The 71,208-nt window shown below is 44.7% G+C and overlaps 3 protein-coding genes and 1 long non-coding RNA gene across 14 annotated transcripts in view; 3 read left to right on the plus strand and 1 right to left on the minus strand.

The window, feature by feature from the left end:
- The first annotated feature begins 25,904 nt into the window (after positions 1-25,904).
- LOC143670461 (heat shock transcription factor, X-linked member 3-like) lies at positions 25,905-27,647 on the plus strand. Its single transcript, XM_077145269.1, has 2 exons — positions 25,905-26,515; positions 26,948-27,647. Exons 1-2 carry the CDS (start codon positions 26,021-26,023, stop codon positions 27,530-27,532), a joined length of 1,080 nt encoding a protein of 359 aa, XP_077001384.1. The 5' UTR covers positions 25,905-26,020; the 3' UTR covers positions 27,533-27,647.
- Positions 27,648-28,522: 875 nt separating this feature from the next.
- On the minus strand, positions 28,523-36,759 carry EOLA1 (endothelium and lymphocyte associated ASCH domain 1). 10 transcript variants are annotated; one of them, XM_077145113.1, is made up of 4 exons: positions 36,702-36,759; positions 34,552-34,675; positions 29,910-30,192; positions 28,523-29,081 (listed from the first exon to the last, which is right to left on the minus strand). In XM_077145113.1, the coding sequence occupies exons 3-4, from the start codon at positions 30,160-30,162 to the stop codon at positions 28,858-28,860; spliced, it is 477 nt and encodes a 158-aa protein (XP_077001228.1). In that variant the 5' UTR covers positions 30,163-30,192; positions 34,552-34,675; positions 36,702-36,759; the 3' UTR covers positions 28,523-28,857. The 10 variants fall into 10 exon arrangements, with proteins under 10 accessions (XP_077001228.1, XP_077001226.1, XP_077001223.1 ...); XM_077145111.1 differs by lacking the exon at positions 36,702-36,759 and adding an exon at positions 35,738-35,858; XM_077145108.1 differs by lacking the exon at positions 36,702-36,759 and adding an exon at positions 35,581-35,679.
- LOC143670366 (uncharacterized) lies at positions 36,122-48,565 on the plus strand. Its single transcript, XR_013169337.1, has 3 exons — positions 36,122-36,474; positions 37,347-37,403; positions 38,049-48,565. It is a non-coding gene; the product is annotated as an uncharacterized LOC143670366 (long non-coding RNA).
- Positions 48,566-69,652: 21,087 nt separating this feature from the next.
- The window catches only part of IDS (iduronate 2-sulfatase), a 20,960-nt gene continuing 19,404 nt past the window's right edge, over positions 69,653-71,208 (plus strand). The window contains exons 1-2 of one of the 2 annotated variants that reach the window (XM_077145103.1): positions 69,653-69,788; positions 70,686-70,822. In XM_077145103.1, coding sequence (XP_077001218.1) covers positions 69,689-69,788; positions 70,686-70,822 — 237 coding nt within the window. In that variant the 5' untranslated portion in view covers positions 69,653-69,688. The remainder of the gene's footprint in view (positions 69,789-70,685; positions 70,823-71,208) is intronic. The other variant, XM_077145104.1, reaches the window with a different exon arrangement.

Raw genomic sequence — 71,208 nt, forward strand, 5'->3', positions numbered from 1 at the left:
AGCAGTATCATGTCATCATGAGACAGTATAAATGCATATTTTTGTCCTTCTCTTGGATGGTTTAAAATGCGATTGTATAGGGCCATGTGACAGTGGCTAAGTGACAGAATTCTTCCCTGCCATGCTGGAGACCTAGGTTCAGTTCCCGGTGCCTGCCTATGTAAAAAGAAAAAAGTGATTGTATAAAACAATATTATATCATATATTGTTCTGCTTTAACACATAGAAATGGAATATACTTGCCCCTAATATCACAAAGAAGGTGAGTGGAAGCAAAGCTATTTGGACTAAGGAAATGCTCCACATGTTACTGAAATCCACAGGAACAAAGGACCAGAACCAGAAATAATAAATAAGAAGGCTAATATAGCAAATGCTGTAAATATATAATACTTTAATTATAATAAATTATATAAAGTAATAATTATAACTATCATTTACACACTTATAATACCACAAAGGGGGAGAAATGAAATAGAGCTATGTAGGAGTAGCATATCAATATCTCATTGAAATTAATTTAGTGTAAGTTAGTATAAATCTGAAGTTGATTCTGATAAATTAAGATGTCTATGATAAGTCCAAGAGCAATTATTAAGGAAATAAATTTGCTAAAAATGTACCTAAAAACCATAAAAGAAATGTAAATGTTATATTGCAAAATATTCATCTAATGCAAAAACAACTTGTAAAGGAGGAATAGAGCTACCATAAAGACATGAAATAGGAAATAAAAAGTAAAATGGCAGAAGTAAATCCAACAACATTGGTGATATAATGTTCTATTTTATGGCTGTACCACATTTTGTTTATCCATTCATCCATTGATTGACATTTGGGTTGCTTCCAACATTTGGCTACTATGGTAAATGTTGATATGAGCATTGGTGTACAAGTGTCTGCTTGAATCTTGGCTTTCAATTCTTTAGGGAATGGAATTGCTGGTTCATATGATAATTCTTTGTTTAACTTATTGAGCAATGGCCAAACTTTTCTACAGTGGCTTCACCATTTTATATTCCACCAGCAATATATTAGGGTTCCAAATTTTCCAGACCCTTACCAACACATTTTACATTCCAATTTCTGGACTATAGCCATCCTAATGGGTATAAAGGGATATCTCATTATAGTTTTGATTTACATTTTCCTAATTGCTAGAAAGAAAGCCATACCTGAAAGAGAATAAATGCTCACCAGATTGTGGAGGAAAAAAGAATTTATTAACAATCTTGCAAGAATGGACACACAGCCAAAAAATGGTGGCTTGTGCACTCAGCAACTGAAAGCAGTAGCATTTATTCCCTAAACTTAGCACATAGGTCCCTCCCCTGTTTCTCCACTGATTGGATACTCCAGAGGTTACAGCCTAACTAGATAGTCTAACTAATTCAAATTTCCTGCCGAAGCTTCCATGTTTGATTATGCTTTACATTTCAGTGACCCTGACCATTACTTATTTAACTTGTTTCTACCTATTTGGCACCAATTCTCGGCTTGCATCAGAGGCTTTCTCCTTTCCTGACCTGCAACACCAGTTTGAGCTGTCCTACAGGTCTTTCCTGCACCATCTTGTGTGAAAGCTACATTTAATTTTTATTCTTAAAAGTCCCCCCCTCTTTCTTTTAGAACTCTTTTAGTTTTCACATTTTAGTCTTTCTTCAAACTGGGTAAGAGCCTTTTCACATTCTTCATCATAGGGATCTTCCTCTTTAAGGGGGTACAAATTGTTTTGCCTGTACTGAATAGGCATTTGCTTGGTTAAGGCAGCCTCAATGAATCTCTGAACTAACCTTTGGCAACATGGGATAATGCAACACCTAAGTGCTGTGAGGACCCCAGTTACAATGAATAAAGAAGTAAACATGGACAGTGCCACCCCTTTCCACTTCCCAAACCAGCTTCCTAACCATCCCATGAAGGGGCGGTCAATGCCTGAATTTTCTGCCAGTTCTTCAGATAAAGCCAGTAGGCCTTATGAAGTTTTGCTGATAGTTCCATCTGGGACTGTATTATTGGGGAAAAATGTACAACAACTACCCTCAACTGTAACACAAATGTCTCCCTTTTCAGCTAGCATCATGTCTAGGGCCATCCTATTCTCCCATGCTATTCAGCTAGTAGCATCCAACTGTTTTGCTATTCCCTTAACTGCATCCTTGATGTAATTGATAAATCTTTCCTGATCCACATTTTTGTTGATGGTGACCCACCAGAATAAGGATGACTCAAATCCTGCAGCTACTTGATTCCTAGCCTTAAACTCATCCAGGTGTCCTCTTAGCACCCCTATCAAAGGAACCAAGCAAGCTTTTTCCTTGGGTTAGAACTTCCTCCTCCTTTTCAAATGCCAGGGAGAAAGGGATAGCCAATTGGATCACAGCACAGGTCCCCTTCCATTTCTGAGTTAATACTGGTCAGTGGATGCCTTTTCCACAATACCACCAAAATCTGCTTAGGGTGTGGTTAAACTGGAGAAATTATCAGTACTATCCTCAGTCATATCCCATGCCTGGGTACATAAGGCCGTGGTCCCAAGGTCCTGGAGTCCTTCTCCCAGTTTGGAGAGACTGGCAGAGAGTGGTTTCCTGGACCAAGGTGGGAAGTTCGTATGGCCTTGACGTTTCTGCCCCTGACTGGAGGGAAAAGAGAGGACAACATATGACAATTTTCAGCAGGAGTAGTATTCTGAAAAAGGAGAACTGTGTCTTTGAACTCCTTTTCATATTTCTCCATACCCATTGGAAAGGGCACAGCAAGAGCAGTGAGTCAGCCTGCTGTGCAAGCATAACAGTTGCTTTTGTCTAGACTCTGGACTGTATATTTAACCCATTCCACCCAGGCATTTCTATTTCTGTACGTTGTCTCTATTTCTATGGTTTACTTCCAATTTTCTGCCTTGACCACCCTGACAACTTTGGGATCATTCTATATTAGGGAACTAATCTCCAGCTGGGTCTCCTTTGGTGCCATTCAAGAGTTAACTGGAGAGGGCATTGTTGGTGTCAGGGAGAGGACTTGTATCCTGAACCTTCCTAGAGGGTCTTTTTCAAGGAGGTCTGCCCCCATCACATACATTCTATCAACTACTACTGTATCTCTGCTGCCACCCCCTGCTGGATGTTTGTCTGCTTTCTTGATGATTATCACTACTGGGGCCTTTAATGGCCTTTAAGTCTGTGAAATTAATCTCATATTCATGGCCCAATCTTGAAGCTGGGTAGTTCATCATATATCATCCCAGGAGGGGCAAGGAGAGGATCAACTGTAACACCCACCTACTGGTTCTGGACGCAAGTACTTGTTTTCACCAGTTAACTGCCATTGACTCATTAAGTCTCTGCAGTCAAGCATCAAACTTTACAGTTTGGGACTCTAAACCTTTGGTTATATTCACCAGCTATCTGACGGCACTCTTTGCATCCTGAGTGTGGAACATGATAGTATAATTATTTTTGCTTCTAAATTGAGCTTTAAATCCCTCATCTATCTTCCTTGGTAAGACTTTCTTGCTGGGGTCAGTTAGATTAAAATACAGAATCCAAACCCCAAATCCAAAACCCCTTCTACCCTCCCAACTATTGTCTCTTTAACATGATATTTAAAGGGTCTGAATTGGAGTTATTTCCCAGGAATTAGACTGCTTTGTTGAGTACTTATTGTTCAGCTCAGACATTGACCTTTCACTTTCACTTGGGTGTTGTGAGTCCAGCTTTTGTCTGCCATCTGGATGGCCATCTCAGTTGTCAACAGAACTTGATAATGTCCTTCCCAGGCCAGTTGGAGTTTGGACTCTTTCCACAATTTGAGAGGACTTAACTGCCAGGTTGGTGTTGATGGACAGCAAGTTCAAGAGGTGGGGTCTGGGCCTGTAAGCCAAAGTGCCTAAGGGATGACAGAGTAGAGGACAAAACCAGTAGATAATTCTTAAGGAAGAGGTCCTTTGCAAAGTTAGCTACTGGCATGGTCTGTCCTAAGGCAAAATTCTCCTCTGGCTCTGGAACTGTAAAACTCAGAACAAGTTATTTGCTGCCAATATACAGAAGAGGGACAGTCATCGGGTATATTTTCCCATTTCCATAGGGAGAAACTGGAAGGAACACTGGACCCAAGCAGTTTAGAAAACCTCCAGGGCAAACTGCATTAGATTTCAAAGTCTGAGCATCATTTATTTTCAGGGCTTTAGAAAACAGCAGTCCTACACTTTCCAAGGGTGTATACATTGGCCTGCCTCTTTCTGAATGCAATCTTGGGGGACATTGGGGAGACCACCTTTTTCTCTGCTTCACCCTCTCCAAGCTTCAGGACTGCACCTGGGCTCTCTGCCATCTCCAGGGCACACACTCAACCCCTCCATGTGGTGGCAGCCAGGCTCTCCCCAATCCCCAAGGAATGTGCACCACTCTCTCCAAGGCCTAAGGTAGCACCGCTCTTCCACTGCAATGAGGTGAAAAACCCATCATCTGCCTTCAGGGTAAATTCACCCTCTCCAGGTACTTGGGTGGGTCCGTTCTTCTGGTTGGAATTTTCTTGACTTTAGACTTTAGCTTCCATAATTCTGCCTCCGAAGATATTTTACCTTCATATTGTTCCTTTTCTGTCCCTCTCATTCCTGACTGGCAGTGGTTCTCTTTACACAGATCCTGCAACACTCTCATTGGCTTTCTATGTAGTAGTCTTGGATCATGCCCATCAGCCAGTTGTATGGGTACTAACAGGTCCCTTCCCAACAAGTTACTCCCAGTTTCTATGTACAGCAGGGGGCTTATAATTTGGTTATCTTCCCAACAGATATTAGTAGGTTTGAAAATGAGGACTTTAAATCCTTCCCCTATTACTCCCAAAACTGTGAGGGAGCTAGCAAAGAATTCGATCCCTTTTAGGGTATGGTTCACAGAAGATAGAGCTGCTCTGGTGTCTCTTAAAAATATAATTTCTTCCTGATATTGGTCCACCTTCAGATTTACCAAAGGCTCCTGGTAGGCTCTTGAGATGAGTTGCCTCTGACCACCACACCTGCAATCCTCATAATTCATTAAGGGTATCACCCGACCTTCTTACTTTAAACTCAGGCACTCCCTTCTGAAATGATCTGGTTTCCCCCAGTGATAACACCCTGATGAGTCCTGTGCCTTCCTTGTTTCTTTATCCCCTTTGGCCCAGACTGTTTCTCTATGTCACCTCTGCCTGTTTCATCCTTGCCTTATTTCTAATCTCTTCTTGATCATGTGGTCGACCATGCTCAACATTACTTTAGCTTGTTGCTTCTGCTTTTCCTCTTCCCTTGTCACAAAAACTTTCTGAGACTCTCTCAATAACTCTCGTAGTGTTTTATCCACCCACCCATCTATTTCCTGGATCTTTTTCTAAATGTCAGGCCAACACCCCTTTACATTCTTGGGCCACAGGACTATCAGGGTTCAGCCCTGAGTATTTCCTCATCTTTGAGGAAATTAAAGAGTTACCTGCAACCTTTGAGGTAAGCAGAGAGAGTCTCGTCTAAGTTCATTCCTCAAAAACATAATACCCAACAAGATTTTGCTGGAAAAGATGCATAAAATATGTGGCTCAATGTCCAGGAGATTATTTCAGGTTTTTGGTTCCCAAATGAAGTCTTCAGTTTAACCAAGAATCCCTTGTGGCTCTTTTAGTCATTCAACCTCTTCTGGGCTCAGTTACTTGGCCAAATAGATCAGAAAGCAAGCATCCTTCCTGCCGCCTCAAATAATGCCAAGATTATTGCCTAGAAGTAGTTGGCAGGTCCTGTTAGGAGACACCATAACCCTCCTAGGAGTCCAATTCCTGCACTGGTACATTCATCAAGACTGAACTCCTACAGGAAAATGCTCCCACATCAGGATAGTTTTATTCACCCATTTGCTTCACTGTTACCAGCAGCAAGTCTGCAACTCCTGCATTTGGCAAAGGAATTTATTATAGAGAAAACCAGACTCTGCATCAAGTGGTCACACACCACTTTGAAATCAATCTATTGAACCAAAGACACAAAACTAGAAAATTACCAGAATATCAGTAACTCTGGGTAGCTTCTTCAAGTCCCTTTTAAGGACTAAAAATTGCTGGCTAGTATAAGCTGTCTTTTTCTTGAGCCACCTCAAAGGCTTTATTTAAGTTCTGAGATTTGGGTACAGCTTATTTTATCCCCTGCACAGTGAAGTCTCTAAGATCCCTCATTTGTGCCCTATCTTCCTGATCATTATTATCCCAATTGGGATCTACATTGGAGAATTTTTGCTGTGCTGCCATTACCCCTTGTCTGGGCAGGTGCTGCTTATCCCATTCTTTCATAGCTACCCTCCTAACCATTCCACTTTCTTCTCCCATAAAGAGGATATTTTAGAAGTTTGGACCAGGCATATAATTGATTTCCCCTGGTCCAACAGGTACTTCTCTCAGAGTGTATAGGGATTCAACAGGTCTATGTTCTTTCACTCTTTTGTCCTCAGGAGCCCCCAGAAATGGAAAATTTTGTATATCTTTCTAACACTGTTCCAACTCCTTCCTTAATTGTGGGTGGGTTTTAACAGGTGGAGCAGTTGGCCCTGATTTCCCCTCCAGTTCCCCAGGAGGAATGTGGGTAAGTTCCATTGGGCCTTCAGTGTCCAACAGTCCCTGCCCTGGGTAAGAAGCATAGGGCAGGGGAATCTCCATAAAGGATCTCAGGCTTTAGTCTCTAGAGATTTAGCCTCTGATTCTGGGGTTTTGACCTTTATAGGATAAAGAGGGGTCTCCCTTCGCTTTAGCCAACACATGGCATAATCAGGGTCCTCTTTGGAGAAGGGCTTCTTTTCATTAACATGAAGCAGGAGGTCAACAAAATGCCAGTCCTCATCTGCCCCGTATTTTGACCAGAATACATTGGGTGGCACAATGCTGTCTTTGTTCAAATGCAACAACAATATTTAATCATTTTCTTTTTGTCCTTTCTCTTGGTCCAATCACTACTGGTACACTGTTCCAATATTCTCCCCACGGACTACACAGGGGAATGTTCCCAGGGGACTCTATAGGTACCACCTTCCCTTTTTCCCTGGCCAGCCAACTGCCTCTACCCATTCTGAGTCTTGCCTCAGTTCCTTTGTCTCAGCACCATTTCACTTCATCCAACTCCAGCCCTTTCCCTCACGGTAGAAGGGAAACATGGATTAGGACTCTGCACTTGCTTACTCAACTCCAGGCTCATCAGAATTCTTCCCAACCACCAAGGCAATACTTAATAATCTTTTTCTTATCTTGGTCCATGCACAGAGTTGCCTGGTCACTGTGAGGCAAACTTCCCCTTCCCATTTTCTCATTCACAATTGGTGAATCCAAGTGTCCAGTCTCAGATCCTTCTGGTTGCTGGAAGTGGGACCCAATGGTGGAGTCTGAGACCACTCAATCAGCAGGATGTACCTTACCTTTGTCCTCTCTGGGGGTCCTCCTCCAAAGCCTCAGATCCCAGAGGAGTTCCCAAAGTTGTTAGAAAGAAAGCCAAACATGAAAGAGAATAAATGTTCACCCAATTGTGGAGGAGAAAATAGTTTATTAATGATCCTGCAAGAATGGGCACACAGCAAAAAGTTGGTTGCTGTGTATATTCGTAACTGTCTCCTCTTATCTGCCTTAACATGCCCTGACATGTCCCAACATCTCTTAATCTTGCAGGCCCTGCCAATCTAGTCCTCTGCCTAGCAACTCCTGAGCATATATCACACTAACCTTTCACCCCTTCTTCATTGGACCAGGCACACTCCTCATCTCTCCGCCCATTATAATACTTACATTACTTCACTTTTGTTTAACACACCCCCTAACCAATCCACATCCTACACGACACCATACCAGCTGTCCATCAAAGTTTCTCCACCTCCATTAACTCCCCCTCACCAACCCTTTATATTCCATGTGTTTCCTCCTGTCGGGAGCCTAGCCTGTAAGCCTTGCCAGCCAGCTAGGTCCCGCGAGCCACCTATGCAATAAACTACTGCTATTATTCTTTAGTCTCGGTTTATTGTGCTCGCGCGCCCTCCAGACCTTCGAGCCCCGTGGTTTCGACTGACGCCGCTCTCCAGCCAAACCACATCCGAGGACGAGACCCCAGTGCGGTCGGGCTAGGCAAGCCCGGACACCGCAGTTGGTGGTTGACATGCTGTGCAACTGAAAGCAGTAATATTTATTCCCTAAGCCTAGCATATAGGTCCCTGCCCTGTTTCTCCACTGATTGGATACTAGAGGATACAGCCTAACTGGATAGCCCAATTCAAATTTCCCACCAAAGGTTCCTGCTTGTGATTATGCTTTACATTTCAGTGACCCTGGCCATTACTTATTTAAGCTGGTTTCTACTTGTTTGGCACCAATTTTAGGCTTGCGTCAGAGGCTCTTTCCTTTCCCTACCTGCAAGACTGGTTTGAACTGTCCTGCAGCCTTTTTTTGTGCCACCTTGTATGAAAGCTAAACTTAATTTTATTCTTACATTAATGACTAATTACATTGGGCATCTTTCCATGAGATAGTTGGCCATCTATATATCTTATTTGTAGAAATTATATTCAGAATTTGTTGGCCCATTTTTTAATTATTTTAGTTTTTTTCTCCAATTGCAGTTTGTTTTTCTTTAGATTTTTTTATTAATAAAAAAACATTACAAGAAAGAGACACAAACATTCTTAAGATATGCTCATTCTGTTCTACATATATAATCAGTACTTCACAATATCATCACATAGTTGCATATTCATCATCATGATAATTTCTTAGAACATTTGCATCAATTCAGAAAAAGAAATAAAAAGACAACAGAAACATAAAACGAAAACAGAGAAAAAAATTATACATACCATACCCCTTACACCTCCCTTTCATTGATTGCTAGCATTTCAAACTGAATTTATTTTAACATTTGTTCCCCCTATTATTTATTTTTATTTCATATGTTCTACTCGTCTGTTGACAAGGTAGATAAACGGAGCAACAGATAGAAGGTTTTCACAATCACACAGTCACACTGTGAAAGCTATAACATTATACAATAATCATCTAGAAACATGGCTTCAGGAACACAGCTCTACATTTTCAGGCAGTTCCCTCCAGCCTCTCCATTACATCTTGGATAACAAGGTGATATCTACTTAATGCTTAATAATAACCTCCAGGATAACCTCTCGACTCTGTTTGGGATATCTCAGCCATTAACATTTTATTTTGTCTCATTTCACTCTTCCCCCTTTTGGTCGAGAAGGTTTTCTCAATCCCTTGATGCTGGGTCTCAGCTCATTCTAGAGTTTTTCTCAATCCCTTGATGCTGAGTCTCAGCTCATTCTAGGATTCCTGTTCCATGTCGCCAGGAACGTCCACACCCCTGGGAGTCATGTCCCATGTAGACAGGGGGAGGGTGGTGCATTTGCTTGTTGTGTTGGCTGGAGAGAGAGGCCACATCTGAGCAACAAAAGAGGTTCTCTTGGGGGTGACTTTTAGGTCTAATTTTAAGTAGGCTTGACCTGTCCTTCGTGGGGTTAAGTTTCATATGAACAAACCCCAAGACTGGGGGCTCAGCCTATAGCTTTGGTTGTCCACACTGCTTGTGAGAATATCAAGAATTCAACTTGGGGAGGTTGAATTTTTCCCCGTTCTCACATTCCCAAAAGGGGACTTTGCAAATACTTTTCCACTCACTGATCAAATCACTCTGGGATTCATCAGGGCATCACTCTGGACAAACCAATAAAATCTAATGTCCTACCCAAGGTTCCGTGTACATATGTTGTTCAACCAACTATCCACATAAGTTATATTAGGAGATGCACTAGTCAAAATATAAATTTTGTACCAAATAAACATTTTTTGCTTTAGACTCACACATAAGTTGAAATTTTAAAACATTTATTACCATCTATTTTCAGCACCCTGCAGTAATGATATTCCTTTGTTCTTCCTGATGCAAAAACATTTTTAAAATTTGTACATTTAATCACTATCATTATACATTCTAGGCATTCCTAGACTATACCATCTCAGTCTTTATCATCTATCTTTCTTCGTGATTTCATTTATGCCCCCAGCCCCCCTCCCTTTATCATTCTCACATTCAGCTTTATTCAGTGTTTTAACATAATTGTATTACAGTTAGGTAGTTTTGTGCTGTCCATTTCTGAGTTTTATATTCAGTCCTGTTGCACAATCTACATCCTTTCAGCTCCAATTACCCAATATCTTACCCTATTTCTACCTCCTGATGGTCTCTGTTACCAACAAAATATTCCAAGTTTATTCACTAACGTCAGTTCATATCAGTGAGACCATGCAGTATTTGTCCTTTTGTTTTTGGCTAATCTCACTCAGCATAATGTCCTTAAGGTCTATCCATGTTGTTACATACTTCATAACTTCTTACAACTTCTGTCTTACAGCTACATAATATTCCATCATTTGTATATGCCACAGTTTGTTTAGCCACCCGTCTGTTGATGGACATTTTGGCTGTTTCCATCGCTTGGTAATTGTAGATAATGCCGCTATAAGCATTGGTTGTGCAAATGTCCGTTTGTGTCCTTGCCCTCATGTCCTTTGAGTAGAGACAGCATATAGATGGGTCCTATTTTTTAATCCATTCTACCAGTCTGTGTCTTTTGATTGGGGAGTTTAATCCATTAATATTTAGTGTTATTACTGCACGGGTAGTACTTTCATCTACCATTTTGCCTTTTTGATTGTATATGTCTTATCTAATTTTTCTTCTTTTTACCTTTACTCACAGTCTTCCTTTCTACACTGTTCTCCACACCTCTCTCTTCTGTCTTTTTGTGTCTATCTCTAGTGCTCCCTTTGGTATTTCTTGCAGAGCTGGTCTCTTGGTCACAAATTCTCTCAGTGATTTTTTTGTCTGAAAATGTTTTCATTTCTCCCTCATTTTTGAAGGACAATTTTGCTGGATATAGAATTCTTGGTTGGCAGTTTTCGTCTTTTAATAATTTAAATATATCATCCCACTGTCTTCTCACTTCCATGGTTTCTGCTGAGAAATCTAAACATAGTCTTATTGGGCTTCCATCATATGTGATGGATTGTTTTTCTCTTGCTGCTTTCAATTTTCTCTCTTTCTCTTTGACCTCTGACATTCTGATTAGTAAATGTCTTGGAATACGTCTATTTGGATCTATCTTCTTTGGGGTGCGCTGCACTTCTAGGATCTGTAATTTTAAGTCTTCCCTAAGAGTTATGAAATTTTCAGTGATATTTTCCTCCATTAGTTTTTCTCCTCCTTTTCCCTTCTCTTCTCCTTCTGGGACACCCACAACACATACATTCATGTGCTTTATATTGTCATTCAATTCCCTGAGTCCCTGCTCATGTTTTTCCATTTTTTCCATATATTTTCTTTTTTCTTGTTGGGTTTCAAATGTTCCATCCTCCAGTTCACGAATCCTAGCCTCTGCCTCTCGAAATCTATGATTGTAGGTTTCCATTGTTTTTTTCATCTCTTCTACCATGCCTTTCATTACCATAACTTCTGTGATTTGTTTTTTCAGACTTTCGATTTCTTCTTTTTGTTCATTCCTTGCCTTCTTTATATCCTCCCTCAATTCCTTGATTTGATTTTTGATGAGGTTTTCCATGTCTGTTCGTATATTCTGAATTAATTGTTTCAGCTCCTGTATCTCATTTGAATTGTTGGTTTGCTCCTTTGACTGGGCCATGTCTTCAATTTTCCTAGTGTGATTTGTTATTTTTTGCTGGTGTCTAGGCATTTAATTACCTTAATTAGTTTATTCTGGAGATTGCTTTCACTTATTTTACCTAGGGTTTTCTTGCTGGATGAATTTGTTGTCTATCTGTTCTTTGACATTCAGTTCAGCTTTATCTGGACCTCTAGCTTAGGTTTTGTTTAACAGAGGAGAATTTTTCAGTTTTTGTTTTCTTGTTTCTTGCCCTGCTTGTATGGTGCTTCCCACCCCCCACCCCCACCTTTAGGAGGGTCTACGTAGGTATTATACACCCAAGCCAGATTTTTCCAGACCAAACTGGCCTCCTATCAGGTGGAAAGAGTCACCTGCATTGGTTTTCCCTGAGGGTGAGACCCAACAGGTTGAAAGAGCTTGTGTCTAGTTTTGATTACTATTTGGCTTCTGAAACTTGTTCTTGGAGACCCAACACTTACCAATCTTGTTTCTGGAGGTAGAAATGAATGGTTTGGGCAGTGTGTTACTTTGCTAGCTGCTGGAATGTGATATACCAGAAATGGAGGTGCTTTTAAAAAGGGGACTTTAATAAGTTACAGGTTTACAGTTTTAAGGAAATGGAAGTGTCCAAATTAAGGCACCAACAGGAGTTTGCCTTCACTCAAGAAAGGCTGATGGGTCTGGAATAGCTTGACAGCTTGGAAGTCATGTGACTGGCTCCGTTGCTTTCAGTCTGTGTTCCTGTGGGTGTTTCTCACTTTGCTTCTCTGGGGCCGGCTTTCATCTCTTGGCTTCCCTTGGCTCTCTGCAGGTTCTGGCTTGCTTAACATCTCATGGGAAGGCATGTGGCAATATCTGCTGGGCTCCAGACATCTCCAAACATCCATGTCTCTGTCCTATGAAGTAACTGTTCTCCAAGCATCTACAACTGCTCTCTCTGTTGGCTCTGAGGCTTCTGTCATTTCTGTCTCTCCAAAATACTCCCTCTTTTCAAGACTCTAGTAGTCTAATTAAGACACACCTAGAATAGGTGGAGTCACATCTCCATCTAACCAAAAGATTACACCTACAATTGGGCATGGCACATCTCTATGGAGATAATCTAACAAAAAAAATTTCCACCCTAAAAAAAAAAAAAAAGAGTTTCCACCCAGCAATATTGAATCAGGATTAGAGGAAATGGCTGCCCCATAAGACTGAATCAGGATTAAGACATGGCTTTTCGGGGGGTACATAATACTTTCAAACTGGCACAGGTAGGATGTCCAGTAGGCAAGGATATATTCACCAAGGTGGTACCAGAATGATTTGATGGTGAGACATTTTGCGGATAATGCAATTCCAACATGGACTCTTAATAATAGATATTATCATTTGCTGGGAGCTCACCATGTTCCAGAAGCTGTGCTTCTCACATCTCACGATGATCTCATAAGATTCTTCCAATAGCCTTGTGAGATGGAGTCTATGATCATTTTCCCAAAGTTGAATGAGTCCACTGGGCGGTTCATGTTTTATACTCAGCATATTAAAGACATAAATCTTTTATGCCAGCATGGCCATCTTCACACTTTGTTTCTATCCCAACCTTTGTGTAACAATCTTGGCACAATTTTCTAGGTGGCTGTTGAAACTGCACCTGTATGCATAACTCTTTCTGTCATTCAGATAGGGTCTTTCCATGACTCTGGATGGCCCAAGCCCATTGTCAGGTCCTTTGAAGCCTTACTCAGTGGGGCATCATCATCTCCCCTAGGCTTGTTTGTATTTCTCACCTTTCAGGTCATTTGGGCATGCCATATGCCTCATGATTAGACTTATGATTTGGTTTGTTGTGCTGACACAATTATTAAAATCAATTATCCTTCTTTTGTGATTTAATCCATACCACACATATATTCAATGCCATCCATGTAAGAAGCATCTCCATTTTCTCACTGATAGTATTTTGAATGACTTTTACTTATTAAAATGAGGGTAGACCAAAGAGCCATGCCATACTGGACCTGAAAGGAGGTAGCCACCAAAATTGTGTTCATAAATTCTGAGGATTGGTACAGCTTAGGGCTTTGATAATCTCATTATTATTTCACATTTTTATTTGTAGCTAACCAATTTATTTTAGAAGTTGGTTCGCTGGTATTTCATTGAAGATTTTTGTACCTGTATTTATATGGGATATTTGAGTGTAATTTTCTTTTCTTCTGGTATCTTTTTCTGGTTTTATTTTAGAGTGTAGCTGGATTCATACAATGATATAGGAGGTGTTCCATTCTCCTCCAAATTTTTTTGGAAGACTTTGAGCAGGATTGGTGTTATTTCTTCTTGAAATGTTTGAAAAAATTCAGCAGTGACACCATCTGGTCCTTGGCCTTTCTTTTTGGGAGGTTATTTAAATAATTTTTTGATTAGAGATGTTGTGGCTTTGCAGAAAAATTTTTCAGAAAATACAGGATTCCCATACCTCAGCCCACCACTAACACTGCACCAGTGTGGAAAATTTGTTACAATTGTTAGTAGCACTTTTTTATAATTGTACTATTTTTGTAACAGTAGTTTCTTTGTTACAATTGATGAAGGATTATTAAAATGGTTTTATTCCAGGAAGATACAGAATATGATTGACTAAGTTTACCCCTACTCCAAGGAACAACTAGAGAAGTGACAGAAAAATGGCAAGACAGCAGTTCCTGGATGTGAGTGACCAGAAAGGGTACTCTACCCTATATAGGGAGGTCCTGGATAAAAAGCTGAGGAATTGGGATGCAGAGAACAGGGTGAGTGGGCTTGGTCAGGATCCCACTTTGAACAAGAGGTCATGCCCAGGAAGGGCCTACCCCCACAACTAGATTTGGATATCAGCCTCATCAGCTCTACAGTCCAGAGTTGCCTTGGGGAACCCAAAAACCAGTAAACTTTCTTTCCCTGCTTATAGAGGCCATCCAGCTCATGCACAGAGCCTGCCACTCCCCTTTCTATATAGAAGCCTGGAGCCCTCAGGAATGCATGGACAGGGAGGCAAGAATGAAGAAGCAAACCACGCAGTGCCTCACCTCCCATTGTGCTGTGCGTCCCTGGGCCCCAAACTCCCATGTACTGCCCCATGCCATGTGTCACACACCTCATGCTGTGCCTTGCTGCCCTGTGCCCAAGCGCACATTACTGAGCCCCAGATCCCTTTGGCCCACACTGTGGTGTCTCTGCACCTCATCACACCATGTCCTGTGCCCACATGCCAAAGTGCTCCACCCTCAGTGGCTCACAAATCTGCACTCCACTGCTCTGTTCCCCGTGCATCTCAGGCTGTGCGCTGAACCATATGCCCCACACTGTGCCCTGGCACCCTCATGCCCCAGGTTGCACCCAGCCCCAGAAACTGCACTGTGCCTCACCCCACACCCTGGTACCCCTGCACCCCCTAACCCATGTCCCCATGCCACCATGCCTGACCCTGTGCAGTCACCTTGCACCTCCAAGCCACGCAAACTCATCACATCCGCCCTGTGTCATGCCCTGACTTTGCCCCTGTGCCTCCATACCCTGCACCCCTCATGCCACATGCCCTGTTCCATCATGTCCCTGTGGCCCTCCCTACGCCCCCAAACCTATGCCTACACACCCTATGCTCGACTATGCCCCAAGTTCCATGCTTCCATGCCCCTGTGGTCCACCACATTCCCTCTTCCCTCTTCCCCCTGCCCTGTGCCCCATGCCACACCCCACACCACACTCCACAACCCTCACCCCTGCCCTGCATTGCACACCCTGTCCTGTACACTGTGCAACATGTCCCCACATCGTGTGTCCTTTGGCATGCCTAGCTGGCGTTTCCAGTTTAACTGTGATCCGGGTCTGCTCACATACCGGGTCCTACAGACCAAGGTCCTTCCAAGGTGACTGGAGGATACTAGACCCACTGGGCCAATAAGCAGAATCTCTGCTGAAGTGTATACTGGCCACTCTCCAGCCCTGGGATTGGCAGCTTTTACCATACTCTAGAACAAGTGGACCTGGCTGGAATTCCACCGGGTCTGCATTTAGCTCACTAGTTGGAGAGTTGCTGCAGTTGGGAAGAAGGAAGCATGAGGGTAAAAAGAGGCACAAGAGCACCATCTACTAAAAAGAAACAGAAAGTGGAGTCTGGCAAATTGCCTATTTGTCTACCTTAAAGCAGATACCCAAGGAGAGTTGTAGCCCCTGTATGAGGGTCATGCCTTGGTTTGGTGAGGAATTACTGACAAACCAAGTGCAAAATGCAAACCCAAACAAATACAAAATCTTATATGACTGAGGGAAATCAACTAGCAATATAACCCTATCAACATAATCAAAAGCCTCAAAGCCAACAGAAAATCACAAAGCATAAAAGCAGGCAAATATGGCCTAGCCAAATTACCAAATTAAAACACCAAAGGAGACACGAACTTTGGAAGAAATAATCAAAGGTGGTCATACAACTTTCCTAAAAAAGATTCAATGTGTTGTCAATGACAAAAAAAGGATATCAAGAACCTATTATAAGAGCAGAAATAGGAATTAGAAAGAATAAGGAGAAAAATAGTAGATATCATAAATGAAAGTTACTGTAGACCAAATTAAAAATATAGTAGAGACACACAACAGAAGATTTGAAGAGGCAAAGGAAAGATTAAGCAAACTACAGGACAACCAAATTTGAATGTGCAAAAGAACAAATGAAGAGAGATGGAAAAATTTGAATTGGATCTCATGGAAATGATGAAAAACATGAAGCACACAAACATAAGAACCATTGATGTTCTGGAAGGAGAAGAGAAAAATAAAAAGCTAGGATGATTGGTTGAGGAGATAATGTGGGAAAACTACACATCCCTTATAAAAGACATAAATATGCAAAACAAAGAATCCAAATGAAGTACAAATAGAATTAATCCAAATAGGCCTACTCCCAGACATATACTAATCAGTCTGTCAAATTTTGAGGAGAAGCAGAAAGTCCTAAAAGCAGCAGGAGAAAAATGACTCACCACATACAAGGGAAATGACATAAGACTGAGTTCATACCATTCGACAGGCAAGAAGGCAGTGCCATAAAATATTTAAGATCTGGAAAGAAAAAGACTTTCAGCCAAGAATTGGTGACCCAGAAAGTTGTTCTTTAAAAGTGGGGGAGAGGACAGGCCATGGTTGCTCAGCAGGCAAAGTTCTTGCCTGCCATGCCAGAGACCCAGGTTTGATTCCCAGTGCCTGCCTATGTAAAATAGCAAGCAAACAAACAAACAAAAAAACAAAAAACTCAGAGGTTTATAGTACAAAATATAGGGGACCTAGTGATACATGGAAGCTGGAGATGGGTGAACTGTTAGCTAATGAGGTTAAACTTAAATGTAAGGGAATGGATAGAAGTGAAGGCAGTTCATTAGTGGGTCGATAAGTAATATTTCCATATTGAAGGTGAATATGATTGAAAGGGGTTGTATAGAGCCATGTATCTCACCGATTAACACTATAAACGGAAATAAGTTTTTGCATGAATTACTTCAAAGGTGTGAATCTTGTAGAAGGAGTAAATAATATCTGGATATAGGGGGAAACTACTATTGCATGGTATGGGCTATGGTTAACTGGAAGACTGCAACAATACCACATCAATACCAGGAGTAAATAATTGGGGGGAAGGACAAGAGTAAAGGGAATGTTTGGATTTTATATTTGGTGAGGGTGTGTTTATCCCATTATATTTCTCTTGGGAGCAATGAAAATTGTCTAAAATTGAGTGTTGATGATTGTACAATTCAGTGAGGATAATTGAAACATAGACTGTTGGCTTTAGACATTATGCATGATGCCTAATGGATGGAAGGGGCTGAAAGATACACTGAGAAGTAGAATGGCAAATACTGGTGGATACATATTACCAAATTTGTACGGCGACAGAAAGGAATGAAGTCGTGAGGCAAGCAAAGATGTGAATGAACTTGTGGGACATTTTGTGATTCACAATAAGCCAGAACAAAAGAGGAAATATTGCATGGTTGCATTTAGAAAATACTTGTAAGAAAGTTGGGGCATAGATTGTAAACTCTTATAATCACATTTAGTCCAGAGCTGCAATTAGTATTTCCAGGTTTTGAAAGGCTGTGCTATATATGTATACCCTGGTTTTTCCCTGGAAATTTGGGGCCCTATGTGGCACCCAAGACTCAGAGTAGGAGTTCTCCAGGTATGAAGGCAGCATTGTTACATACACCAACTGTTAAAGAAGCAAAAACAGCAATCAGCTTCAATTAGAGATCAGAATAAAGCTGGTTAGGTCGTGAGGAGGGTAAATCAGAATACAGGGTTAAGGAGGACACCGTCTGTATTTTAGAACTTAACCTCTGTGTGACCAAAGGAAAAGAGGTGTATTTTGTTCAAAACCTAAATTCCTGTAGCACATTATCTAAGTCAACCCATCTGGATAGATCATTTATACAACCCAAACACATGGAGCCCAGATTGGGAATGAGGGCTTGGAATTCTGTATAGCTTAATGTAATGCCTGGATACACCACAGAGTATGTTCAGCAGATAATAAAAAAGGATTGGCAATTGATTGCACACCACTATGGAATGTTCATACATTAAGAATGTTCATGCTGTATGTTGATTGCTTTTAATAATATAAATAAAAAATAAAAATAAAAAAGAGTACTCAGAACAAACAACTACAAAAAACCCCAGCTGGGCTGACAAGGAAAAAATAGAGACTCAGATCTAACAACTACAAAAAAAGTATTGGTAAAGTCCCTTGAGAGATGGGATATAAAATATGAAACTATTAAACCTTCCCACTGGAGAAAGCCCTGATACTGTCTCAATTATTATGGACTCCCAGTCAATAGACCAAACCCTTGGCATCGGGGATTGCTCTTGGGAAGTTTATTTACGTAGTGGAGAACATACGCCTCCCTATAGTTACACCTAAGAGTGACTTCCAGAGGACCTCTTTTGTTGCTCACATGTGGCCTCTTTTACTCTAAGTCTGACACTGCAGGTAAAATCATTACCCACAAACCTACATGGGACATGACATCCAGGGGTGAAAGTCTCCTTGGCAATGTGGCATATGACTCCCAGGGATGAGCCTGGCCCTGGCACCATGGGATCAACAATGCCTTCCTGACCAAGAGGGAGAAAAGAGTTGTAACAAAATAAGGTATCAGTGGCTGAGAGGGTTCAAATACATTCGAGAGGCTATTCTGGTGGCTACTCTTATGCAAACTTCAGCTCGATATTGCGATTTATCATGGTTTGTGAAACCTGAATCAAAACCATTCCTAGGGTGGGCGATGGTGGGTAGTGGCAGAATTCTCACCTGCCATGCCTGAGACCCAGGTTCGATTCTTGGTGCATGCCCATGCAAAAACAAAACAAAACAAAACAAAACCATTCCTTCTGTTCCTAAAGAACACCTAGGGCTCTACCTGAGATTCTACAAAGGTTCCATGTATATGATGACTTTCCAGAAACCTATAACTGCAAGAGGGGTTTCTAGGCCAGATAAGTCCTGAAATCCAGAGGGGCCAGTCTCTCCAGAATATCAACTATTTCCATCCCCTTATGTGTTACTGACAGCCCTTTCCAACATGAAAAAGTTAGAATGGGCAAAGCCTAAATGCCCTCAAGTTGGGAGAAGAATCAAAGGAGAAGGTGGAGATCTAACAGTGAAGATAGGATTTAACAAATGAATGTGACGGCTGAATCATTATGTTGATATTTCTTTTAGTCTCCAGTGTCTTGGAGCAGCAAGAAAGTAAAATCTAGTAAGCCACGCCAAACGCTGAAATCTGTTCAATAAATAATTGTTCTGGTGTGCTTTGAAATTGATTGCCTTTCATATGCGTATTAGTTTATTCACAATGGGAAACAAATAAAATGAATCAATTGACCATAGATCCGAGGGTCTATTTCTGAACTCTCAATTCAATGCCACTGATCAACATGGGTATCTTTGTGCCAGCGTCATGTTGTTTTGAGCACTGTAGCTTTATAATAAGCTTTAAAGTCAGGAAGTGTAAGTCATCCCATGTCATTATTCATTTTTAGGATGTTATTCACTATTCAAGGCCCCTTTCCCTTCCAAATAAATTTGTTAACTTAACTTCCAAGTCTGCAAAGCAGGTTGTTGGAATTTCTATTGGTTTTACATTGAATGTGTAGATCTATCCGAATAGAATTGACATAAAAATGTCCAAAGTGAGGCATCGAGGGAAAGATATCTTGGTTCATGAGGGCCAATGATGTTGGAGATTCCACTCTCAGCTGCTAAGGCACATGGTGACGTCTGCTAGCATTCTCTAGGCTTCTTTAAAGGTTTCCCTGGGGCTCAGTCCATTCTGTTAGCTCTGTTGGTTCTGGTGGGTCTAAAGGTTTTTCCAAATTGGTTCCCTCTTAAGGGGCTCCAGTAAGCAACTCAATCTTGAATGGGTGCAGACACATCTCCATGGAAGCCATCTAATCAAAAGTTACCACCCGTAATTGGGTGGGTCGTATCTCCACGGACACAATCAAAAAGATCCTATGCAGGAATTTTTTTTTTTTTAAATTTTTCTATCAATCAAAAAAAAGAAAAGAAATTAACACAACATTTAGAAATCATTCCACTCTACACATGCACTCAGTAATTCTTAGTATCATCACATAGATGTATGATCATCATTTCTTAGCACATTTGCATCGATTTAGGAAAAGAACTAGCAAAACAGCAGAAAAAGATATAGAATGTTAATATAGAGAAGAGAATTAAAATAATAATACTAATAATATATATATATATAAAAAGGAAAAAGAAAAAAACAAAAACAAAAGATACAAACACACAAACAAACAAACAAAAAACCATATTTCAGGTGCAGCTTCATTCAGTGTTCCAACCTAGTTACATTACACTTAGGTATTATTGTGCTGTCCATTTTTGAGTTTTTGTATCCAGTCCTGTTGCACAGTCTGTATCCCCTCAGCTCCAATTACCCATTATCTTACCCTGTTTCTAACTCCTGCTGGTCTCTGTTACCAATGATATAGTCCAAGCTGATTCTCGAATGTCGGTTCACATCAGTGGGACCACACAGCATTTGTCCTTTAGTTTTTGGCTAGACTCACTCAGCACAATGTTCTCTAGGTCCATCCATGTTATTACATGCTTCATAAGTTTAGTCTGTCCTAAAGCTGCATAATATTCCATCGTAGGTATACGCCACAGTTTGTTTAGCCACTCGTCTGTTGATGGGCATTTTGGCTGCTTCCATCTCCTTGAATTGTAGATAATGCTGCCATAAACACTGGTGTGCAAATGTCCGTCTGTGTCTTTGCCCTTAAGTCCTTTGAGTAGATAACTAGCAGTGGTATTGCTGGGTCGTAATCCATTCTGCCATTCTATGTCTTTTGATTGGGAAATTCAGTCCATTAACTTTTAGTGTTATTACTGTTTGGATAATATTTTCCTCTACCATTTTGGCTTTTGTATTATATATATCATATCTGATTTTCCTTCTTTCTACACTTTACTCCATACCTCTCTCTTCTGTCTTTTCGTATCTGACTCTAGTGCTCCCTTTAGTATTTCTTGCAGAGCTGGTCTCTTGGTCACAAATTCTCTCAGTGACTTTTTGTCTATAAATGTTTTAATTTCTCCTTCATTTTTTTTTTCTTTTTTTAAATTTTTTTATTAATCAAAAAAAAAGAAAAGAAATTAACACAACATTTAGAAATCATTCCATTCTACACATGCACTCAGTAATTCTTAGTATCATCACATAGATGTATGATCATCATTTCTTAGTACATTTGCATCGATTTAGGAAAAGAACTAGCAAAACAGCAGAAAAAGATATAGAATGTTAATATAGAGAAGAGAATTAAAATAATAATACTAATAATATATATATATAAAAAGGAAAAAGAAAAAAACAAAAACAAAAGATACAAACACACAAACAAACAAACAAAAAACCATATTTCAGGTGCAGCTTCATTCAGTGTTCCAACCTAGTTACATTACACTTAGGTATTATTGTGCTGTCCATTTTTGAGTTTTTGTATCTAGTCCTGTTGCACAGTCTGTATCCCTTCAGCTCCAATTACCCATTATCTTACCCTGTTTCTAACTCCTGCTGGTCTCTGTTACCAATGATATAGTCCAAGCTGATTCTCGAATGTCGGTTCACATCAGTGGGACCATACAGTATTTGTCCTTTAGTTTTTGGCTAGACTCACTCAGCATAATGTTCTCTAGGTCCATCTATGTTATTACATGCTTCATAAGTTTAGTCTGTCTTAAAGCTGCATAATATTCCATCGTAGGTATACGCCACAGTTTGTTTAGCCACTCGTCTGTTGATGGGCATTTTGGCTATTTCCATCTCTTTGAAGTTGTAGATAATGCTGCTATAAACACTGGTGTGCAAATGTCCGTCTGTGTCTTTGCCCTTAAGTCCTTTGAGTAGATACCTAGCAGTGGTATTGCTGGGTCGTAATCCATTCTGCCATTCTATGTCTTTTGATTGGGAAATTCAGTCCATTAACTTTTAGTGTTATTATTGTTTGGATAATATTTTCCTCTACCATTTTGGCTTTTGTATTATATATATCATATCTGATTTTCCTTCTTTCTACACTTTACTCTATACCTCTCTCTTCTGTATTTTCGTATCTGACTCTAGTGCTCCCTTTAGTATCTCTTGCAGAGCTGGTCTCTTGGTCACAAATTCTCTCAGTGACTTTTTGTCTATAAATGTTTTAATTTCTCCTTCATTTTTGAAGGACAATTTTGCTGGATATAGGAGTCTTGGTTGGCAGTTTTTCTCTTTTAGTGATTTAAATATATCATCCCACTGTCTTCTAGCTTCCATGGTTTCTGCTGAGAAATCTACACATAGTCTTATTGGGTTTCCCTTGTATGTGACAGATTGTTTTTCTCTTGCTGCTTTCAAGATCCTCTCTTTCTCTTTGACCTCTGACATTCTAACTAGTAAATGTCTTGGAGAACGCCTATTTGGGTCTATTCTCTTTGGGGTGCGCTGCACTTCTTGGATCTGTATATTTAGGTGTTTCATAAGAGTTGGGAAATTTTCAGTGATAATTTCTTCCATTAGTTTTTCTCCTCCTTTTCCCTTCTCTTCTCCTTCTGGGACACCCACAACACGTATATTTGTGCGCTTCATATTGTCATTCAGTTCCCTGATTCCCTGCTCAAGTTTTTCCATTCTTTTCCCTATAGTTTCTGTTTCTTTTTGGAATTCAGTTGTTCCATCCTCCAGTTCACTAATTGTAGCTTCTGTCTCTTTAGATCTACCATTGTAGGTATCCATTGTTTTTTCCATTTTTTCTTCTTTGTCCTTCACTCCCACAAGTTCTGTGATTTGTTTTTTCAGATTTTCTATTTCTCCTTTTTGTTCAGCCCATATCTTCTTCATGTCCTCCCTCAATTTATTGATTTGGTTTTTGAAGAGTTTTTCCATTTCTGTTCGTATATTCAGCATTAGTTGTCTCAGCTCCTGTATCTCATTTGAACTATTGGTTTGTTCCTTTGATTGGGCCATATCTTCAATTTTCCGAGCGTCATCCATTATTTTCTGCTGGTGTCTGGGCATTTGATCAGATCTCCCTGGGTGTGGGACCCAGCTGGTTGAAAGGTTTTTCTGTGGAATCTCTGGGCTCTGTTTTTCTTTTCCTGCCCAGTAGGTGGCGCTCGTGGCGGTCGTTTGTCTGCGGGGCAGTCGGCCCGGGAAACCGCGCGTGGAGGCGGGGGTCGCTGGCCGTGGCTTGGGGGTGTGCCGGTCCAAATTGCCCAGCTGGCCCGAGACGCCAAGCGTGACGGGAGGGCCCCGCTATCCAATGTTCCCAGTCAGACCGGGGAGCCACGTGCGTGGAGGGGACCCCAGACGCCAGCCACCCCAGCCGGGAAAACGTGCACCCCTCGGGTATCTCACAGCAGTGGATTCTCCCTATCCGTTCAGCCGTTCCAGAATGGGGTACGCTGTCTTTTTTGGTCTCTGTCGTGACTCCGGGAGCTGTTTCGTATTGTTTCTGTTTCTTTAGTTGCTTTTCTGGAGGAGGATCTAAGACCCGCGCGTCTTACTAAGCCGCCATCTTCTCCGGAAGTCTCCTCCTTCATTTTTGAAGGACAATTTTGCTGGATATAGGAGTCTTGGTTGGCAGTTTTTCTCTTTTAGTGATTTAAATATATCATCCCACTGTCTTCTAGCTTCCATGGTTTCTGCTGAGAAATCTACACATAGTCTTATTGGGTTTCCCTTGTATGTGACAGATTGTTTTTCTCTTGCTGCTTTCAAGATCCTCTCTTTCTCTTTGACCTCTGACATTCTAACTAGTAAATGTCTTGGAGAACGCCTATTTGGGTCTATTCTCTTTGGGGTGCGCTGCACTTCTTGGATCTGTATATTTAGGTCTTTCATAAGAGTTGGGAAATTTTCAGTGATAATTTCTTCCATTAGTTTTTCTCCTCCTTTTCCCTTCTCTTCTCCTTCTGGGACACCCACAACACGTATATTTGTGCGCTTCATATTGTCATTCAGTTCCCTGATTCCCTGCTCAAGTTTTTCCATTCTTTTCCCTATAGTTTCTGTTTCTTTTTGGAATTCAGTTGTTCCATCCTCCAGTTCACTAATTGTAGCTTCTGTCTCTTTAGATCTACCATTGTAGGTATCCATTGTTTTTTCCATTTTTTCTTCTTTGTCCTTCACTCCCACAAGTTCTGTGATTTGTTTTTTCAGATTTTCTATTTCTTCTTTTTGTTCAGCCCATATCTTCTTCATGTCCTCCCTCAATTTATTGATTTGGTTTTTGAAGAGTTTTTCCATTTCTGTTCGTATATTCAGCATTAGTTGTCCCAGCTCCTGTATCTCATTTGAACTATTGGTTTGTTCCTTTGATTGGGCCATATCTTCAATTTTCCGAGTGTCATCCATTATTTTCTGCTGGTGTCTGGGCATTTGATCAGATCTCCCTGGGTGTGGGACCCAGCTGGTTGAAAGGTTTTTCTGTGGAATCTCTGGGCTCTGTTTTTCTTTTCCTGCCCAGTAGGTGGCGCTCGTGGCGGTCGTTTGTCTGCGGGGCAGTCGGCCCGGGAAACCGCGCGTGGAGGCGGGGGTCGCTGGCCGTGGCTTGGGGGTGTGCCGGTCCAAATTGCCCAGCTGGCCCGAGACGCCAAGCGTGACGGGAGGGCCCCGCTATCCAATGTTCCCAGTCAGACCGGGGAGCCATGTGCGTGGAGGGGACCCCAGACGCCAGCCACCCCAGCCGGGAAAACGTGCACCCCTCGGGTATCTCACAGCAGTGGATTCTCCCTACCCGTTCAGCCGTTCCAGAATGGGGTACGCTGTCTTTTTTGGTCTCTGCCGTGACTCCGGGAGCTGTTTCGTATTGTTTCTGTTTCTTTAGTTGCTTTTCTGGAGGAGGAACTAAGACCCGCGCGTCTTACTAAGCCGCCATCTTCTCCGGAAGTCCCCTATGCAGGAATATTGAATGAGGATTAAAGGACATGTCTTTTCTAGGATACAAAATAGCTTCAAAGCAGCATAGCTTTCTTTAGTCATGCCTAGCTAAACAAGCAGAAATTTTCCTTGGGAGTGGAGTTTGTATAAAGGAGACATTTAGAAGAGGATCTTACCCAAGAGGAGATAAGATTATTCAATGTACCTACTACCATCATGATAACATGGTGGAAATGCTGCTTTAGAGGCAGCTACTACAAGGCAGTCCACTGACAGAAAGGTCACTGACTGAACTTGACTGTTTGGGGAAGGAGATTTGGAAGGGACAGTCAAAAGCAGGTACTCCATAGTGAGCATGCCCTTGGGCAGCGAGAACAATATTTATGGGGACGAAATGGAAATTAAAGAAAATACCATCATGATACATAAAGGGATGAGATTTAGAGGCAACAGAGCTGAAAAGGAGCCCCCAAATTGTGGTGGAGAATGTGGTCATCCTATCATGAACTCTGTGGTGTTTTGGGTACACTATCATTGAGGAAGGAGTTCCCACCATTCGTTCTACTGTGAATGATTATGTTTCCACACTTTTAGAAAAGAGAGAAGCTGGCGACCCTGGTACTGATCCCCTCCCCCTCACCTGCCCAGGGTTCTTTTTCCCAGACTGCCTCTGCCCCATCGTTCTGACATCACATGTCATATGAAGAGGATGATGAATTCATCTGGTTGCCCCACGACCAAGGTTCTAGAATTTTCTGGACACTATTTATTGGGTACCGCTGTGCTCACAGAAGGCATTTTGGACTTGACACAAAGGTGCTCTGGTCTTGAGTACCAAAGTGCTCCTGATGCTAGGTTAGCTCCATGGCTACTCAGGATACCAAAGAGAAAAATAAAGTCAAGCTTCCTCCATCTATTGATGAGCAGCAGGAAGGAGGGACTCTATGTAAATATCCTGTTGATCTGAATATGGATTCCAGGGAGTTCCTGGAAGGGCACAGTGACCAAAGCGCGAACCCAGGTCCAGCCTTCCCAGACAACCCGCAACCACAGGACCAAAACCAAAGCAAAGAAAATGAGGGAGAAGGCGATGATGTTCTTGGGCTTGCCTTCCCAAGAAAGCTTTGGATGATAGTGGAGAATGACGCATTCAAGTCTGTGCGCTGGAACGATAGAGGGGACACTGTGATCATCGACGCAGATCTTTTTCAGACGGAAATTCTTCATCGGAGAGGTGCAGAGAGATTTTTTGAAACAGACAGCTGGAAGACTTTCATTCAAGAACTTAACCTCTATGGATTCGGCAAAATACACCAAACCAACTCTTCAGATCACTCTCCAGAGAACAAGAGAATCATGGTAAAGTAGAAAGTTACCCATTTTCTCTGTTACTTAGTACCTTCATAATACACCAGATGAATGATATAATGAGAGAGTTCACTTCTCTGAAACTGTTCTTTTCATATGGGACATTATTTAAGGAAAGATTAAAGTATAGATTTTGAAAACATAGATTTTCATATTAAACTACAATCCCTTTAGAGATAATCTGCAGGCATGACTGAAATTTCAAAGAGGCCAGTTAAGATTAGACATCAACTCCCTAATCTAGGAAAAGATTTACCTTTAGTGAGCTCATGATTTAGGGCATAAGGAAACTTGCTAGGAATTGTTGAACAAAAATATTTTTCTGTAGTCCCACGAGCAAAATGAGACCGTTATGATTGGGGGGCAGGGTAGAGGAATGAATACTTTTTCCTGGAATAACTAAAATGTTTCATTTTGTTTTAGATCTACCACAACTCAAATTTCAAGAGAGACAACCCTCTGCTCCTCCAAAATATTCAGAGAAAATTCAACTTCCCCAAAAGTATTGCCCAGCCACAGATCTATACACCATCTCCAAAGAGACCGAAGCTGGCTGCTACAAGACACTCGCCGAGATTCCAGAAGGATATCTCCATGCAAGAAACCAACCAAACTTCGCTTAACACCTCCCCAAATGTTCAGGGACCCAGGGGCAGCCCGGCCTTTATGGCCTCTAATGTCTGGTCTTTGAGCAGTGTAATTGGGCGTTCCATGGAAAACTGTCCCCCTACTCAGTCAAATGTTCCAAGTGCGGAGGGCACCTCCCAACAAGGTATACCTGCATCTCTGGCTGCTGCCGGACCCACAGGTGCAGGGGCACTGCCCATGGGCCCCACAGATTACCCAGATAGTGCTTCCATAATGCACCTGTTCAATACCTGTTACTCCATCCTGATGGGTGCCCTTTCAGTCATGGCTCCAAATGAGCCCTTTGACGAGCAACAGGAGAGTCCCTCTGATTACCACTGCGTGCTGTGTGAGCAGTTCAAGGACCAACCACCTCCATAAACTCACAGGTCCTTGGGGACTGAAAAAGATAGCTGTTTTGGACCGATCAACCTATTTCAGAAGTTAATAAAGAAAAACAAAACCCCAGGACGGTAAATAAACAGGTTAACAAGAATTATGAGTCTGTGTTGTTCCTCATGTTCTGTTTCTTACACATCTCATCACAGAAGCCAGAGGCGGCTAAAAATCTTTCCCATGAAAGGTTTTGGTCTGCATTGTCTTGTTTCATTTTTAGAAGTAGCATTTTTCACATACTCACGTTAGGGTTTCGTTAGGGAGTGCTGAGGGCAAGCCCAGTTAGCTCTGGTTCGCTGAGACTTGCCTGCTGGTCAGGAGACAGACCAGACTTGCAACTAACTTCTTGGGTACCACCTAACATTATATATATACCTTCTAAAAGGAGATTTTTTTCCCTCACAGCTCCTCTCAATGTTGCTAGGAATTTTCTGACCAACAGCTGAATGTCTCCAGACAAAGAGGCCACTTGCCAAGAGTTGTACAACCACCAAATTCCAGCTTGGAAAAGAAGGGCCATTCCAGTCAGTGTCAGGGGTGGGACAGCAAGCCCATCATCCTCGTGGGCAAGAACATTAGAAACTTTGCTAATAAATGACACACACAAGAGAAAAGAAGGAACACATTTGAGACAAAATAACACTAGTTACCACTTTTCAAAGTCAAATTCTAACAAATTCTAAAGGCTGTGTTTAGGATCTTTTCTTTGGACATGAAGTAGCTGTGTCATATGTGACACAAGCATGCGTCATGAACTAAAGAACACTTTTTCAACACAGCAAGGGTAATTTGGAAGAGCAGATGGTTGCTGTTTCAAATTATGATACTGTCTTCACTGTGCAGTGGTCCATCAATGGCTGGTCCCCACCAGGAAAAAAGCAGTCAGTGCCTGGTCCTAGCCTTTCCACGATGTCCCTGGATGCTGTTAAAAAAAATCTATGAGTTTGGACCAGAATAAAGAGAAGGGAAAACAAATAAGGGATCCCTCAAAGAATGTTTATTTGTCCAATCCAGAAATGATCAGGACCAAAATCAGTGGCAGTACTGAGACTCTTACTAGTAGCTTTTCATTTTTAATTAAGGTCAAAGTTGACGAGCCCAAAGAGACAGCATGCCAAGGAAGTCTTGATCTATCCCCCCTCCCCTTTCTCTAAGCAGAGATATCTGTTTTATGAACAGCATTTAGTGGATAGCACTCTAAAATGCAGTGGCATTTAGAGTGAAATCCTGATTTCAACTGGATTTCTTTATTTGCATCATGATGGTAAAAGGCATGTAGCTTGCTTCTCCATAATGTTCCTCTTAGGAGCCTATACTTCCTGCCCCAAAGGGATTAGGTACTCTGGAATGTCCACCTGGAATATATCCTTTCCCCCTTTTCTAGGTATGGGCTCTAGTAACCATCTGGCGTTTGAAATCACGGTCAGGTACTTCTGTTTCAGGTCGGTCAGTATAGCTTGATTTTCTAGTTCCACAACCTCGTCAGGAGCTAAGTCTTCAGGGCACTGTGAAGTTTCCCCAATGTCAATGAGCCCTGTGCACAAAGAGAAAAAGACAGGCATTTTTCAACTTCCATAAACCAAATCCTGTGTGTGTGACATGGTTATTCAAAGTGACCATCACCACAGACTAAGATGATACCATCAAAAGGAAATTAGAATAGAATCCCTTTTACTAAGCATTTATTATGTTTCAAACTGTTCAGGGAATTTGGGGGAAGGCAGAGGGAGGGCTCCAGAAATAAAGACAATGAGGGGCTTATCGTCAGTGAACCCACAGAGGTAGTGGGTGAGTCCAAGCAGAACTGCTAAGGGGCAGCAGTTACAGACTGGAAGGGCACCAGCCACTGTGAGGGAACTTAAAGTCAGGTGATGCCTAAGCTGCTCACCAGTAACAGGTGTAGACCCTGATGACATACCTCCACACCTGGAGGTCAGGGGCATTGCCCAGGATCTCGTGGGCAGTGGGGGTGGGACAGCTGTGTGAATCTGGCAGACAGTGTGACTCCCAGAGGGCATCCCAATCTGCTGTGTGCTGCCTCTCCTGGTCTCTGACAGACACACACACACGTAGATATGGACCTGTCTCAGCCTCTCTGATCACACATGGAGAACTGAGGCCTAGAGTAAGGATATGATTTATGCAAAATCACAGAGTCTGTCCCAGGCAGAGCTCCAACTGGTACCTAGGCCTGCTGAACCCCTTGCACTGTTCTGCTGTCCCACTGAAGGTATGTTGCTTAAAGAAACCACAACAAACACAAGATCAACTATATAGAAAACAGAAGCCACCAAAACTCCCCAGTACAATCCTGGGTGATAGCTTCTGGAGGTGTCTGAATATTTAGCATATTGTCACTTGCCAGCAATCACGCCTCGGCCAAATTTTTCCCCTTCCTCAAGCAAGGTCTTAATCTGAGCAGGAGTCATCCCGAGCCTCTCCACCAGCAACTCCCGCCAGGAATCATCTTCCCAGTCCCTGTGAGCAATATGGATGGCGATGGTACAGTTCTGGTGGCTGCTTAGCAGGGGGCGCCAACGTGTCTCCATGGTCTTGACTCGGTTCAAGACAAAGCCAGCATAAGGCTGCCGGAAGGAGAGGCAACCGAACTTCATCTTTTGCAAGCTCTCTGGTCCTCCAGTGGCCTACAGAAACATGGAAGCACAGCATGCAAATAAGCATTGTGTACCCCTAGAGCCCTGTAACCCCACTGACTTTGCTGGCTGGCTGGCGAGTGGAGAGCATCTGCTCCTTCTGTCTATCAACACTGAGCCATTGACATCCAATGCTGTGGCAGGCCCAACAGAAGTTGGAATTTGGATAACTCGTATATACCCCATGGATTCTCGGGTTACTCATGGTGCAGGGTGGGGACAGCATACTGCGAGTTCAAGACAGAGATCTCACAGAGAACTAGGGGAACACTGAAGAGGGAGGGTCCCTTGGCCTAGTGAGAGGCAGGGCTTCATGGCTCAGTGGGGCTCAAAGAATATTTTTAAAGACATGTAGTTTTAGCCCTCTTCCATGCACACAGAGACACTGCAGAGCTTTGCTTCTTTTCCTGTCCCACCCTGCCCATGCCAATAAGGCCCTGCAGTTCCCCGATCTTCCTGGCTTTACTCACTACTCTCCCACTGTCAGTAGATGGCCCTGTTCCCGACCTGACCTGAGAACCACGAGGTCATCAGGGCACAACTGATAATGAGAGCAAGAATAACAAGCAAACATCTTCTTTATGTCAGGCCCTGGGGCAACCACAGTCCATGGATAATTGGAATTAATCCTCAAAATAACCCAGTGGGGTCTGGATTCCAGCCATACACACTCTATGGCTATGGAAAACAAGGTGCTGACAGTGAAGTAATGGGCCCAGGATTACATGGTACCTGACTCCAAGCAGCCTGCCCTCCCTGTGCCTCCTTTGCACTTGTGCATTGGGAGAGGTTTCCCCACTCCTTGATGAAAGGCAGAGCCATGCAGTGAAAGGATCATGGACTGCAGGCCCACAGCTGCACAGGCTTGAAGCTGGGGCCTCAACCCAGTCACAGCAGCCTGTGGAACCTCAGTTTCCACATGATTGTGAGGCTGGAAGATGACGCACCAAGAGCAGCCAGCTCCATTCTTGGCATGTAACAGTCCAAATGGTGGCTCTCAACATCATCGTCATTCTTATGATTGTGCCTGCAGTCCCATTTCCTGGCTCATCTCTCCACACATGAGCTGACCCCATACCTCCATGTTGGTTATTTTCTCCCCCTCTACTGCTTTTTTTTTTATTGCATATACTTAATCTCAATTGTCTCCTATGATCCAAAAAACAAATACCAACACTTACAACCTTAGAAGAAAAGTCCCTGCAAGGACAAAGCTGCCTGGTATTGACTCCTTCCCAAAGTGCCATCCTGTGTGTCTCTGTGCCCAGATCTTCAGCCTTCCCTTTTGTTTTCCAGAAGCTGTCCCTGTTGCTCAATCAGGCCAATCCACCCTCCGCTGGCTCTGGACCCGATCCCTCTTGTTCACTCAAGGACCTTATTCCTGCCAACACCCACTCTTGTTCTGGCATTATCATGTCCGGTTAAGAATAAATGATTCCATTTCAGATAAACATTCAGTGAAGAGAAACCCTTCCCTGAGCCTGCCTGTGCTGTCTTGCCTCCAGCTTGCTGTCTTGCTTCTTCAAACCCCTGCGTAGCAGAACTCCTTGGAAGCACTACCTGCACTCACAGCCTCCACCTCCTCGTCTCATATTGTCTTCACCATTTGAGCCCTTCATTTTAAATTCTGTCCCCTCTGCTGCACTCCAACACCTGTCACCTCAGTCTCCAAAGACCAGTCACATGCCAATTCTCTGTCTTTATCTTACTGGAAGCTCAGTAGCATCTGACATGCTTGACTGTTCCCTCCTTCCCTCGGCTTCTGGGTTGCACCCTTGCCTGCTGGGCCTCCGATCTCATGGGCTATACCTTTTTAGTCTCAGCCTTAGGTAGCTAACAGACTCCTGATCCCCAACCACTTGCCACTGACAGATCTGCATCCCTTGCTCCTCAGTAAGTAGCATCACTGCCTACCTGGTTGTTCCAGGCCCAGAAAGCATTCCATGCTCCCCTCTTTCCCACACCTGCCTCCCTCATCATGTTAGTGTTGTCTCCAAAGCCTAGACCAAACTTGACCCCTTTTCATCACCTCCATAGCCACAATCCTAATCTGAGCCCCCAAACTCCTGCTGCTTTCTGAAGTGGTCTTCTACAGAGGAGCTTCTTTCTCTGCACCCTCCTTTAATGTGTCTCCTAGGCTTCCTGCCCGAGCCCTTTCTCTCTGCTCGTTTTTCTCGGATTTCTTTGAGTCTGAGGTAATCCATGGACTCCTTCCCCAGGAAGTTGTAGACATGCAACACAAACCTGGAGAGCATTTCAGGGGTTTCTCAGCACCCTCCTCACTCACACATATGCCCTAGCTGACCTCACCCTCCCCTCTGGTGTCAGTGACTGTTACACTGCCCTTTAGCCTAGACCTTTCTTCTGAGCTCCAGACCTGAAGATTCAACTGCCCACTGGGGCCTCCACCAGGATATCTCATGGGCCTGTCAAGTTCAACATATTCCAAACTAATTGGGTCTTCCTCGAATCTGCTCTTCCTCACAGGTTCCCTATCTCAAATGAGGCGCCCACCCCCAGGCACCCTGCCTCCAATGCAAAAGCCTGGGAGTTGTCCTTACTCCTCCTCCCTTACACCTCACATTCACTTGATGGCTCCCCATCAGCCTGAAGCTTTCTGTTTCCTGCCTTGTAAATCTCTCTTCTTCATCTTCACGGCTGTGACCTTACTGAGGGCCATGTTTCTTCTCACCTGGATTACTCCAAGTCTCCTCACCTCCCTGATACTGATTTTTCTCTCCTTCAGTTGATCCTCATCACCATCACCCAAGTGAGCTAGCCAGAACCAACATCCAATAGGCTACTTCCCTGGTTTAAACCCACCAAAGGTAGCCCTGTATATTCAGGAGTCCCCAGGTCCTTCAGGATCGGCCTCCTGCTACTTCTCCAGCCTCTGACCTGGTTACTGCTTCCCCTGGCCCCACATATGCTTCAGCCACGTTGCCCTAGCTGAATATTCTGGAAGCATCAGGTTCTAACTTGCCTTAGGACCCTGACATACACTTTTTTCCCTTGTCCTGGCTGAGTCACCTCATCTTTCAGGATTCAGTTTCAACATCGTCTCTTCCTGGAAGCTTTCCTGGACTCCCTTGGCAGTCTTCAGCGCCCAGCACTATGCTTACAGAGCAATCTGTGCCTCTACCAATCAGAGGGCTGCACTCATCAGTTTGCCTATCTGTCTCTCCTCTAAATGGGAGCTTCCCGCATGAAGTGTCTGTGTCTGAATCCCCAACACCAAGCAAGCCTGTCTGTTGAACACTTTGAATAAATGATAGTATAAATGAAAGCGCAAAATACAGAGCCAGGCAGTAAAACTCCCTCAGAGAACCTCTGAGGCAACTTAACAGCTAAGAAAGAATAATACACAACATACGATTCATGAGCACATGACACATTCCACAGCTAGAGGCCTTTACTCTTCTTCCCAATATGAGAACAGCTTTACTAGTTTTTTTGTTTGTTTTCTGACTATAAAAGGAACAATGGCTCACTATAAAATCTTTAGATCAGGGCGGGCCATGGTAGCTCAGAAGGCAGAGTTCCTGCCTGCCACGCCAGAGACCCAGGTTCGATTCCTGGTGCCTGCCCATGCAAAAAAAAAAAACTTTAGATCACATAGAGCAATATGAAAAGTGATGCTCATCTGGCATCCCCCTTTTCAGAGGTCACGAGTAAAGGTTCCATGTGTATCCTCCCAGAACTGCTGGTAATGCATATACAAGTAAACATACATATGATCAAAAGACATCCTGTACATGCTGCTTTTTGAAGCATGATTTTTCCATTTAACAGCATTTCAACTACATTCTTTCATGTTATCTATCTCATTTTTCACTACATGTACGGTATCCCACTGCTGGCTATCCCATAATTTATCTAACTCTTCCTCTACTGGTAGAGTGTCACAGATTGCGTCCCATCTTCTGCCACTATAAATGACAATACCACAAACATTCCTTGTCTGAAGACAAATTCAGGAAGATGCCTGGGTAACGTGGCATGCATGTTTAAAATTCAGATACAGGCCACCAAAATTGTCTTTCACAAAGGCTCTACTTGTGGGTGCACCACCAACTATGAGTACCAGTGCCATTTCCTCACACACATGTTGAGTTTGACATCATCGTTTTGTGTACTCTTTGCCAACCTGATGGGTAATAAAGGCTTGCCTGTTGTGGTTTTCATTGGATTTGGATTACTTATGAGGGAGGTTGAATGTACCCCAGGTAGCGTACCCATTTTTATTTCTTCTACTGGGGTATGTGACTAGACTGAAGGTTTGCCTAGTTTCCACCACTTAATTTCTCGGCCAACCCTTTTCACAACACTTCAAAAGCAGAAGAATCAAACCTGAACTGTGTGAGCAGAATCAGTTCTCACTGATGTAACTGTAAAGTTACATGTCTTGTGTTGCAGGGAGTAGTGCTTTAAGGGCTGCGAAGGAAACACTTTTCACTTGTCTCAGCTTCTTCACCTGCACGATGACAGAAAGGATGATAAGAAAAGATGAACAAGTATGAGACAGCAACAGTTGACTAGTGGTACTAGAATGGCGTTGCACTCAGCAAGCTTTGCTGACCAAGAAGTAGAAGGGCCAGACTAATGGAAGCCCAGGAAGTTTTACTGCCTGGCTCTGTATTTTGCTCTTTCATTTATCCGATGGGACAGACAGACAGACACACACAAACACACACACACAAAGACCACCTCACTCGTGGTTCTGCAAACCATGGCATTTGGTCCCTCCTGCCCTGATTGGGTCAGGAATCACATGATGTGCTAGCAGCACAGAAAATCATTTCGTGCCAGTGGGCAGCATTCTTAGGGGTTGAACACCAACCCGGATCAAAGAGAAGAAAAATGACACCTCCCCTTCCATTGTCACATGGCAGTGATTGGCCTTTGGAGGGCCCACAATCCCACTGCACTCAATTTGCTTGGATTCAACCACATTGGCAGGCCACAACGCGTGGGATACCAAGGGCAAAAGAGCTGAGTGCCCCACAGCCTCGGGCCTTGGTAAGTTCTCAGCCTGAAAGTCAAACGGGAGGCCGGGAGGACAAGGTATGCACGCTTGGGTTTCTACACACAGACCTGCATACACTAAGAAGCGCGAGGGTTTTGAGATTGTGACGGGAGAAAGGGACAGAAAAGGGCGGTCTCGAACACCCTCCACCCCACAGCCCGGAAAATACCGTGCCAAAAAGCGGGGTCAGTCTCACAACCTCCAGGTACACCCAGCCCTGCACCCACTGGGTCTGTCCTCCGCCTCCCCGCAGGCTGCAAGGCCGCCGGCACCAGGGGGACCAACCCCAAGGTCAGGCGGGGAAACAACGTGGGTCGCAGAGAGAAGGGTGGGCCCCCGCCCTGAGACTCTACCGCTCAGCCGCCGCGGTTAACGGCATTCCCCTCACTGGTCTAGCTGCCAGCTGTCCTTCCGACCATAAGCACGCACACACGCAATGACGTACGCAGCTTCGCAGTACGCAGGCACGCAGTACGCAAGCACGCCACGCCACGCCACGCCACGCCATACCCAGATTTGCTAGGAGACGCTGTTGAGGCCTACGAGTTCGAGGCCGGCAGCTTGGGAGAACTGGACGGGAGGGGAGGAACTGAGGGAGAAGAGGAAGGGGCGGGACAGGGCGAGGTGAGGATGGGGTTGCGGGCGGAGCTGCATGTAGTGTTGCTACAAGAGGTTGGGGCAGGGCTGGGTGTGGAGCCGAGCCGGGCTGGGCGTAGAGGAACTGGGGTAGGAGGGGCCCAAGGCGGAGCTGGGTGTTGAAGTGCTGGCGTAGGAGGAGGTGGGAGCGGGGCTAGGGGAGGAGCAGGGCTGACCTAGGTGTGGAGGTCCTGGGGTAGGAGGAACCTAAGGCGGAGCTGGGAGAGGAGCAAGACCAAGCTGGGTAGGAGAAGCTGAGGGCGGAGCCTGAGCGGAGCAGGGTTGGGGGACTGGGAAGTAGCTGTGGCGCTGGAAGCTTTGCGTTGTGGGTGAGCTTAGCCGGCTCAGTGGCAGAGTCCAAATAGGGCCCTTTTGACCCCCAGGACGTTGGTATCCGGGCCGTACCCCACCCAAGGCAAGCATCAAGCTGGCAATCTTACGACCCTCAGCTACCTTGCCAGACCCTCGGTGTATAACCTAGAGAAACCAAGCTGGAAGAGAGGCCGGAACTTGCGGGATCCTCGGACCTCCTCCTGTCTCTCCCCTCTCCAAGCCATTCGGTCTGTAACTACCAGTGAGGTCCTGAGGGAAGTCTTCATCAGATGTTTTTTGTAAGTGAGGAGAAAAATCCCCACTCTTTTTAGGTGCTTCTACTCCTCAAGACCTGACTTGTCCCAAACAGAACCTGTCTCCCCCTTGCTCTTCCCCTTCCCTTCCGTCACCCTCCACATCTACTTGACAACCAAGTTCTAAATCCCTGATTCTGAAGTACCTGATACAAATAAATGTTCCCCATCTTGCAACCCCATTGCCACTTTCCGAGTTCAGGCCTCCTTACCTAGTTCCTGTGTTATTATTACAAGAGCCTCCTGATTGGACTATGGCTTCCTGTTTTCCCTACCTCTGCTGACCGTCTCAGCCAAGTTTCTAAACAGTCAATCTGTCTCCATCAATCTCTTATTGAAAACTGTGCCAAGGCTTCCCTTGTTTAAGTTCAGACAACTCAGGGGAGCCTTAGAGGGCCTTACAGTCTGCCCCAGCTCCCTTTTTTTCCTCTTCACCTGACATTCACTTGTCTGGTTTCCACTGGGCTCTCAAGTTCCTGTAGTCAATGTTCCTTAACCAAGGGTGCGCTACCATGCCTTCATGCTTTCATACATGCGTTTCCCACAGCCTGGAATGGCTTGCTTCTTCTGAGAAACTCCTTTTCCTCCAAGGTGCAACTTTAACATCACCCTCTCTACTGCACCCACCGCCAAAGTATGAAGCACTTTGCCTCTTGAATCCTGCACTTTATACCTTCCTACCTACCTTCATTCATTTGGCTCCTCTCACCAGGATTGTGATTGTTCTGTAACAGTCTGTGGCCGGCAGGGTCTCTGAGCCTATTGAGGACCAGGATTGTGTCATTTATTTTGTAAGCTGGGAACATAGGAGTTGCTTAGTAAATGTTGAATCAATAAAGGTCTGCTTTCTATTCTAGTGAGATGCGCCCATCCTGTCTTTGGAGAAGCTTGAGGAAATGAATGCGGGATATGAGGTGAGAAGGAGAGGGTACGTTTTTCATGGGACTTCAGGCCTCAGGCTTCAGTGGACTTTTTAACGATTTCCCAGGCCCAACTCCCATCAGTGCATGGGAATCCTCATTGGCCCTAGCCCCACAAGTTGTTACCAGTTTCTGGCAGAACACCCTAGAACCTCCTCGTAGGGGTTTCAGGTTGTGAGCTGAGGGTCCCACAGAATGTCGGCTATTGTTCCTCCTGCACCCTGTTGTTTGAAGAAATCGTGCTTGCCCAGTGAGCTAGATATTCTCCAGCATATGGCTGTGAGTAGAGAAAGACCTTGACTAGACTCCATAAGTGCTTCCTTCTCTAAGCCTCCCAGCTCCTTGTTCTCATGAGTATGCTGAGGAGTAGGGAAGAATGAGCATGTAAGTTCACGATCTCCCTTGGGAGCAGAACAGCAAAGGACCCAAGTGAGATCTGATAAGGAAAAGAAATCCAAGTTTATTGGCTGTACTCTGCTCTCTAGCTCACAAGGCCAGTTTGCCACCACAGTGGAAGGACCTAGAAAGAATAGCTTCACCATGTTTCAGGAGGACAGGGGAGGTATTTGGTTACCACTATGTGGTAATTTGGAGCTGTACATGACCAATAAAACTGTTCTTAAATCTAATCCATTCCAGGAATGTGAACCCATTGTAAATAGGATTTTTTGAAGAGGTTACTTCAGTTAAAGTGTGGCCCACCTCAATAAGGACATGAAATTTAGACAAAGAGAGAGAAAAAAACCACAGAGGGAACAGCCAGAAGCTGAGTATGAATGGAACCAGGAAGAGTAGGGAGAAACTAGGAGACACTGCCATGTTCTTTGCCATGTGACAAACTAAGGACCAAGGATCACCAGTAGCCAGTCCCAGAACACCACAGTTTCTGGGGAGAAAGCATCACCTTGATAATGCCTTGATTGGACTTCTTTCCTAACCTCAAAACCATGAGCCACTAAATTCCCATTGTTTAAGCCAGTCCTTCGCATGGTATTTGCTTGAGCATCCAAAGAATTGAAAGCATCTTGTGAGCCAGATCAATCACAATTCACTGTCAATTTTCTTTAAAAATTAAACATTTATTCAAACTTTGAAACAATCCTATTTGTGTTTGTTAATGCTGCCAGAAAAGGTAATATACCAGAAATGGGTTGGCTTTTATAAAGGAAATTTATTAAGTTATAAGTTCACAGTTCTAAGGCCATAAAAATGTCCAAATTAGAGCATCCAGGGAAAGATACCTTGGCTCAGGAAATGCCGATATCTGTCACATGGGAAGGCATGTGGCTGGTCCTTGTTCCCAGTTACATTGCTTGCAGCTACTGATGCCAGTGGTTTTCTCTCTAAGCATCTGTGGGCCTTCACTTAGCTCTGCTGGGACACAACACTGGGTTATGGCTTACATAACATTGCATTGTGTTTTAGTTTGCAAGCTGCTGGATTGCAATATACCAGAACTAAAATAGCTTTGTAAAAGGAGAATTTAATAAGTTATAAGTTTACAATTCTAAGGCTGTGAAAATGTCTAAACTAAGGCATTAACTCCAAAGAAAGGGCCAGTGAAGTTCGGGGTTTCTTTCTCAGCTGGGAGGGCACGTGGCAACATTAGCTAGCTTTCTCTCCTCATTTCATGAGGCTTCCCAAGGGGTGTTTTCTTTCTGCTCCAGAGGTCTCTGTGTACGTTCTATTGGTTCTGGTGGCTCTGTTGGTTCCCTCTTAAAAGGGTCCAGTAAGCAACCCACCTTGGATGGGTGGAGACACATCTCCATGGAAACAATCAAAAAGATCCCATCCAGGAGTATTGAATGAGAATTAAAGGGCATGACTTTTCTGGGGTACATAATAGCTTCAAACTGGCACACATGGGAAGGCATATGGAGCATCTGCTAGGCTCTGCATCTCCAAACATCTGTGTCTAGGCATATGGTTTCTCTTTAGGCACTCCAGGCATTTCCAAATGTCTGTGTCTCTATCAACTCTAAAGCAGTTGTTCTCCAAGCATCTCTGTCAACTCTGAGGATTCTCCAAAATATTTCCCCTTTTAAAGGACTTTAGTAAATGGAATACATGTTCCCATTTATGAAAGGTGATACTGAAAGGAAAACATGGGTCAGAGGTCCCAAATAGTTCCTAAAATCTGCAGGGCAAACTCCATTAGATTTCAAAGTCTGAGTCATTTATACAATTACACGTTCTTCTCTGGGTTTCAGAGAGTGGCAGTCCCATCCTTTCTAAGGGTTTTACTGCGGCCCTGTTCTCTCTAAATGTTGGGGTGAGGATTACAACATTGTGACTCATTGAAGGGACTACCATTTTCTTGGCTTCACCCTCTCCAAGCATCAGGGCAGCACCCAGGCTCTCTCTCATCTCCAGGTCACATGCTCAATCCCTTGAGAAAAATAGGGCAATCACCAGGCTCCCTCCAATCCCTAGTTTATGTACTCCATTGTGTGTGAGGCCTGGGGCAGCAAACTTTTCCTTAGCAACAAAGTGAAAGGCCCACTTTCTGCTTCTGGGGCAAACTCACCCTCTTGTGTGTATGGGTGTGTCTACTCTCCTGGCTCAGGATTTCTTGGCTTCAGATCTTAGCTTCTGCGGTTCTGCCTTTGAAGCCATTTTTCCTTCAAACTGTCCCTTTTAGTCCAGACTAGCAGTGGTTCCATTTAAACAGATCTCGCAAGAAATCTTATTGGTTTTCCATGCAGTATGCAGGGACCATAGCCATCAGACAATAGGACTTTCTGCAAATCCTTTCTGGGTAACTCCATCTCCAATCCTTGTTTTCCTGTCATGGCTGACTGCTTCCATGTTTGGTTAAATCCTCATATGGGGCCATATTCTCTGGGGTCTCATGTTCTAGTAGCCCAGAATTTTCAAGATCATCAATTTCTGGTTTCTTTGTATGCAAGAGTTCAGTTCTCAACTTATCTCTTTCCTGTTGTATTTTACTATAAACTTCAAGGAGAAACTGGGCTGCATTTTCCACATTTAGTTTGGAAATCTCTTCTGCTAAATATCCAAGTTCATCACTCACAAAATCTGCCTTCCACCTAATACCAGCACCTAATTTTGCGAAATTCTCTTCTACCTGAAAACAAAGGTCACCTTTCTTCTAGTTTGCAATGGCATGCTCATTATTTCTGTCTAAAGCCACATCAGAAATATCTTTAGAGTCTGCATTTCTATCAACAGTCTCTTCAAAACAATCCTAGCCTTTCCTATTCATCTCCACATAGTTCTTCCAGAATCTTCCCCTTATCCATTTTAAAAGCCATTCCATTATGTTTGGTATTTGAAAACTGCACCACCCTACTTGTCTGGTTCTAAAATCTGTTTTAGTTTGTTAATACTGCTGGAAATGTAATATACCAGAAATACATTGACATTTATGAAAGGAATTTATTGTTACAAGTTCACAGCTCTAAGGCCATAAAAATGTCCAAACTAAGGTATCTAGAGAAAGAAACTTTGACTCAAGAAATGCCAGTATCTGTCACATTGGAAGGCACATGGCTAGTATCTACTGGTCTCTGTTCCCAGTTCTGTCGCTTCCAGCTACTGATAACTGGTTTCCTCTCCAAGCATCTTTGGGCCTTCACTTAGCTCCTCTGGGACACAATTCTAATTTCTGGCTTGCTTAGCACATGGCAGCATCTGCTGGGCTTTGCAGCTTCAAATATCAGTGTCTAGCATCTGCTCTCTCTGTTGACATGTCAAGCGTCTCCGTGTGTCTGCATTACTGTCAGCTCTGAAGCGACTTTTCTCCAAGCGTTTCTGTGCCAGCTCTGAGGTTGCTCCAAAATGTTTCCCCTGTTAAAGGACTCTAGTAAACTAATCAAGACTGACCTTAAATGGGCAGAGTCACATTTCCATCTAATCAAAAGGCCCCACCCAGAATTGGGTACGTTACATCTCCATGGAGGTAATCTAATCAAAGGTCACACCAGCACTTGAGTGGATCAACCTCTATGGAAACAAACTAATCAGAGGTTTCCATCCTAAACAATAGGTCTGGCCTGTGCCAGTTTGTAAATATTATGTACTCTAGAAAAGCCAAGTCTTAATACTAACCCATCTTGTGGGAGCAGCCATGTCTTTTAATCCTAATTCGGTATTATAGGTCAGAAAAATTGATTAAATTATCTCCACAGAGCTGTGACGCCCCAGTTTTTAATGTAGCCTTTGATTAGACAGAGATATGGCTCCATCCATTTCAGGTGGGACTTGATTAGTTTACTGGAATTTTTTTAAAAGAGGAAACCTTTAGGAGAGAAAGCTAGCAGATGCTGTGATGTGCTTTTCCAGCTGAAAGAGAAACCCTGAACATCATTAGCCTTCTTGAACCAAGGTATCTTTCCCTAGATGCCTTAGTTGGACATTTTATAGCCTTACCTTAATTTGGGCATTTTCATAGCCTTAGAACTGTAAACTTGCAACTTAATAAATTCCCCTTTTTAAAAGCTGTTCCATTTCTTGTATATCACATTCTGGCAGCTTGCAAACTAACACATGGCCCCACAAGATTAGATCAAAATTAAAAATAACTTTTCTGGGGTACATAATAGTTTTAAACTGACACAGATCTCGTCTCTGACCACCATGTGGTATCCTCTGTATAACAGTCTCTTCACCTGCTATTCCTCATTTCCTCTCATTTGCAAAGTCTTGGAAGGAATGGGCCTTCACTCCCTCCCTTCTCTGGTCATCTCTCAGCAGGTCAGTCTTTGCTTCCTCCCCATTTCTGCTCCCATCTTCCACTTGCTGCCCCTTCTGTGGGTGCTTTAGAGTGCCTGTGCTGCTGTCAGCCGGCTGCTGAGAGGCATGGGCTCTTTGTGATTCATTTCCTGTACTCCTTCACAGCACTGACACCTGCACAACTTCCCCTGACTCACAGGGTTAGGAGTGAGTCTGTCCTTCAAGCTCTGCTTTCTTCTCTAGACCATGATTCTATTCCTACAGTGCAACCCCGTCTTCCTTTTGTGAAGTCCTTACCATTTCCAGAGAACACTTTTTGCAGCTAACTGTCTACCACCAGGATGTTGCCTCCTTTTCCCAGACCGCAACACCTGCTCAAAGTCTTCTTCCCATTCTCACCTCTGGATAGCACCCTGGAGATCTCATTGTCCACCCCGATGTACTTTCTGAGCACTTGCCTATATGATTTCTGCTCCTTCTCTCCAGGTCCCTCTGCCACCAAGGTCTGTCTGACCACCGGACTATATTTGTACCTGGGAACTTGCCAGCACTGGACCTCTGGGTGTTCACCATCTCTGCTCTGCATACTCTTTCTCTCTAACCCAAATGTCTTCCTTCCAAGCAAGTTCTTTATGCTCAGTGTGATTTCTAAATAATTCCCATTCTCTGAGCCTTCCACCCCATTCTCTTCCCTTGGCTACCTACTCGGTATCAAGATCCAAACTATACCTTTAAGAATGCCACCACATCCCCTCCCCACTAGACCTGGCTTCTTTGACTCTGAGGCCTTTGATAAAGGTGCACTCCTTCAGAGGGTACCAGTTTGCTCCTGCTGAGGGTTCTAGTGCCCCACTGTTCTGGGACTGGTTTGAACCAAATTAATGTTTTTTCCCTTCTGTATACTTTTTGGCCTGTTGGTTTTAATGGTCTGTGTAGTGCCTCATGTTTCTATTAAGCTACTTGTCCTTTTTTTATTTTATCAAATGATAGGAGTTCTTTGTGAAGTCTGGGTACTAATCCTGTGTTGGTTATTTGTGTTGCAATCATCTTCTACCCCTTGAGAGCTTGTTTTCTCCTCTCTTTGCAAGGCTGTTTCAGACTCAATAGTCTCTTTGACCCTCCAAAGTATAAGTGACACCACAGGTCATGAAGTCTCCCATTGTTCGTCTCTCCTGATGCTATAACCACCAAACCCTGGCACCTTGGATGATCATGTCCCCAAGGAGGAGGTACTCATGCTGCCAGTTAGAAAGGCCCCTTCTCACCTGTGTGATTCATTAATCTACCATTTAACTTTAGTTTTGTGCCCTGTACTCCCATGGGAGTATCTCTGTAGCAGCTGTGCAGATATGTGAAGATAGCGACTCTTGGTTTCTTCTGTTCAAACACTTCTCATTTCGTTCCCTGATCTGGAATCTAGCTTGTTTTTCAAACCTCTTCCCCATTCTCTTAGTTTCCCACTACTATTTCAAATACCACACAATGGGTTGCCTTGAACAACAGGAATTTATCATCTCACAGTTCCAGAGGCTAGAAGGCTTTTTTCCTCCCAGGGTTGGTGACTGTCTGGCAGTCTGGCAGTCCTTGGTGTTCCTTGGCTTTCCTGTCACATGGCAATGCCCTCTCCTTTCTCTTTAGGTTTCCTGCTGACTTTCAACTTTCAGTTCCTCCCCTTAGCTTTCCTTTTATAAAGCTTCCAGTAATAGGATTAAGACCCATCCTGATTCAGTTGTCTACACCTCAAGTAAAACTCACATCAAAAGGTCCTATTTGCAGTGTGTTCACCTCTATGAGTATGGATTAAGAACATGTTTTTGTTTTGTTTTTTTTATGGGATACATTCAGTCTATACTACCCCATGTTTTAGTTGTTAATGCTGCCAGAATGCAATATATCAGAAATGGAATGGCTTTTGTAAAGGGGATTTATTAAGTTATAAGTTTACAGTTTTAAGGCCATAAAAATGTCCAAACTAAGGCATCCAGATAAAGATACCTTGATTAAAGAAAGGCTGATGGCATCCAAAACACCCTTGTCAGCTGGGAAGTTTCATGGTTGGTATCTGCTGGGCCTTTGGCTTCTGGTTTCAAACAGCTTTGCCAGGGGCATTCTCTTTCTGCATCTCCAAACATCTCTATCTGGGTCAGCTCTGAGCTTTTTCCAAAATGGCTTCCTCCAGTAAGTGGATTAAGGCCCATTCTGAATGTGCTGAGACATACCTCCATGGAAATCACCTGTTGTAGTTTGCAGGCTGCTGGAATGACATACACCAGACCTGTAATGGGTTTCAAAAAGGGGAATTTATTAAGTTATGTTTACAGTTCTAAGGACATGAAAATTAAGGCAAGGCTATAAAAACGTGCAATTTAAGGCATCCAGGGAAAGATACCTTGGTTCAAAAAAGCTGATGATGTTTGGGATGTCTCTGTCAGCTGGAAGGCATATGGTGATGTCTGCTAGCTTTCTCTTCATACTTCTCCAGTGGTCTCCCAGAGCACTGTCTGTTTTATTGGCTCTGTCGGTTCTGGTGGCTCTGGTGGCTCTGGTGGCTCTTTCCAAAATAGTTCCTTCTTGCAGGGCTCCAGTAAGCAACCCCATCTTGAGTGGGTGGAGACACATCTCCATGGAAACTGTCTAATCAAAAGTTACCACCCACAATGGTGGTTCATATCTCCATGGAAACAGAGAGGTCCCACTCAACAATATTGAATGAGGATTAAAGGACATGGCTTTTCTGGGGGTACATAATAGCTTCAAACTAACGTTCCACCCTTTGGACTGCAAAAGGACATGTTCTTTCCAAATGCCATTCATTCCATAATAATATCAGAAAGCCTTAAACCATTTCAGTAACAATACAAATACGATACAAAGTCAGAAACTATATAAAATCTCTGTATCAAAGTCAGCTACAGACATGGTCTGTCCTAAGGCAAAATTCTCCTCTGGCTCTGGACCTGTAAAACTCAGAGCAAGTTATCTGCTGCCAGTATACAAAGGAGGGATAGTTATAGGTTACATGTTTCCATTGTTATAGGGAAAAATTAAAGGGAAAGCAGGGGTCACTGGACCCATACAGTTCTCAAAGCTTATAGCGCAAACTCCATTAGATTTCAAAATCTGATTTATTTGTCCTTGGGTCTTTGGAAAGCCATAGTCTCACCCCTTCCAAGGGCCTAGGCAGTGGCCTGCCTCTCTCCAAATGCAACTTCTAAGTCCTTATCAGAAGTATCTTTAGAGAAACTGGGGAGACCAACTTTTTCTTGGCTCCACCCTCTCCAAGCATCAGGGCCACACCTGGGCTCTCTGACATCTGTTGGGCACATGCTCAACCACTCCAGAACAATGTGATGGCAGACAGGCTCTCCCCAATCCCCAAAGAATGTGCTCCACCCTCTCTAAGGCCTGGGGCACACCTCTTCCTGAACAGCGAGGTGAAAGGCCTACCATCTGCCTTCAGGGCAGCTCACTCTCTCCATGTGTATGGGTGAATCTTCTCTCCTCACCCGAGATTTCCTGGCTCCAGACCTTAGCTTCCACGGTTCTGCCTCTGAAGTTGTTTTTCCTTCAACTTGTCCCTTTTCTCTCCCTTTTAGTCCAGTCTGGCAGTTGTTCCATTTATACAGATCCCACAATACTCTTGTTGGTTTCCTATGCAATATACTTGGATCATGTCCACATCAGACAAAATGACTTTCCACAAATCCTTCCTGGATAACTCCATCTCCAGTTAATCCTGGATTTTTCTGAAATGGCTGACTGGTTCCATGTTTGGTTAAATCCTCACATGGCATACTATTCTCTGGGGTCTCCCTTTCTGGAAGCCCAGAATTTTCTAGAACATCAGTTTCTGGTCTCTTTGTACCCAAGAGTTCAGTTTTCAACTTATCTCTTTCCTGTCACCATTCACTGTAAGCTACAAGGAGAAACCAGGCTGCACTTTCAAGATTTAATTTGGAAATCTCTTCTGCGAAATATCCAAGTTCATGGCTTTTAAAATCTGCCTTCCATCCAAAGCCAGTCAATTTTGCCAGATTCTTTGCCACTTTAAAACATGGATCACGTGCCTTCCCCTTTGCAATAGCATATGTATCATTTCTGTCTAAGGCCTTATCAGAAGGATTTTTAGAGTCCACATTTCTACCAACAGTCCCTTCAAAGCATTCTAGGCCTTCTCTATCAAACTTCTCACTCCTCTTCCAGAATCTTCCCATTATCCATTTAAAAGGCCATTCCAACATGTTTGGTATTTTCAAACTATGGCAGCACCATTGTTCTCTAGTACCAAAATCTGTTCTAGTTTGCAAGCTGCTGGAATGTGACATACCATAACTGGAATGGCTTTTTAAAAGGGGAATTTATTAAGTTGCAAGTTTACAATACTAAGGCCATGAACAATGTCCACAGTAAGGCAATGCTATAAAAATGTCCAAATTAAGGCATCTATTAAATGATATCTTGGTTCAAGAAATCCCGATGCTGTTTGGGATTTCTCTTAGCTGGAAAGGCACATGGCAATGTCTGCTAGCTTTGTTTCCATGTTTCTTCAGTGGCCTCCCGGGGCTCTGTCCATTCTGTTGGTTTTGTCGATGCTGGTGACTCTGGTGGCTCTTTCCAAAATGGTTCCCTCTTAAAGGGCTCCAGTAAGCAACCCTACCTTAAATGGGTAGAGACACATCTCCATGGAAACCATCTAATCAAAAGTTACCACCCACGACTGGATAGGTCATATCTCCATCATCCCATCCAGCAATATTGTATGAGGATTAAAGAACATGGATTTTCTGGGGTATATAATATCTTCAAACCAGCACACCACCTAATCAAAAGGTCCCACTCACAATTTGGTGGGTCACATCTCCTATGGAAACAACTTATTCAAAAAGATACCACCCACAGTTGGATGGGTCATATCTCTGTGGAACAACCTAATCAAGAGGTCCCACCCTGGATTGAGGTACTGGTGGTTGATGGGAGGGAGTGGGAAGGTTGGTGGGTATGAGCGGTATGAGTTTTTTCATCTTTTTCTGGAGTGATGCGAATGTTCTAGAAATTATCATGGTGATGATTCTACACTATGTGGGCCATTGATTGTGTGTGCCATGCATGGACTGTATATGTGTGAAGATTTGTCAATAAAAATATATTTTTTAAAAAGGTCCTACCCTAAATAATAAGAATGCCCCCACAAGACTAGATAAGGAAAAAGAGCATGTCTTTTCTGGGGTACATAACAATTTTGAAAGCAGCACACTCCCCTTCTTCTCTCACCTGGGAAACTCTGGTTTGGCTATATCCCTCTTGTCATGGCCCAGATTAGGGGTACAAAATTGAGAACCATGTTTATTTCTAGTTTTGTGTTAGAGATATCCTATGTTAAAGGAAAGATATGTACCACAATAAACCTGCAGATGTGGGCAGGGTACTTCCATGCCTCTGGTCAGGTGGGCTTCTGGCAAGCAGAATCCTGAACAGCAGAGTTTAAATTCTTGAGAGTTTCTGTGAACTGCTGGCACTTCCCCTCCCTTGCATTTACATTACAAATGCTTATATCAATCTTTATTTTTTTAAATTTTGGTTCTATGTTTTCTTGACTCATGAGCTTGTCAATTACTCTATGTTTTCTTCTTTATTTCCTCTTATGATAGTACAATCTTTGTTCTAATCAGCAATTCCCCACAAAACTTGAGGGAGGGATTCAAATCATCATGTCACAGTAGAGTGAATGTGTGGTCTACCCTGTTTACATGATTCAGATATCAGAGCATTAGAGGACGTGTTGCCTGTTCATAACCATTGTTATGGGACTTGAATTGTTAGATACATATGCTCTATGAAGAAGGCACATTCAGCATTTAGTCCACTCTCAAATATCTGCAGATATTTGAGTAAGCAGCATGCAGGTAAACAATCATGCTTACTGCTGCAACTTTGGAAAGTACAGAAAGATATATGAAGAATCAGGAAACAGAACACTCAGAAGGCCATTTCCCAGAGGCAGGAATTTTTGTGAATTGGGCATGTCCCCCCACCCCAGCCCCTACTCTTTTTATCCGCGTTTTTTCTTCATTCAGTTGAGTTCATGCTGTATTACAATTTTGTCTTATATTTTTCTCATTTAATATTAAATTTGACCCCATTTTCTGAAAAATTCTTCAAAAAGCATCTAACTAGCTTTGCTGCTTATTCTGGAGTATAATGAATTCGAGTCTCTCCCCTCTGAAGAGCCACCTGACAAATCCTCAGGGAACAGATCATCACACTTTGAATACAATGACATTTTCTGCTCAGAAACTAGAGCATGGTGAGTTTTCCTGAAGCAGACACAGAAATAGAATCTAATGAGTCTCTGGATATCAATGCCAACTCAGACACCATGTGTGATAGCCTTCAAAATGTCTGCTTATTCCCTTTTCCCCGCTGTTCAGTTACCCAGTACAGAACCGTAAGTTCCTCTTTTTCTTTTTGTCCAATTAACGGATATTTGGAGGGGGAGATTTTTGAAGCCGTGCTCAAGGGAATTTCCTGCCTCACAACCAGTCCCCCATTTATGCTTGACCACAGCTGTCCACTCTCACTGTAACCCTGAGTTCTGGAGACTCTCAACTGCCAGGTTCAAGGCCAAGCCCTAAGTCTTTGGGATCCAGCATTGAGATGCTGGGGCCCAAGCTACATCAACATCCTGTTTGTGTCTGTGCAAGCTCCTATTGCTGGTGTAAAGGAAATTATATTCTTGACCTATAAAGAGGAACTTTCACCTTCTCAGAAGATGGGTAAAAGCCACCTTCCCTTCTCTATATATTTAACTTTCTCTCTATTGTTGTATGAGAAAGGTCACTGTCCTCCATAAAAGTGGCTAGATAAGTGTCCACTCTGTATACCTCATTTTACCAAGGGTCTAGGCTTAGGAACAATGATAGGATGGCTTTACACTGGCAAAATTTTGATATTTTGATCTTTATATGACTTCTTTTTACTACTCAGCTAGTTGAGTTATTAGCAGAGAGAGGTTGACTGAAACACTCCTTAAGACTCCATTAGCTTGTCCCTTACAAGCTCTCATACCCCTTCCTTACTCCAGAGAGCTTCCTCTTGCTACTGAGAGCCCTGTGCTTGGCCTATAGCAGCATCTCCTCAGGACCTGTCCTCATAGACCAAGAAGGACAGCTGGGACTTGCAGCTGCTATGCTGTGTCCATGCTGCATCCTCCCAGTCTCCAACCACCAGCCCTGGCCCCAGGATGCAACTCCTGTGCTCAATGGGATACTCCGCCTGCTCTTCCCCCACCCCACCCCTACCGCCCCCGCCATAGCTCCATTTCAGAAACCTTTGCCTGGGAGTCAAATGTCCCTCCAAACAGCCTCTTAATCTCTCCCTGTTTCAGTTTCTTGGGCTGCACAAGCAAATACCTTGATATGGGTTGGTTTAAATGAAGGGAATCTATTTGCTTATGGTTTTGAGGCTAATGAAATGTCCAAATCAAGGCATCATCAATGCTATGTTTTCTCTCTGAAGACTGGTATCCTAGGGCTGGCTGCTGAGGATTCTTAGTCCTTAGCTTGTCACATGGCAGTGCACATGATGGCCTCTCCTGACCTCTTCATTCTCTTCTGGGTTTTGTTAATTTCAGCTTCTTACTTCCTATGGCTTTCCCTCTCTTGATTTTAATTTCATTCTCTTACAAAGGGCTTCAGCAATAGGATTAAAACCCATCCTGACTGTGGTGGGCCACAATTTAACTGACATAACCTCAGCAAAAGGTCCTACTTACATTGAACTCATATCCAGAGAAATTGATTAAATTTAAGAATATGTTTTTCTGGGGTATGTACAGCTTCAAATCACCACACTCCTCCACTCCACTCAAGGGTCCCTGCACACTGGTCATCATTCTGTTAGCTCTATCTTCAATCTCTCCCTTTTCTCTGGATCATTCTCCTTACACCACACATGTACTTCATCTTTCCCATCTAATAAATGTCTACTTATAAGAAGTCTGCACTGGCTGCCTACTCCCCATCCATCTGACAGTTAGTTTTCTACCCCTCTTGGGGTTGCAGCAGTCCCTTGAGGCAGGACTTTGCTTTCAAGTCAGGTTGGTATCCCCAATAGCAGCACAGGGCCTAGCACATAATAGATGTACAACAGATATATAGTGAATGAATGAATGAGTGAAGGAGCTAATGAGCACCACTAGGACCAGTTGTACCCCACTTTGGGCCTCATTTTGTCATCTGTAAAACAGGCAGGCAGGACTGGTCCAGATATAGTATGGTATCATTCTGGAAAGGACTGGGGGGATTGCTCCACTGTATGCTTGCCATGGCGCTGCAGGTCCTTTTCCCTGGGAACCTACTCACCTCTCTCTGTGCCTTGGGTGTAGAAACTGAGCAAAGGATTGTGACTTGCTTATTGGAGCAGCCTCCCACAGTCTTCTGCTTATCCATCCTGGCTCTCTTTTGAGTGTTCATTGTCAGCTGTGCCTTTGCAGGTGGTCCATTCATTGTGTGCTCAGGAGGCCACATGGTATTGACTATCTCCCAATTCCTCTCTGCAAGTCAGGCCACCTTGTGACTGATATCAGTCATTACATCATGATGACCCCCCTGCTGTTGGTTGTTCAGTGGTGTCACTTGACACCACTGCTACTGTGGTGGGGTTGGGGAGAGGCCCTATCAGCCCCTTGTTCTTGGCAAACCCAGTTCTGCCACAGATTCTCCTGTAGCGAGTTAGCACCATCCCCTTGTGGCCTACCGGGACAGTAAGTCCCATTTCCCAGCTGGGTGTCCCAAGTCCATAACTTCCTTACTGATGTTAGGTTCCATAACCCCCTGGCAAGTACCCTAAGAACCCCCATCCCACAGGGAGCATCCAGCCCCTGCAGATACATGTTGGTCCCACAGCTTCTCCAGGGGTAGTCCTTTCCTTCCGACTGGGTCCAGCATGCCCTGCCTGTGTTATACTGCGTATGACTTCCCTCTCATTAGTGCCCTGCCAGTGGACTAACCAACTTGTTCTGCTCTGCCTGGGATCTCCCACGTTCAGCACTACCAGTCCCATGGCAAACTGGGATGGTTGATCACCCTACCTGGCAGTTAAGAGATGAGGCAGGAGCAGTTCCTGGGAGGTGGCTGTGGGGAAAAGTCTTGTCTTTTTTTCTACCATGGTGGTGAGAGACATGTGCTGGCTCTTATTGGGAAGTGATGGGCCCCTGCTGCCAGTACAGAAGTTTCAGACATCTGCGGAGTCCAGATGTCCCTGTTCTCAGGGCCCCAGGTTGTCCCAACTGGGCTTCTGATGTTAGCATAACAGACTTGCCTCAGTTGAGCTTCGACTATCTTTGAAGCTTAGGGAGTCTTATGAAATCCTGAATTTGATCTTCCACTTTTGCTGCTCCCCTTCTGCCTGAGATGAGCACAACTCTGCAAGCTAACAAAGGAGACTCTCTGATGCTCCTGCTTAGTTTTCAGTGTTTCCTAATTGCCCTCAGCTTCTCATTATCCCCCTGTAGGAAGGGATGTTTGAGCTAGGTCTTGAAAGACAATAAGGATTTTCTTGTGTGGAAAATGGAGTAACCTCAGCCTGAAAGTGTTGGATACATTCAGGGAACTGAGAATGGTTGCCCAGGCATTGCCCTAGTTCTCAATGCTTAGCAATCAAGTCTCTGAACCTCTCTGGCCTCAGTTTATCTATCCATCAAATGGATAATAATGGTAGCCCTTAACTCCTGGGCTTCCTGTGAGCACTGAATGGGCCCTTGTCAGCCAGCCACTCTGTAAACCCCATAAAGCTGTAATCACAGCACGGCCTTTCTCAAGGCGGCCCTTCCCTGCTTACTTGGTTGTGGCCACTCCTAATCCAGCAGCCTGAACTCTTTCCTGGTTCCCAGCACTCAGTGTCTCTGCCTTCCACAGTCCTCTCTCATGGAGGATGCCCTCTCCGCTCCCTTCCTGGAAGTCTTCCCTAACTCTCCAAGCCTTGCCTCAGACCCAGAAGGGCTTCTGAGGAAGGCTGGCTCTGAGCTGCGCACTGAAAAATGGGCAGGATTTTGAAGGTGTCCTTATTGTCTATGGCCCCCTAGAATGAGGAGCCTTAACTTTCCAAGTGGTTGTTGGCATTTAATTCATTCAATTTAATTTAATTAAGACTCTATGTCTCCTGATGGGAACATTTTTACTTTGGAAATCATGACGACTAGCTATCACTATGCAATATAGAAACCACTAGCTAATTACAGCTATTGAATATTGATATATGGCTAGTATGACTGAGTTACTGAATTTTGAATCTTTTTTATTTTAATTCATTTAAATTTAAATTTATATAGTCATACGTCACTAGTTGCTACTACACTAGAAAGCACAGGTCTAGCATCGCAGAATCTACATTTGTTGGGTCAACAAGCACACACTTCCATGTGGGTCACTGGGAGTCATAGTGTGTAGTGGTTTGATCATGTATTCTACCTATTGTTGGCAAACAATGATCAGTGATTTATAGAATGTACTGTTTCCTAGAAGACATGCCACATCTTTACATAGTACTGTCTCTAAATCTGAATCTCATTTGTATTGTGAGAAGCCACTACATTGCTCCAGAAGATCAACATCTTCTGGCAGGTGCAGTATGAAGTTGAACCAATGAATCACATGATATTGTATCCACTGCAAGCCTCCTTTGCTTTAAATTGGGTCCCTTCATCCCAGTAGCTCTTAGGTGATATTTTGCAGTAGTGGATACAACAATCTGTAAACCCTTGGATAGGGATGCTGGATGAGGCTGTGCAATCAGGAAAGTTGAACCTATACCTGGACTGTTTGAAAATCCTATAAAGATGAATCTCTGCCCCTTACAAAATGGAAAGGATATGATGTAATTTGCAAGCCACATGTTCCCCGTGTGTTATTTTTTAAGGAATGGTTCCAGATTGGGGGCTCAGATTTGGTCTATGTTGTTGACAGATTAAGTATTTGGTAGCAGTAGGAGTTAGATCTGCCTTTGTGAGTGGGAGATCATGCTTTTGATCCAACACATAGCATCCAACCCTGCCACCATGGCTACTCCATACATAAGACCATTGTGCCAGCATTGACATGGCCAATGACAGAAATTTGGCAGATGTCAGTCATTATGCCCACTTTTATGTTTAGCACCTTTGCTGCCAATGGCATGGGTCTTATTTGATTGATCACAATGGTAGATGCTCTCTGTTGGGCATCAAGATGTGGTGTAAATATTTCCATATTTGGCTTCTACTCCCCATAGGTCCATCCATATGGCACTTCCATAATCCTGCTTGTCCTAACTTATAAATATTTCTCATCCTATGTCTCTGGCTAAAATATTTTTCATTGCCCATGAGTCCATGTACCTTTTTATTTTGGCTGCTTCCTTTTTAATGTGAAGTAGATCACCAGATATACTGCCTGAAGCTTTGCCCATTGGGAGGATTTCCACTTGCCACTCTCTTTTATGGCTATATTTGATTGAGGTCATAGTTCAACAGAAATTGATTTTCAGTTTGTACCCAAATATCAAGCTGACACATACATGACCTAAGCCTACTCAGCATTTCTCAGAATCTAGGCAGCTAGTAACAGGGCACTCATTGCTTCATTAATCTATTGGAATGAACTGAAGGAGATACTACTGGTTCAGGAGTGGCAAAGGATATGGGGGTTTAGGTTGTCTGCTTGTAACATTTGCCTTATTTGTATCTATTTCTAGATCACCAGTACTATCTTATGATGGTTACTGTGCTTCTTTAGTTTGCCAGGGCTGCTGTAACAAATAACACAGACTGGTTGGCTTAACCACCAGGCATTTGATATCTCACAGTTTTTGAGGCTAGTCCAAAATCAAGGTGTCAGTGGGATCATGCTTTCTCTGAAGTCTGTAGCATTATGATGGTGATTTTCCAGCAATCCATAGCTCAATCTCTGCCTCCAGTACCCAGATATCTCTCCCCCTATGTGTCCACTGTTCTGTCCAATTTTCCTCTGATTAAATGGATTCTAGTGCTATTGGATTAAGGACCTTCCTGATTCAGTTTGGCTTCACCTTAGCTAATATGATCTTTTAAGATCCTATTTACAAATGAGTTCACATCCACTGGACTGGAGTTTAGGCCTCAAACATGTATTCGTGGAGGACATGACTCAATTCATATTGCTGTGGGACCCACCTGAGTTATGGATCTGAAAGAACCTAGCTCACATTGGGTAATGTTGGGTACATATTCATGTGATGTGTAATGGACAAGAAGGTATGACTCTTCCAAATATCAGGATCACACTAGTGAATGATTTTTAAAAAGGTTTATATATATATTTGCTGTGGATGGCTTGGTCTTGCTTCAGAACCTGAGGTATAAAAGTTATGATTCTCACATTAGAGTTGCTCTAAACTCTATACATCACCATTTCCTATCTAATATCATTGGGTCTTCCCAGCCATAAGGCCCAAACAGTAGAATTGCTCACTGCAGAGTCTGTACCTGTGACAGAGCTCTTCTCTTCTCTGAGCCCCATTCAATCCAGGCAGCCTTCTCCATTGGCGCAGTATTCCCACAAATGGAGTACATTGCTTACATATCCAAAGGGACCTAGACGACATCGTGCTTCCTTCTTGGTGATGGGATGTGTATTCCTTTCTTTGGAGGGGATAGCACAGCACATGCAAAATTGATAGACCCCTAAAACCTTCACTGATAAGGCAGTACATTGAATATTTGTAGGGTTTATCTATGACCATCTAAAGGCTTGAACGTACTTATTGCTCATCTAATCTACTAAATACAATGTCAATGATATAATAGACCTGGAGGGGGATACTTGTAGTGACTAATCACTTCACCTAAGGTACATGAGACCTCCCAATTTCTGGATCAGGAGAAATCTACCATTGCTTACATGTGCTGGGAAAGTTATTTTCACTGTACAGACTTCCTGTGAGATTTTCCCAGATCAAGGGCAGGATTTCTAGAGCTCCTTGTTACTGGAAGTACTCTACCTGGTGTACAGAAATCCAAGATTACCTACTTCCTTCTCAAGGGGAATCCTCACTGAGAGGGATTTAACTTGTCCCTGCTAAACATGCTGGGGAGATTGTCCATTTGGAAATGGGGTAGTGGAGGCAGCATGGTTTTCCTGGTGCATACCCACAATGGTACCAGGAACAAGAACACTAGATGTTCACATTCCACTTTTGATGTTTGGCTGCCATTGATTTTGGTTTGGGCATGGGTGATAGAGGTGACACATGTACCTGGATCCTTATAGGATGACTGCTATCCTCACAGAGAGACTCTCAGAATCAAGTTAGCCACCTCAGGGTGACTGGAGTGAGGTATCCCAGGCTGCAAGGTGGAGAGTGAGGCTCAGAGCACTATAGCTGCCCATGTTTGGGTGGTCAGGGACAAAGGAAAGGAGCAGAGTGGGTGGGGCAGGATTGGTTATGGGATCCACAGAAATCTGGTTCCTGAGAGACTTAAAGGGCAAGCCTGTCCAAGGCAGTCAGATACCACTGAGAATGGCAGAGGCAGAATGAGAGACGGCTTCTAAGCAAAAGGTGAGAGTACTTAACTCGGTTTCCATGGAGAGTGAGGAGTAGAAGTTGAACAGTGAGTCAGAATGGGGAAACGAACTGAGCAGAGGATGGGGCAGTAATTTACAGTGCTGGAAACAAGCCAGCCTATGGCTGAGACCTCAGTCACTGACTCAGGGGTAACTCCAAGGACACCCAAGTGGGCAAGGAGGGTCATAGGCGTGAAACACACCAATCTCTGCAAAAGGAGTCCTGCTATGGGTAGCTTGAGAGAAGGTTTATAGACTCTTCCACCACCAACCGTCCAACACACACACATGGTTTCCTAAACCTCCATATTCTGGGCTCTTAGAAACAACTATGGAAAATAATATGCACAGTTGCACTCATAGCTGAGTGCTGTGAGGTTGCGTGTTACTACTCTGGGAACACACGGCTTGTACAGTGTACCAGCTCCTATTCATAAGGAGAAAAGGTCTAAGAAGATAGTATCTTTTTCTAGAGGAAGCAAAGCTTTACTTGGGAGAGTACTGTGAAATGGTCATATCTTGAAGACATAATTTGGTTGTTCACTATATATTCTTCCATCATAGGTTGCCCTCACTTTTATCCTGAAGGCCACTCACCTCCTCCAGTCTCCACTGGGATAGAAACCACCATCCAAAGAAACTGCCTGCCCAACCCCCAGAATCTCAGATGCCTGTTCACAGTGTTGTGATCCTAAAAGAAACTAGGTAAAAAGGGCCTGGGGGAGGGAGAGAGAGCAGGGAGCAGCATCTAGACCATGAGAGAGGATGGTCAAGAGGGACCAGGGGTCCTTAAAATCAGGAGAAGATCTTGACATGTCAGGTGTAGAGGAGCTTAGTGGAAGAGATTCGGAGGACAAGCTTGAACTCCACCTCCTGCACCCAATTGTCCCATGTTCTGTAAGCAACTTCATTTTGAACACTCATAACACCCTGATAAAATGGTAGGGGGGCTGGACATCACCCCTCATCCTCACATGAGGATGGGGGTGTTGTGAAGTGAGTCCTCACCCCTGCAGAGGTGGATTAAGCAGAATTAGCAGGGACTTTGCCTGGTAGTGGGCAGAGGGTTCTTACTGTCAATGCTCTTATGCTCCATTGTTCTTGGCTTTCTACCACCACTTCCCACCACAGAGCCCATAAGCAGATTCTCAGAGTCAAGTGAGGAGTTAAATATCTGCAAGTAAAAATGGAGACTGGCATACAGCAGGTAACCAAGCAACCTACTGATGTCTCCAGCAAACAGTTTGGGGGCTTATCAAGCAGATGTCAAAGCTAATTAGTGTAATTTGGGATTCACTCAGTCACCAAAGATTACTATTCTTGGCAAGTGAAGAGAGGGAATCAGCCCTTCAAACCACAGATAATTGCATCATTCTAAGTGACAGCACCTCAGAGTCGCACAGAGCAGGTGGTCTTGGGGGCAGCCATATGAAGGTACTCAGGGAGGAAAGTCATCTTGGCAAGATGACTTGAGCTCGCCCAAGGCTCAGCAGGCCTCTGGGTGGCATTCTGCAGCACTTCCTTCTAAGCCCAGGTCATCAACTCTTTTGGAAAAAGAACTTGGAAGATTATCCTCAGCACATTAAGACAGAGCATTCCCTCCAACCAAGGAGTTGGGAAATCCTTGTATATACAAGCCTCCTTGCAAGTGGCCAAATGAATTTTCTCAATTGTCATTTTCCAGACCATATTTCCCTGTAACAGAGTTGCCTAGCAAATCGGTGCCATCTAACAATAGCTGAAAATATCCCACCCCACAGTGCATGAGTCGCACCCATACCTAGAGGTCCCCAAATACACCTGGGCAAAGTCAATCTAGAAGAGGAGGCTGTGGAATGCCTTCTGGTCAATGTTTGGACATCTCATGAACTTGTCCCTATACCTACGCTGTGTTGAAGGTGGACATGCTCTTTAAGTCAGTATTCTTAGAGAGTGAAGGAAGTAGTACTGGGCAGAAAGAATAACTGAACTATGATTAACTTGCATCAGAGGCTAGAGCCAATCCAATGAAGAGCCCTGTATTGGGATGTTACTGGCGAGATGTCCCAAATAGAGGTAAGTGTGCCAGGTCTTTGTACTTTCCCACTCCATGGATGCCTTCAGTAGTCTTTAGAGAGGAATTAAGCAATGATCCAACATTACCCAATATCCCTGGCAGCTGGGAGAATGAGTGCCTCATTCATGAAATAGGTTGTGAGTGACACCACAGCATCCAATATAGTCCATCCCTTGCAATCCTAGAATCTAAGTTCTGGAAGTGCTCAACCTGTATTACAGAAATCCAGAATAATTCAATCCCTTTTCCAGGAGGAGACTTAACCAGAGGGATTTAATTTGGCCCTGCTAAATTTGCTGGGCAGTCTGTCCATGTGGGAAAGGGGACTGTGGTGGCAACCTATAACTTTCCTAGTGCACGTGCACAATGTTACCAGGAGCAAGACCACTGGATCTTTGGTTTCACTTTTGATGTTGGGCTGCCATTGATTTTGGTTTGGGGGTGGGTAATAGAAGTCACAGATGTGCCTGGAACCTCACTGTGGGTTGCTATCCTCAGGGATAAACTGTCAGAATCTAGTTGGATGATGGTGGTCAGAGTGAAGTAGTCCAGCTGAAAGGTGGAAATTCAGTGTCAGAGCACCATAGCTGACTCTGGAGACCCAACACTGCCCATGTTTAGGTGGTCAGGGACAAGGGAATGGAGCAGAGTGGGTGGGGCAGGATCAGTTTTGGGAGTCCACAGAAATAACCTCTGGTTCCTAAGAGACTTAAAGGGGAAGCCTTTCCCAGGCACACAGATACCAAAGGGGTTGGCAGAGACAGAATGAGAGGCAGCTTCCAATCAGAAGGTGAGCGCAGCTAACTCAGTTTCCATGGAGAGTGAGGAGTGGAGTTGAGCAGTGAATCAGAATGGGGAGACAGGCACTGAGCAGGGGATGGGGTGGTGATGTGCAGTGCTGGGAACTCACCAACCTGAAGCCGAGAGCTCCGTCCCTGATTCAGGAGTACCACCAAGGAAGCTCCAGAATGCAGGTAGGTTAGAAGAGGTAAGCACCCCAATCTCTATAAAAGGGGTCCCTGCCACGGGACAGGCCTACTGAAAGGTGTATAGATACCACCACACCAAACCTCAACCCACTCATGTGAGTTTCTAAACCTACAGATTCTGGGATGGTAATAGAAATCATGGAATATAACATGTACTACTTCCCACACAGCTGCAGAGACTGTGGGACATTGGGGGTTACTATTCTGGGTACGTAGGGCTTTACAGTATCCCAGCTCCTATTCTTGGAGCAAGAAGCCTAAGAAGATGTTGTTTATGTCTGGTGGATGCAAAGCTTTGCTTGGGGGAGGACTGTGGAAGGGTCATGTGTTGAATATATAATCTGGTTTTTCACTGTATAGTCTCTCATCACATGTTGCTATCACCTTTATCCTAATGGCCATGTCCCCTCTCCCAGCCTCCAATGAGACAGAAAGAAAGATCCATAGAAACTGCTGACCTCAGATGTCTACTTGCAGGATTTTGCTCCCACAAGGGACTAGATAAGACTGGACTAAGAGGAAGGAGAGAGAGGTGGAATAAAAACTTGCTCAGGAGATGGAGGATGGCCTGGAGGCACTAGGAATACATGAAAGTAAATGGAAAAGTTAGAGGCTGATATAATACATGGTGGAGGGCTTAGTAAAAGAGACTGAGGACAAGCTTGGATGCCTTTTTCTGCCCCCAGCTTTCTCATATCCTGTGGGCATCTGCTGTTTTCACGCTTATAAAGCCCCCTAAGAAAATGTTGGGTGACTAGAATGTCAGCCCTAACATGAGAATGGGGGTGTGAAGGGTAACCCCACACCTGCAGTGGAGCGGAATCAGCAGGGGATTTAGCTAAGAGTTAGACAGATGGGTTCTAGTACATTGATACACTTCCCTGTTATTCCCACCACCACTTCCCACCTGAGAACCCACAAGCCATTTCTCAAGTCAAATGAGGAGTTAAACATCCTCCGAGAAAAAGATTGGATCTAGAAGGTAACCAAGCAACCTCCTGAGGTCCTCAACAAACAGTTTTATGGGCTTATCAAGCAGATATCAAAGCCAGTAAGTGCAATTTGGGCCTCACTCAGTCGAAAGAGGTAAGTCTTACATGTGAGTTGGGGGAGAAATCAGCCCCTCAAACCAGCAGATTATTGTATCCTTCTACATGACAGTATCTCAAAAGTATACAGAGTAGGCACTTGTCTTGCAGGCAGCCTTGTGAGGGAACTCAGGGAGGAATGTCACTATGACAAGCTGCCTCGAGCCCAAGGCTCAGGATGGCTCTGCAACACACACACTCCCTTTGAGACTCAGGCTATAGCCTATTTTGGAAAGCTGGGCAGGATTATCCTGAGAACATTAGAGCCAGAGTGCACCCTCCAACTAAGGAGGAGAAGATCCCTTGCATGCACAAACTTCCTTGTGAGTGACTAACTGGATTTTCTCAACTATCATTTTTCATACTATGGATTACTCTAAAATGGATTACTCTAAAAAAGAAATGCCTGGCAAATCACTGCCATCTAACCATAGCTCAAGGGACTCCCACGCCTCAGTGCATGAGACACACACCCACACCTAGGGGTTGCAGACATACTTGGGCAAAGGCTTTCTGCAAGAGGAGACTGTGGAATGCCAGGTGGCCAGTGTTTGGGGACCTCACAAACTTGTCCGTGTAACAGCACAAAGCTGGTTGTGGAAGTTGTTTTGAAGGAAAAACGTATGGAGAGTGAGGGAGTAGCACAGGGCAGAAAGAAGAGTTGAACTGCCATGTACTTGCATCAGAGTTTGAGCCAGTTCCATGGGGAGCCAGCAGTTGGAATGGTCCTGTAAAGAAGTCGCAAATACTGGCAAGTGTGCTGGGCCTTTGTGGGTCCCTGCACCCTTGACCCCTTGACCTCTCTTTGAAGAGACTTCATGGGAGCCATTATCACCTGACATCCTAGGCAGCTGTGTGAATGAGTGCTTCAGTCATGGAGTGGGGATCAGGGTGGTACCACAGCATCTACTGAAATCCATCCCTTACAATGCTCAAATCTACTTTATCTTGTATGAAATTCATCTCGTTTTAGAACATCCCCTCCAGGATTCTGTTTGGTTGACTTTCCTAGGGAAATTCTCTAGAGGAAGGAGTTTAGGACAAATTTTGGCTCCCAGTACTGCAATGTTCTTGAAGTCAGATTGATGTTCATGGTCTCCTTCCTCCTCTGTCATCCATACTAGAGTCTCCTCACCCTCAGGGAGTACTGCTGCTGATCTCAGTAGCTTATCTGGTAGAGCAACACAGACATTCATCCCTGAGGGTTCTGAGCTTCTGGGTCACCACTCCCTTCTAAGACCATGGCAGCTGACCTTGTCCATCTACCATATAAATTGGGCAGGAAAGTATCAAGGTACTTGGATCACCTGGGTGCTAAACACATCCCTTTTCTTTCTCATTGTGGCCCCCCCCATTGATGATTAGGGTCAATTATACCTGACCTGAGCTACCTCTCATTGCCTCTTGGGCCCATAGCTATGAGGAGTCCAATTTGCCAAGGTGATAGCCTTAGCTTGTATATCAGTGGGACTCTTACCTGTCTCCTGATGGAAGCATCCCACATTGGGAACTGGGATGATTAGCTAGCACTATACGATATCGAAGTCACTAGTCACATGTGCCTGCTGAGTACTGGAAATGTGTCTAGCAAGAATGAGGAACTGAATTTTTAACTTTATTTTAGTATATTTTTGTTTGTGTTTAAATAGCCAAATATGTTTATTAGATTCTCTACTGAACAGCACAGGGGTGGACCCACAGAACCTAAAATCTTGGGGGCAAGAAGCACAAATTGCCATGTGGGTCACTCAGAAGTGATGGTTATGTGGTCATTCTAGCTCTGGGTTCATGGGTCATGTGTTCTACCACTTGTGAAATGATGATCACAGATTTATGATCTCCACCATTGCCTGAAAGATGACACTGGGTATTCACATGATATCATTTTGAATTTTGCACCTCATTAGCACTTTGAAGAAGCCATTTTTATTTAATAAGACCAGCACTTCTTGGAGGTATAAGATGTAATAATGCATTCCTTACTTTGGAGAAGATATCCCATATACCTTAGATCACCAGACCCCTGAACCCTTCACTGAAGGGGTGGCTCTTGAATTTTTCTAGGCTTTATCTACCACCCTCTGTAGCACATATGTCTTTTTCAGGCATATGTATATAGTAGACCTTGTAACCTGGAGTTGGATACTTGTACTAATTCCTTCACCTGTGGTAAACAACCCTCCCTCTTCCCCAGTATTGGAGGCATCTGCTATTGGAGGAAGCATGTGCTGGGAAAGCCATTTTCAATATACAGGACTCCACAGCAGGGGCATGATTTCCAGAGCTCGTTGTTGCTGGAAATGCTCAATCTGGAGTATAGAAATCCACAAATACCCACTCTCTTCCCCAGGATAGTTCTCATCTGTTAAGGGACTCCACAGAAATAACCTATGGCACCTAAGAGAGCTTAAAAAGGAAGGTTTTACTGGGCGCACAGATGCCAAAGAGGTTGGTAACAGCAGAATGTAAGCCAGCTTCCAAGCGAAAGGTGAGAGCAGCTAATTCTGCTTCCTTGGAGACTGAGGAGTGAGAGTCCAGCAGTGAGTCAGAATAGGGAGACAGGCGGTGAGCAGGGGATGGGGTGGTGACACACAGTGCAGGAAACACCACCTTGCTGCTGGGACCTCAGATCCCAACTCAGGGGAACCACAACGATACCCCAGGGTGCAGGGAGGATCACAGGAGTGAAGCATCTCAATCTCTGCCAAAAGAGTCCCTGCTACCTGTCCTAGGAGAGAGCAAATAGACTCCACCATTCCCACTCTATCCCCCTTGACACACAAATATCAGTTACTATACTTATACATTCTGGGCTGCTGGAAGCAACCATGGAAGATAACACATACCCCTTCATTCACAGCTGCAGTGTTTGTGGAAATTGGGGGTTACTCTTTAGGGACACAGGGTCTGGACAGTGTCCCAGCTCCTATTGTTGGGAAGAAAAAGATTAAGATAGAAGATACTTTTATTTTCTAGTGGATGCTTTATTTGGGGGACGATTGTGGAAAGGTTATGTCTTGAAGACATCATCTAGTTTGCTATGTATTCTCCCAGCACATGTTGCATCTATCCTAAAGGCCACTTCCTTCCTCCAGCTTCCATTGGGAAAGAAATAAAGAGAGTGGGAGCAGCAACTTGACCAGGAGTGGGAGGATGGCCTGGAGGGATAAGGAGCCATGAATCGGAGGGAGAGGCAGAGGACATGGCATTTTGGGGGGATATGAGTGGAAGGGTCTCTGAAGGCAGGTTTGGACCCATTTTCCCACACCTGGCCATCGTATGTTCTGTAGGCATCTGCTATTTGGACACTTATAACTCACCCCAAGAAAACAGCGGGGGAGTGGACATCCCAGCTCCCATAAGGATGGGGGCTTGAATGGAGTCCTTATCCTTGCAGAGATGGACAGAGCAGAATCAGCAAGGATTTTGCCTATGAGTGGGGCAGAAGGGTCTTGGTATCGCCATTACACACTCCTGTTCTTGGCTTTCCACCATCACATCACATCTCAGAACCCATAATCTGAATGAATTCTCAGAGTCAAGTAATGATTTGTTTCTAACTCTATAAGGAGTGAGGCCAGAACTTGGTTAGTGAATGTATTTGGCTCAGTTCATGCCCTGTCAAAGGTCTTCTTCCTATCATCCTGGCCTTCAGATGGTTGCATTTTTTCCTGTGAGTCCAAAAAAATTTCCTCTTCTTACTGTCCTGGGAATTGGCAGGCATGGTTTCCCAGTCCAGCTTTGGCATGACCTGCCTGGGAGACTCTGGCTTCCCATCTGTGGGCGTGGACTTGAGTGCTCGTTTATATGTGAATCCATGCACACGTGTGCCTGTGTGTGTGTCTACATGTGTGGTTTGAGTTGGGGTGATCTCTGGGACTGACCACAGGTTCTCTGAGACTTTGTCATGGTCTTCAGCCACTTGCCTCCAGCTCCCTTCATGAAAGGAAATGGTCAGTCTAATGAGTGAGATAGAAAATTGCCCTCTTGATAGAAAGAAAGCAGGTGGGAGAGGGGCTATGTTTTGAGGGGGGAGTTGCTTTCCTGCTCCCACCCTCCCCAGTCTGGACCAATTCAGGTACACGGTGAGAATGCTGGTACAGGTGTTTCAGAGATTTTGATAAGCTCTGAGGTCCATTCATTGCCTATAGGTGAGGAAAGTGCATGTGTGTGCGCATGTGTGTGCATTTTGAAAAAAATGGCCATGCTCATGTCCTCACAGGGGGAGCAAAGCAGGAGGCACAAGCTTTGTCCGTTGGTTGTAAACCTGAAAATGCACTGACTCTACCACTTGCTGACTGTGTGACTCTGAGCAAGTCACTTTACCTCTCTGGGCCTCAATTTCCTCTTCTGTAAAATGGGTACAATGTTACAATCTCTACCACCACCACCACCACCCCCAGGAGTAATAATATCTGTCCCTGTGTAGGCTATCTCATGGGGTTGAGGATGAATTGAGATGAGGCCTGTAAAAGAGATTTGTGAACTGTATAGACTCTGCTACTAGTAACGGTGAAGACGTGTCTCTATTCTGCCAGAAAGGCCTTGATAAATATGAAAGAGTGTGTAGGTGCTGGCGCCTGCACCTTGAAGTCTGCAGATGGCAAAAGGGCACTTAGTGAAAAGCCTCCAGCTTGGACAGGGGAAAGAAGAGCAGTGGGACCACAGACCCCTAGTCCCAAAAGTCCTACAGGATGTGGCTTTGTTGGGGAGCCAGGTACCATCCATAGATTTCGATCAAAGATGCATATCTTTGGGGCCACCAAGGAGGCAGTGAAAACTGACCCCCAGGGCTTGAGAACTGGGGGCTGAATTGTCTTCCATGCTCTGTGTTGGAGATGATGCCAGGCTCTGCCCACCCCCCACCCCCCACCCCACCTAGTGAATGTAGGTTCACGATCTGTTAGCCACAATTCTGCAATCCTCAGAGCTCTGGCAACCAAAAGTGTTTCCATAAGCTTGACCTAAACTCTTTTGGTGGTGAAACCTATAATGAATGATTCTAAGCTATTCCTAGAATAAATGCTTTTTGTGTGGGCGGATGTACATGTTTCACTGGAGGCATGTTGATGGGTTTGCTGTGCCCTGCCAGGATGTTACTGCTGTGTTCCTGTCATTGCTCCATGTCATCTTTTGGAATTCTGAAACTCATCTGGTCCCAAGGCTTCAGAATGGGTTATCAGGTGTTATATACTAACACAAGGAAGAGCAAACTTTTGTGGAAGACTTACTAAACAACAGGGTTATTGGATTTGTGTCCTGCCTGTACCCTTGCCCAGGAGGGAAGCCCTTCCCAGGACAGGCAGGTCTGAGGCCCTGCCCCAGGCCACCCTGCGCAGGATACCCCACCTCCTGCCAATATTCAAGGACCAGGAGTGTGAAATCTCATTTGGCACCAACTATAGTTTTACTTGCTGGAAATGGGCCGAACATAAAGCTAAAAACAGGAAGAGTCTTTGGTGAGTGGATGTGTCTACCAGGCCTTTATATCTCTGAAAATCTGTCTTGTTTTGGGACATCCCAAGCCCTGTGTGGTCTCCCAGTACAATCACACAATGCTTGGGCCCATGTGCACATGTCTGGGGGTGTTGGGTAATTTAGGAGTCTCCGATTTTGTGAGGTAGGTGATGACACAGGAAGTTGGAGTATCAAGTTCACCCAGTCGCTACTTTAAAAGTGGCTCCTTCACAAGGGCCAGATGGGAAACACAGAGGAAGAGATGAGCTGCAGTCTGGTCTACATGACTGATGTGCAGCCCCTCTCTGTCCACGAGAAGGCTCTGGGTTACCTTTTGGTTGGGTGGAGCAGCACCTGAAAGCAGCTTTCCAAGGAAGGTTTTTAATGATCTCACAATTGGTGCCTCCATTTTTGTCTCCAATGGTTTCTTTTCCTCCTGGTGAGAAGTCTGAAGAGTGATCTCATCGTGACCATCCCAAGTGATACCGCAGTGGAGTCGCATGTTCATTCCTTTTCTTCGTCACCAAAACAGTACTTGACAACAGGGGCTGAGAGAGGGGGCTTTGCAGCCAATTGGTTTTGAAGTCCTGCCTCTGTCTCTTACTAGCTGTGTGACCTTACACAGTTTGCCTCCATTTCCTCATCCTGTGGTGGGGGTTTGACTCTCCTCATTTTACAAGCTTCAGCTTGTGCATCTGCACACTGGGGTTAACCATAGTGTGCGCGCGCGCGCACACACACACACACACACACACACACACACACACACACACCCAAGGTAGCAGTGAGGATCTGCGGCATTGGAAAGTCTGGGACAAGTTTGGTTCAACGCGGTGTTCAGGAACAGAGGGGCATGAAAATGGTGTTGGGATCTTTTGTCTGACTTTGAGCCTCACCTCGGGTTGCTCCATGGCCCAAGAAGTAGTAACACCAGCCTACCTCCAGCCTGCTACTGCGCCCCTCTGGGAATTTATGTTTTAAACAGTTTGATGCTGAGGTAGAAGACAAGTTACATTAGAAACAGAAGGACAGAATTGCCCTGATCATAGTGGCTGTGGGAGGGCACTCTGGGAAAATATTTGTCAGGCGGCTTGAGGGGTCAGGGCGTACCTGAGGGCAGGCCCTTTGGCAAGAATATTCTCTGATGTGCCTTCCTCCCCTGAGGGCTGTTTTTTTTAAAAGTTCAGTTTTGTTGAGATATATCACACACCATACAAACCATCTGAACTGTACAATCACTGGCTCACAGTATCATCACATAGATGGGCCTACAACCCCATGATTAATTTTAGAATATTTTCTAAAAATATTCTAAAATATATAAAAATATTTTTTTATTTAATAAATAAATAAAAATATTGGTCCCTCAAAGATTCTCTGGAGAAGTTCCCCATATGGATAAGCTTTAGTGACACTGTAGAAATATCACACTGCACTGATTCCACCAGGGGTGAAGCTTACTGCTTTCCAAACGCCACAGTTCTTCAAATAAAAAGCAGTGCTGTATGTTAGGAATTTATGTCTCGGTAAAGACAAAATTGAAATTGTTGGCAAAGCATGTCATCCCTTTTAGTAATTAGCCCCATCCCACGGAAAACGAGGCCTGCTTTTCCTCACCAAGCCAGCCAGGTTGCTCTCCTTGCTGCATTTTTTGGGCCTAAACTAATTTCCTCAGAGCACTCTTCTGAGAAGACACCCTATAATTTGGTGCACCTTTGAGATTGATTCCTCTTAGGCTTCTACTTTCTCCCTCAGAGGCACCTTATTTCAGGTTGTCTCTAGCCATCCCTTCACAAGCCCGCCCAAGGGACGGGGCTCTGGAGGCACCTCGCCAAAGTCTGAGGAGCCAAGTCCTTGCAGGGTTGCCCAGTACATCTTGACCCCTGGCTTTTCTTCAGAAGAGTCATTCCTGCCTTCCTGACAGGAGCAAATGGGCATCGCTCCAGTGTTCCAGCTGTGAGCTCTCCTTGGTAAGAAATACCTGCTTGCCAGAGCCTGAGTGTGAACGCATGGGATTTTGACTCTCAGACCTGAGGGCCCAGAAGCCTCTGGCCTCACACAGGCCCACCCCCAGAAGCCCTCCACTTCGAAAGCTCTCCTTTATTCCAAAGCAGCCCTTGTTTCCCTTCAGTGAGGTGCTTTGTCAAGACAGACCCCGAGGAAATATGCAGCAGCCCTTCCTAGATTAAGAGGAAGGAAGGGAAACTGGGAGCAAAGGGGGTGACGCAAATGGGAAAAGAACCAGTCATGCCTCTTGCATCAGCCGTGCAGTGCTGAAGCCCGCATTAGACATTCCTGCTTTACGTCTTTTATTTCAAGCTTATGCTTTATAAAATATTGTTTTTAAGGATCTGAATCATCTCCTTGAAGACAGGTTAGTGCTGCAAACTGGAGCTTTGGTGACCCCTGGTGGAGAGAAATTCTCTACTCTCCAGCTCTTAACAGCATTGAAGCTGAACTGGGCCCTCCACCTACCCAGAGCTGAGCTGATTGAATCAATGAATGACATGAAAGAAAAGTCCTGGGCTGGGAAGGGAAAGGAAGAAAGAAAAATTGTTCAGAGCATGAGGCAACATATCCAGAAGGAAACAGGACTGTGATTCCCCCTTCCATAAAAAGACAATCATCTCACCTTACTTATAAAGTACCTGGTGCAGTTTGTGACCCCGGGTAGATGCTTAGCAAATGTCAAGGGTGCCGCAGTACCCAGCCTCTTCTCTGCCCCTCACGCTTCCCCAGGGCTTTACTTTGACTTCACAGGAAATAAAATGACATCAGATCCTGGTTCTGATTCGATTCACCTCCACCCCCCTCCAGCTTCCAGGGAGCCTGAGGTCTTCACTACTGCACCCTCAACCTCAGGATAGCCGACACATAGCTCCGTCCATCTGCACACTCCAGAAAGCATGAGAGCAGAGCCCTCTCTCTCATGACATCTTGACATCACTTCTGAGGACAGGGCCCTCGACACCTAGCACATTTGGTGGCAGTCCCGGCCCATATCAGGTCATTTCCCAAGCTCACAGACCAGGCTTGTCACTCTGTGTGGGGTCAGAAAGCCCTCAGTGGCATCAGGCTGAGCCCAGAAGGACACTTACTTCTCAGCCTGTTTGATTAGGCCTTTCATTCCCATGACCAATGGAAATCCAACAGTGGTGCTGGCCCTGGGAATACAGCCATGAATGGCACTGCCTTCCCTTAAGGAGTGCCATTCTAGATTCCTGGATCCCCATCCTCCTACCACTGTGCCAGGGTAGTGGGGAATAAATACGGATTTAGTGACACATCCTGCCTTCAACCCCTCAACTTGAGGGGTCAAAGGTGGGGATGCAATAGAAATCCAGATCTGTAAAACTGGAGAGTAGCTACTAGCTGACTTACAGCTCTGAAGGGTAAATGAGCCAATGCCTTCAGCTTGGCCTGTTGCCTGGGGTCTGGGAAGCTCACACTGACTGTACTTGTACTCAGGTACTCACGTCTATCCAAGCATCCAACACCATCAGCGCTTGTTCCTGGCACTTGCAGCTCACTCTGCCTAGGAGCGCTCTGCACCCCATAGGGCTTGCTTCCTCACCTCCTTTAAGTGTTAGTTCCAAATGTCACTTGATTAGGGAGGCCTTGCCCGGCCGGCCACCCCACAGAAAATAAGGGGTACCCCGGCCTGCTTTATTTTTCTACAGATCATGGATGCTCACTGCCATCCCATATTTTGTCTGTGTATCTGCTCCACCAGGGCAGGGGCTCCTAGCTGCAGCGCCTCCCACCGCGCCTGGTATTCATATTTAGGGTACTTAAGAAGTTTGGGTTGAACACTTGAATTGGAACCCCCTTTTAGAAGAAGAAAGGTGCGTATATGTGACTGTGGGGAGGGGGCGGTCTCAAAGGGCCACACTGTAGGAGAATGAATGGCATTTGGACCGGCCTGCCAGGCAACGTGAGGTTTCCATGGAGAGGCATGGGAAGGGCTTGCAGGTGAAGACAACGCACGAGCAGAGGCAAAGAGATGAGAAACTTCTGGCTCAGGAAAATGGTGGAGCAGCACAGCGCTAGAAACAACTGCGTAGGCCGGGCAGCAGCTCCAGGCGGTGGGAGGTGGCCCTCGGCCGGCAGGGACCGGGCCACGCGCTGCCGGGATGGGCGGCTCGGGCTCGGCGCTGGCCCGAGGCTCCGCCCGCTGCGGCTGGGATCACGCGGCCGGGCCTCGCGCGCTGCAGGGTACCGTCCCCCGAGGGGGCGGGGCGAGGGGCTCGCGCGCAGGCGCACTAGGGCCGCCGGGCCGGGGAGCCTGTGGGTCTCCGCCCACCCCAGCGCAGTCGGTGTTCTTTCTCGACGCGGTGGCGGCGGCGGCGGTGGCGGCGGCTCCCCGGCCCTCCTGCCGCAGCCTGCCGCCACCGCCCCGAGCGGCTGCGCCGCAGCAGAAATGCCGTCGTCGCCCGGCCCGAGCCTGCTGTGGCTCGGCCTGGTCCTGGGCTCGGTCGGCGCCGCCCTTGAGTCCGCGGTGCGCGCGAACTCGCCCACAGGTATCGACCGCGCCCTCGCCCGGCTCGCGGGACTCCCTCCGTCCCCGCCTCCAGCCCTCCCTCCCTCCCCGCCTCCAGCCCTCCCTCCCTCCGTCTTTCCTTCCCTCCCTTCATCCGTCTTTTCCTCCAGCCATTCTCCCTTCCTTCTCTTTCTCCATCCCTCCCCCATCCTCCTCTCTCTCTCTCCATCCATCCACCCCAACCTCCATCCTTCTGTCTGTACCCTCTATCCTTTCATCCTTCCCTCCGTCATCCATCCCCCATCTTTCCCTTTCTCCGTCTTCCCTCCTTCGTTGTATCCATCCTTCCCTTCCTCTCTCCATCCATCCGTCGTTCTCTCCCTTCCACTCTCCCTCCCTCCACCCACCCCTCTCTTCATCCATCCCTTCCTCCATCCATCTTTCCTTCGTCCTTTCCTTCTTTCCTAAATCTTTCCCTCTCTCCCTTCATCATCCATTCTTCTCTCCCTCCCTCTCTCCATTTTTCTATCCATCCCTCCCTCTCGCCATCCATCCATCACTCCCTCCCTCCATCCATCTTTCCCTCTCCCCATCTCTCCTTCCCTTCCTCACTATCCATCCTTCCCTCCTTCCCACCATCTCTTCCCCCCTCCGTTCCAGGCTTGAGGCCATGATGAAGGCCTAACCCTGCCACCTAGATCTTGGGCTTCCTCTGTGCTCCCCACCCCCACTGAGGCAGAGTGTGGGTGGTACACTCCCAGTGCTACCCCTCCACCCAGTGCCACCCCTCCACCCATTCTCTGGGCCCTACGGGGGCACTGGCTGGGCTGGCAAGGGGTAGGGGCCAGCCTGGGGCCTCTCAGAACCTCAGCACCATGGCGTAGGTGTCAGTGTGGATGATGTCACCACAGCCCCTCCCTTGCTCTCTCCCTGGCAGAGGCCCTGAACGTCCTCCTCATAGTCGTGGATGACCTGCGCCCCACCCTGGGCTGTTATGGGGACAAGTTCGTGAGGACCCCAAACATCGACCAGCTGGCATCCCACAGCCTCCTCTTCCGGAATGCTTTTGCCCAGGTATGTTCGGGGACCTCTAGATGTGGGCGTGTGCCTTGAGCACTGAGGGATGGGGGTATCTTCAGCCACCCTTTAATGGAACCGACGGTGTCAGGCTTCTCTCTGTTTAGAGGGAGCCATAGCTCGGAAAGTGACGTTTAAGGAAATCCACTTGCCCACTTGCAAGGAAGCTTGTGCCTGCAAGGGTGCCCCTTCTCCTTGGCTGGAGGGTATATCATGTCTTAAGTGCTCCAGGTGGTCCTATCCAGCTCTCTTTCTAAAAGAGGTGATGGCCTGTGGCTCAAGGGGGTGGGGGCGTGCTGCAGAGCCGTCGTGAGCCTTGGGTGAGCTGGAGCCAGCTTGTCATGGTGTGACAACCCTGCTCCATGGGCGTTTGAGATGTTATC

This window comes from Tamandua tetradactyla, chromosome X (genome assembly GCF_023851605.1).
Source record: "Tamandua tetradactyla isolate mTamTet1 chromosome X, mTamTet1.pri, whole genome shotgun sequence".
Taxonomy (NCBI): domain Eukaryota; kingdom Metazoa; phylum Chordata; class Mammalia; order Pilosa; family Myrmecophagidae; genus Tamandua; species Tamandua tetradactyla.

What these genes read in the sequence shown, in the direction of transcription:
- EOLA1 (XM_077145105.1), bottom strand. Translation starts at nt 31,448, where the DNA reads ATGGCACTTTGGGAAGGAGTCAATACCAGGCAGCTTTGTCCTTGCAGG. An exon ending in GGGACTTTTCTTCTAAGGTT is followed by an intron (nt 30,193 to 31,382) that starts GTAAGTGTTGGT and finishes ATGTTTCTGTAG; the next exon opens with GCCACTGGAGGACCAGAGAG. An exon ending in TGGCCGAGGCGTGATTGCTG is followed by an intron (nt 29,082 to 29,909) that starts GCAAGTGACAAT and finishes CTTTGTGCACAG; the next exon opens with GGCTCATTGACATTGGGGAA.
- LOC143670461 (XM_077145269.1), top strand. Translation starts at nt 26,021, where the DNA reads ATGGCTACTCAGGATACCAAAGAGAAAAATAAAGTCAAGCTTCCTCCA. An exon ending in CAGAGAACAAGAGAATCATG is followed by an intron (nt 26,516 to 26,947) that starts GTAAAGTAGAAA and finishes ATTTTGTTTTAG; the next exon opens with ATCTACCACAACTCAAATTT.